Source organism: Polypterus senegalus, chromosome 7 (assembly GCF_016835505.1).
Source record: "Polypterus senegalus isolate Bchr_013 chromosome 7, ASM1683550v1, whole genome shotgun sequence".
NCBI lineage: Eukaryota > Metazoa > Chordata > Cladistia > Polypteriformes > Polypteridae > Polypterus > Polypterus senegalus.
This window is the reverse complement of record NC_053160.1, coordinates 63,153,244-63,225,332: the sequence shown is the minus strand read 5'-3', so window position 1 is coordinate 63,225,332 and position 72,089 is coordinate 63,153,244.

Here is a 72,089-nt window from a genome sequence, read left to right as displayed (position 1 = left end):
CTTTAATAGGTTTGATCACAGTAACCCACTCTCACCTCGGAGTACTGCATCCTCCAACCATCCTTCTGCTGATACCAACATAGGTGAGACATCCCCACCCACAATTAAAGCAGCCCATGTGAGCAGAGAACTGAAAAGACTTCGTGCCAGCAAAGCAGCGGGTCCAGATGGTGTATCGCCACGACTGCTGAAGGCCTGTGCGTTGGAACTGGGGAGTCATCTACAGCGCATCTTCAACCTGAGCCTGGAACAGACTGAGGAGATCGTTCCTCCCCCACACTATGCGACTCTTCAATTCCACCCGGGGGAGTAAATGCTAACATTACTCAGTTATTGTCTGCTTTTTTTTATTTTTATTTTTTTCATTTTTATTACTATTTAATTTAATATTGTTTCTTTGTATCAGTATACTGCTGCTGGAGTATGTGAATTTCCCCTTGGGATTAATAAAGTATCTATCTATCTATCTATCTATTGTAATGGATGGCCGGCCATTTATCCCGGCCAATACCCCCAAGCCGCCAGGTGGAGCCCTCCTTGCAGCGTGGAGGTCCCCAGAAGACCAGCAGGGCATCATGGGCATTGGAGTTTTTATGCAAAGCCCTGCTGGATGCCGTGGGGGCCACAGGAGGGAGCTGCAGGGAGGACCGAGGGCTTCTTCGTGCCCTGTGACCCGGAGGTTCATCACAGGAAGAGCGACAGACTTCCGGGTTGAAGAAAAGAGCTTTTACCTGACCCGGAAGTGATTGAGGATCACATGGACTGGGGATTGAGAACACTTCCGGGTCAGGAGATATAAAAGGACTGTGGGAGCTCCCAGACGGCGAGCTGAGCTGGGTGGAAGGGTGGCAACGCGTCTGGGAGCTGGAGGATTGGTTTATTGTTATTATTGTAATTATATGAGTAGTGTGGAGAAGAGTGTGCTTTGTGCACTGTGGCAAGAAAATAAAGTCAGCATTTGGACTTTTACCTGGTGTCTGGAGTCGTGGACAGGGGTTCAAGGGAGCGAGGGCGCCCCCTATCTATCTATCTATCTATCTATCTATCTATCTATCTATCTATCTATCTATCTATCTATCTATCTATCTGTCTATCTATCTATTTATCTATTAGAGTTTTTAATTTTTTTTCTGCGCTCCTCTTCTATAATGTTTATTTGGTATTGTGAAGCCCATCTGTGTTCTTGTCTACGACACTGTTCTTTCAGTTTTGATGTAGTCAAAACATTTTTAAAAGTAACAATTTTTTAAGTAATGTGTCTGAATCTTCTCTGGGTTAAACATATTTTGATTCTTTTATTTTCTCTTTATTTTATAAATGAAAGGAGCATTGTTTTCATTAGAAATTCTGGTTTTAACATGTTTAAAACAGTGTGATATCTCTCAAGCACTTTTTAGCATTTTTGGAAAGATGTACAGTATGTCTGTACTGCACTAAAATATTTTGTGGACACTGTAACTCTAGAACAAATGGACAATTCTTTTTGAAAGGGTGTGGACAACTTACACTTGTTAGTCTTAAGAGATGATTAGGTTTGGTATGAATCCCAACGCTTCCTAATGTAAAGGGGGACAGGTAGATAACTCAGAGAAGCCAAGAAAGAATGGGGCACCACCCTGGTAACCCTATTTAATTATAAACTCCAAAGACAGCCGATAACAGCTCAAATAAAAGTACAGTATAATCGCACAATGGCAAACATTGTGGTTGACAGTAGAAGGTCTATTCTCTGTGTTAGTCAGCTTAGCATCTGATGACCCCTTCTGAGAATGGGGACCTGAAGTGGCAGAGTTTTTTGTTGGTAGTGGGCAGGGTTAGTTGTCCTTCTTGTGTGCTTTTTCTTGGCTGCAGAGGAGAAAGGAGAAGATAAAGTTAGTGTAAGCACACCCACTTGTTCCAGAATTGCATTGCTTACCTCAGACAGGGTTGTAGGACGTCCCAATTTGGTCGGGGCTGTCCAGAGTTAAACAAACAAAAACTGTATGTAGAAAAAATCTTAATTGAATTTTACTATTGAAAATGTAGTTAAATAGGCTTGCTAAATTTTTTGTTGACAACCTAGTGCACCACCTTTTATGAATAAAATTTGTAACTGTCAGCTGAATCTGAGCATTTGAATTGTGGGTGTTCGTGTACGTTGTGAGCTTGTGTCATTTTATGTTTCTCATGCTCACCATGGCTGCTCGTGCTTATGTATAAATTATTTTAAAGGTGAAGTGATGATTATTCTGTGACTATTTTATATACGTTCTCTTCTATATATGTGTTTATATCCATATAATAAAATGGTTAAATTATACATGTTAATATATCTATAATTATCATTGATTTAAAATGCCCAGTTTTTTGTCTTCCCTAGTTTTTTTGGTTGCTCAAAATAGTGGCTCTCCTGATCTATGATTTTGGAAATCTGGCAACCTTGACCTCAGATGAACCTGGGTGGTGACCCTCGAAAGTGCATGTTTGACAATGGTGCGGGGAAAAGATGAACCTGGGTGGTGACCCTCGAAAGTGCATGTTTGACAATGGTGCGGTGGGTTTCCCTCTGTCCCACCACAGTACAGTGTACAAACACTCCCTTTTCAACCTTTATGTCACTTTCTCTCTCCATATATTGGCATCTCTTCTTCCACCTTTAATCACTTTGTCCTAATCACCCTTTCAATGCTAAACTCTAGTAAATAACCCATAGTTTCTTTAAACCTCTTTCTGGGATCACTTCCATTACCAAGGTGCCTGCTGTTTTAAAGGTATGGCATGTCCCATATGCTTCTACAAGGAACTGTGTCGTCCAGTAGTTAGGGGTTTTTTCCACATATTACCTTCCATCTCTGGACTCTCTAGTATGAGAAGTCACCACTTATTCTTCCTTTTGTAAGTGTGTCTATTCCACTTCTTAGACACACACACATACACGGCATAATGCCCACTAGCATACCCTTTATTCCTAATAAGGCATGTGCAGGACTTTACATTCTGCTAGTGTGGAGGCCCCTCATCTCTGACAGCTTAACAATTTAACATATGGTGGTTATATGTGGTCAATTGTAAACATTTAAGTTTTTGTTATAGATTTTTTTTTCAACAGTAAAAATACTTTCTACATCTAAAACAAATTAAATTTTAGTTAATATATTAAAGATAAAAAACAAACTTGAATTATTACTTATATAAGTTTCCAGACTTTTACAATAAAATTCATAAGAAAATCTCTTGGTGAATCCTACAAAATTCTGCACTTCAAGCAAGTTTTGAGCCAAAAACAGGATAAAGCTGTCAAAGCATTATGTAATTTTAAGACATAAAAGTCTGCAAACTTTCTAAATGCATTAGCATTTGTAAGGCTGCCAAATTTAAACTGCTTACTTAATGTGTTAATTTAAAATGTTGAAACTTTTTTTTATAAAGAAAAGAGTGAAATGGGCAGAATTGTGGTGCATGCAACAAAGAGATTGAAGCATGTGCCCTGGGTCCTCCTTGTGTAGCATGTTCTCCCTGTGTCTATAAGGGGTATACTCTTGGTGTTCTGGTTCTAAAACATGCAGATTAGTTGGACTGACAATGCTAAATAAGCCCCTGATGTGTGTATGTGTGTGTATTCACTCTGTGATGGACCGGCATCTTGTCCATGTGTTGTTCCTGCCTTGTGCCTGCCACTTGCCAGGATAGGCTACTGCTACTGCTATGGGTGAGTGGGTTGAGAAAATCGATGGATGAATAACAAAAAAAGAATATACTTTTATTTTTCTTCCTAAAATCCTGTTCCACCACACACACACTGTGAATGGTTATCTGTCCTATACACTGTAATTTATAATCTGGGACAGAACAGTTCATTGTTGTCCATTAATGCATGCTTGTCTTAGATCCATGACCTTGTACTGAGAAACTCATTTTAAATATCTGCTGTTTACTGTGATTAGGCACTCATGAATCCTTATGTAATGCTTGTCACTAAGAACTTTCATGTTTAATATGTTTATGTAATGTTGCTTAGCAGTCGTGTTTACGTAGCAGGGTGAGAACCAATGTCACCTGGAGCAAACGGGCTTGTTGAAAATGAGGTGTAGTCTGTTCTGGAGGCATTGGTTGGTCTGGTAAGGTAAGTACAGAAGTATGTTGGTTGAGCTAACAATTTGTAACATTCCTACAAGGAGCACAGGGAGGTTTCTGCTGGTCTGAATAGAGGGCAGAGAAATGGATTCTACTTAAGACAAATGCAAAATAAGTGAAAACTGTGATCAATCAATCAATCAATCAATCAACATTTATTTATATAGCACATATTCATACAAAAAAATGTAGCTCAAAGTGCTTTACAAAATGAATAGAAAAATAGAAGACACAATAAAAAATAAACATAAATCAGCATTAATTAACATAGAATAAGTAAGGTCCGATGGCCAGGGTGGACAGAAAAAACAAACAAAAAAAAAAACTCCAAGAGCTGGAGAAAAAAAATAAAATCTGTAGGGGTTCCAGACCATGAGACCGCCCAGTCCCCTCTGGGCAATCTACCTAACATAAGTCAAACAGTCCTCTTTGGATTTAGGGTTTTCATGGAAGGACCTGATGATGATGGTCACGTAGACTTCTGGCTTTCAGTCCATCAATGTTGGTGCATCATGATGCTTTGAGTAGGTGGTGGTGGCGCAGGTCGCCACCACAAAGAAACCGGAAAAAGAAACAGAAGAGAGAGTTGGGGTCAGTACGGATTTTAGAGCCACTATGAATAGTTATTGTGATGAATTGAACATACAGAGTATCAGTATTAAGTTAAAGTGAAGTTATGAGAAGGCCATGTTAAAGTAATGTGTTTTCAGCAGTTTTTTAAAGTGCTCCACTGTATTTGCCTGGCGAATTCCTATTGGCAGGCTATTCCAGATTTTAGGTGCATAACAGCAGAAGGCCGCCTCACCACTTCTTTTAAGTTTAGCTTTTGGAATTATAAGGAGACACTCATTTGAAGATCTGAGGTTACGATTTGGAATATAACGTGTCAGGCATTCCGATATATAAGATGGAGCGCGATTATTTAAGGCTTTATAAACCATAAGCAGTATTTTAAAGTCAATCCTGAATGGCACAGGCAACCAGTGTAGTGACATCAAAACTGGAGAAATGTGTTCGGATGTGATGGACTTGTGTGCCAACCTACTAGGTGCTTGTATTGCACACCAGTGATAAGCATATCCTTTCATATGCAATTTTACTTGTTTCACTCAAGGTCAGTCTGTGCCAGAAACAAAAATACATTATTTAGCCAATTACAATCTGCTATGAAAATTTAGGGAGTGTTTTAAAATTCTTTAGCAACCAATTAACTGATGTCTTCAGTGACATCTTTAATAATCCACAATATTCCATCTGCTTTTAAAAATAACAGTCCCTGTACCTAAGAAAACAAAAGTGGACTGTCAGATTGACTACAGACTGATGGCACTCACTCCTGCTGTGATGAAGTGCATTAAGGGATTGGTGCTAGGACACATTAAACAGAATATTACAGACAGTCATGATAATTTTCCAGTTTGCATATCACCACAACTGGTCGACAAAAGATACCATATCCCTTGCACTTCATACCATTCCATCACATCTGGATAATACAAATTCCTACTTTTAGACTAAGCTTCAGCACGGTTGTACCATCAAAGATGATCAATAAACTTCTTAATTTACAACTTAGTGTTAACCTGTGCCATTGGATTTTGGACTTTGTAACCAAGCATGATTGGCAAAGTTCATCAAAACATAAACACTTCCACTCTGCAAATGTTTAAAAAAAAGCCTTGTAGTATTTTGCATTTAAGGAAAACATTACCTGATCAAAATGATGGCCATTAGCCATATACTGCCCTTACAAGTTACAAGTGTCAGAAAACACAGAAGGCCCTGTGAAATAAAAACAATGAATGAACAATGAATGTTTTTCTTTATTTTTTACAATGTGTTTCTTTCTTCTTGATGGCAGAGAAAGTGTGAAGCATCTACACAGATACATGCACAAAACAAAAAAACATGTTCCTGCTGTGATCAAAGCTGCAACCTCAAACAACAGAGTTACTGGCTAGTGACTGCTTTGTGACACTGCCAATACGTGTGCCAAGATTCAAACTCTGTGGGTGCAATGATATATATATGCCTATGATACAGTATATATAGAGCCCTGTGGTGGGCTGGCGCCCTGCCTGGGGATTTGTTCCTGCCTTGCGCCCTGTATTGGCTGGGATTGGCTCCAGCAGACCCCCGTGACCCTGTGTTAGGATATAGCGGGTTGAACGATGGATGGATGAATGGATGCCTATTTGCATATTTTTACCTATTGCATTTGTTATATTTTGTTTATGGTTAGTTGAGCCCTGGTGGCAGAGCATTTAGCACTGATGCATCATAGCTCAGATCGCATTTTTGCCTCAATAATCAGTTCACCTCACTAAAAGGACCACTGCACCATTACAATCCATTTAAAAGTAGTTCATTTCATTCTTCCACATGAACTTCAATGCATTTCTCAAAGTTCAGTGAAATTCCCGAAAACATCCATGATTTTGCCAACATCATGGCGAAGTAAACCCTGCAGGGTTTTGTCATATGCATGTACTTATGTAATTGTGTACATAAGAACAATCAACTGGTGTTCTCCGTTCCTCGTTTCACTCTTACTACTCCTCTGCTTCAGTATTTCCACTAGCTTCCTGTTGCTGCAAGGATTCAGTTAAAAACTCTTGTCTTGACACACAATTCTTTGATAAGTTCTACTCCTCAATATGTTCAATCCTTGGTCTCTCCTTATGTCCCTTTAAGAAATCTCCATTCTGTCTGTCTGCTGAGTCTGCCAGTCTTGCCAGATGTACCAAGACTAGACAATGTTTCTCTGTTTTTGTTCCAAAACTGTGGAAGGATCACTTTTTTTCCATTTGAGCTGAATCCATCATACTTGTGTTTAGGTGTCTTTTACAAATACACCTATTCATTAAATATTTTGGATCCGCTTAGCTTCTCTCTTACAGGATAGCTGCTCTTGATCTAACAACGAGTTTAGGCAGTTTAGGCAGAACCAGGCCTGAGTATAATTATGTAGCAGTTCTGCCTCTTTGTGCTCATTTTATTTTTTCTTGTTCTCAGTTGCTTTGATGCTTGCACTTTCATTCTTGTATTGTTATATCTCATCCAGGGTTCCTCCCTTAGTTGGGGTTCAAATTCAGGATTTGTATCTTTGTTAATTCTTCATTGTTTTATTTATGCTGATTATGTTCATCATTCTTCATTTTTTAATTTGTCTATGTATATAAGCTGCCTATTAAGCACCATGTTTTTTGTGAATGGTTCCCAAACTGCTGCTGTGTACTGCCCTCTGCCATATAAATGCAGATGATCTTCCATCGTTCCTGCAGGGAGCTGGTGTGTTTTATTGTGTCCTATTTTATTTTGATTTTGTCTGGATTTCTGTCTGTTTTTTTACTTTGCCTTGCACTGTGTGTTGGGACTTGTTTGCTTTGGACTGCCTTAGTAGGCTTTTTTGTATCAGGATGGTGTTTTTGAAGTGTTTTCCCCCTTTAATGGGCAGTTTTAGAAGTGCTTTTTGGACTTATGTGATTTGCGACTCCCAGTCCTAACATGTATATATTGTAACATATTTTGTAAGTCACCTTGGATGAAAGCGCATATCTTATATATAAACGTCTATGCGTAGAAAGTTGTCTGTTTGTCCGGCCCGGAAATGAGAGGTGGAGTTGGGGTAAGGGCTCCACCACCGAGGATAAACAAGCGAGGCCAGCACGTCGGCAAAGTGAAACCTCCAAAAAAAGAGTTACTCGCTTAGCGGCTAATACAGAAACGAGGTAAGCACATTGGCAAAACAGTAGACATTTTACTGTTCCTCCCACCGCTAAAACAGAAGTGAGACGAGCACGCTAGCAAAATGAAACCTACGAAGAAAGGCAGTCGCTTAGCTGCAAATGCACAAGCAATGTGAGCACGTCAGCAATGCGACACCTCCTAGGAGAGAGATGCCCAGAGTAGTTCCTTTCAACTACTTGACATCTCTGCATTTCAATTTTTTTTCTGACGATTTCAATAATTTCCATGACACCATGTCTCGGATTAGTGTTAATATATTACTCCTGCAAGCAAACTATAATTCTTAGCATGATGAGAGAAGTCCCAAAATCAACTGGAATGTTCAAGGAAATTCTAGAAAAAAACTCAATCTAAATTCGTTAAGTAATTCTCTCGTTCACTAGCTAAGCGGATGTAATATACGCCCCAAGGTTGGTGCGTAAGTGAGGAGGGCCCCCTCCCCTCAGTCTGCTACGTCTCTCTCAGATTTGCACAAATGATTTGGTACCACATGCGAACTGTGATACTTAGCGCAATGAAAGAAGTCACAAAATCAACCAGAATGTTCAAGCAAATTATAGAAAAAAAAAACAAACTAAATCCATTAAGTAGTTCTCTCTTGAAAAGCGGACAGACAGATGTTTTATATATACTAGGGGGCTTTGACCCCTGCCCTCTTTGCTCGCCAACCCCTGTTTTTGTTTTTTCCGGAAACACACTTTTAAGATTTTTTTTTCTTTTAATTGTTGCTATTTCATTAGTTTCACTTTTATTTCAGAACTTCTGTAAAAACAATACTTGGAATGTTTCGAGTAGTAACATGCTGAATATTTTTAATGAGGTCAGTGAGACATGTGTTTAATGACTTTGTACCATAAATCAGGATAGGTTTCTCTGTTTGGAATTTCATCACAGACAAAATGATCTACATCATCAGCAGTTCATAATTTTTTTTTGCAAAGTAACCAATAAATGAATGTGAGCTAAACTCCGTTTTTGAAATTCTCTGACTTAAACTTCAAAGCCTTGCACTATTTACATATTTCTGACATATCACCTATGTCCATATATGGAATCTCTATTCGCTTTTTTGTTATTTCTCTAAGTAATAATTTCTCTTTTTTTGCGCTAATGCCATATTTACTTTCTTTGTTTTGACACTGTCATTTTTTTTCTGCTTTCATATTCTGTATCTTGCTCTGCATGTGTTTTGCACCTACGTTTTTTTTGAGTCTTTTGAATTCCAGTTTTCATTATCTCTAACCTGCTCTGCATGTGTTTGGCCCCCTTGTTTTTTAACCTCTTTATGATGTTTTCCTTTGTTGTCTGCTTTGTCTTTCATTTCTGACCTCGCTTTGCCCTGCTTTTTTTTCAATGACACCTTGTCCGTGGTGATCATTTTCCCCTTTTCAAGTAATAATTTCCATTTGTTTGTGCTACTGTGATCTTTACTTTCTTTTTTTTTGATACTTTCTAATTTTCCTGCTTTCATATTCTATAACTTTCTCCACATGTGTATCGTGCAAACTTTTTTTTGAGCCTTTCGAATTCCACTGCTTTCATAATCTCTTACCTGCTCTGCATGTGTATAGCGCCAATGTTTTTGAACATCTTTATGAAGTTCTACTTTGTCTTTTAATTCTGATCACGATTGGATGTATTTTTTTTTTCAATTCCACTTCATCGGGGCTGATTACCTTATTTTCTGAATTTGCATGTAGATTATTCTTTTCCTTTTTTGCATTTTTTTCTCTCCAACGCTTTTGAGTCTCTTTTCTTCGTGCTGCTCTTTCTTCTTCGCTTAGTGATCGACGTTTCATCTATAACGTATTGTCCTTATACACTTTATATGCGCTGAGAGTCCGGGATCTGTGTGTGCTCAAAGCCTTTACATGACTGAGTGTTTTGCTGCCCGTGGTCTTATTTAATATTGGTTGCAAGAAGGGCGTGTCTTGCAAGAATCTCATGTTCTATGTCCCCGCAAGACGGTCCTGAAGTCAATCTCTTGGCACATAGTCTCATGTTTAAGGTCTCCGCGAGATTTTCAGTGGCCAATCGCTTTAGTCTCGCTGGTCTTTTAAGTGTCTTCTGTGATCTTCACATGAAGATCACGTCTTGCCTCCCTACTGTTTCTCTCTCTCTCTCTCTATATATATATATATATATATACTAGCAAAATACCCGCGCTGCATAATTAATACTGCATTAAAATTTTTATTAAGAAGAAAATTAAACCTTTTTAAACTGTGGGAAAATATGCCAATAATTATTTATTAAGGATCTCTTTGTATACCATGTTGTCAGTTTGGCCCTCCGGTTGTAATATGACCAAGCTGTGCACTAAGCTTACTCTTGAGCATGTAACTTACAGTTGGCCATGTGAACAGTAATCTTGTCTCAAATCTCACAGCTTGGATTGCTGCTGTCATAATCGGTTTGAGTTTCATGGTTTGTTTCAATTACGACAGTATTTGCAGGATTTGTGTTGAAGAGACACTCGGCATCTGTCAAGCATTGTTAAGCATACAACCGGTTTCATCGATAACTTCACATCCAGCTTTTGAGAGTTTAAACATTCATAAACATCAAAGTGTCCACTACTGAAATCGTCACCTGCCAATCTAAGATGAGGCATTGGCGGTTGTCCAAAGGTGTAAAATATTTGGCCATTTCAGTACACTTGAAAGCGACAACCAAACAATTCAGCGGCAGCCATCAACTCACATGCAGAACCATAGGTGAAGGGCTTAAGCATTTCACTCTTATAGTGCTCCTGTGTAGTATAATTATCTCCTGTACCGTCATCAGTCCACACCTTGAACCTGTCCCAGTCATTCAATACATAAGACACAATGTTCCTCCGGATATCAAGAGTGAGCCTGATATGGCCGTGTAATATGTAACAAAGAGAATGGAAAAGGTAGGTGGTATCTCTGGGCATGGAAACCACTCGGTAAGTGACAGTTCTTTGATCGATGGTGATCACCTCGATAGACATGTTAATGGAGGTACGGTTGGAATGATAAAGGAAATGGGTACCTGAACAATGTAAAGTAAGTCTAAAATACCTACGCAATATCTATAATCGTAATAAATGAACAATAAAACAGCGGAGAAGCCGTAGATTAAATAAAAAGGTTGTAGTTACCAGCAGGGAGACGTGAATCCCGTGGCGAAGCAAGGAAGGGAATGTAGAGACCGGAGCAACGGACGGCCTTATATAGGCAGGCAGCCAACAACGTGGGAGGCGTTGGGATGGGGGACCCAATGCCGCCTCACACAGTGACCGAGCTGCAGGCTATGGACGTATATATGTACGTAAGTAGGATTCAGTTAGCGTTGGGAACCCGTGTACCAAATTTCTTGAAGATGGGCCCATAAGTAACAAAGACTGTTGAAAAGTTCAATATGGCGGCCGACAGTGGCATCATACCACTGAAATAAGTACGTACATCAGTTTTGGTTAGAGCAGGGAAGCCGCCTACCAAATTTCGTGAAGATGGGGCCATAAATAAGAAAGTTCAACATGGCGGACGTTGTCGACCGTTATGACCGTTACGTGTAGAATTTCGAAATGAAACCTGCTTAACTTTTGGAAGTAAGCTGTAAGGAATAAGCCTGCCAAATTTCAGCTTTCTGCCTACATGGGAAGTTGGAGAATTAGTGATGAGTCAGTGAGTCAGTCCGTCAGTGAGTCAGTCCGTCAGTGAGGGCTTTGTGCCTCCTCCAGACCGCGAGGGGGCGTCCGTCCTGGTTATGTTGGGGACCTCGGGTACAGGGCTTGGAAGCCCAGCCCTGTAGGGAGCCGTGGCCACCGCCAGGCGGCGCCCAGGTGCCTGAGGAACCCTGGAGCCCAGCACTTCCGCCACACCAGGAAGTGCTGGGGGGAAGACGACAGGGGACACCCGGACGGCTTCCGGGTCCGCAGCGGCACTTCCGCCACACTGGGGTGTGGCTAGGACTGATTGCCGGGAAGCAGCTGGAGCCCATCCGGGTTCCCATTTAAGGGGCTGCCTCCCTCCAGTCAAAAGCGAGAGTCAGGTGGAAGAGGACGGAGCTGGAGAGAGGACGGGAGGTGGCCAAAAGAAAGGCATAAAGACTGTGAGGCCTGGACATTGGGGGAACGGTGCTGGAGGCACTGGGGGTGCACGTGAGCACAATTATTGTAAATAATATTGTAAAATAAACGATGTGTGGTGAAACTATGTTGTCCGTCTGCCTGTGTCCGGGTTCAAGTTCACAATATATATACATATATATATATATATATATATGGTGCAGGGTATTTTTCATTTGCATATTTTTGTATTTATTTGTATTATATTTTAGTCAACTGTTTCAGAAAGCAAGCAATTTTATCATACTCTGCTTGATTAAGCTCTGTTTCCAAAGCAGTAATAACAAAGTGCAAAGGCTCTAAAAGAGTATGCAAGCCAGGATGTGTACATGACACACTTCATAAATAAACACACACATCATTACCTTTAAAAATGAACACCCAACTGATTATTGCTAGCCCATTTTCAAGAGTTTTTCACTGTATGTACTAAAATAACAGATGAATTATATGGTCACATCACATTGTAATAAACTATAAATGAATGTCTGTTTTTTAAATATCTGTGTTGTGTGTTTTTATGGGTCATGTAATCTCTTGAGTGTATCACATTATGTCCTTGTCATTTACCTGATTTAACTCACATTGTGAAATGAACTAGTTCTTATAATTATCAGATTTTTCAGACCACATATTTATTCAAAAACAATTTACGCTTATGGCTTTGGTTTCCAGAATATAAAGTACAGTAATAAGAAAAAAACAGCAGAAAGAACAAAAAATTGTGACACTCAGTGTAGGAGAGAATGTATGAGTTGAATACTTTCTACTGAATAACATAAAGATCTATGAAAATTATTATGAAAGTACTAAATTAGAAAGGCCCCAACATAAGAATGGGCTGTAAAACAATAGAAACACACACTTTGCAGAGAACACACTCAATATCACCACCCAACAAAACCTTTAACTAATTAGAGCCTGATCTGGCAGGATTATGGCAAATTAAATTTACTGTGAAGCCCATCTCTATCAGTTTTTTCTTATCTTCAAAACCACATCCCAGTTAATTATTTATAAACCTGTATCAGACATGTATCTTTGTAAAGTTGTCAAAATAACATGATAAGGAGGACAGCATATTTGTCTATGCAAGTAGATGAATGGTAACATAAAGAAAATAGGGTAATTCATTCCCTCTATTGTCAAATAATCTGATTAAAGGAAAGTTATACTGTAATAATCATAAACTATTCATTGACATTGTTTGTTGCTCCTGAGCCTGCAAACGTGCCTAACTGCCACAGACCTCTTTCGATAGATCTTCAGTTTTAAAGTTCACTATTACTGTAAATTTTTAGTTTGTTTGGAAAATTGCATGAGCCCAAGTGTGCCCTACAAATACAAAAACCAAAGGCATATTACATGTTGGCAAGCCGGCACAATTAGTTTTGTTTTAAGATTCCATGCTGCATCTTGGCTCTTTTGAAGATTATTAGTAAAGATATTGTCAGGGATGCCAGGGGCCATGACCCGGCCGGGACGCCAGGAGGGACCGGAAAAGGGTCAGAGCCCTGCCTGGATCACGTGGGGTTTGCCTTCCGGGTTGCTTTGGGGGCCACGGGTCAAGGGCATGGAAGCCCTTCCCTGTAGGGGCCCGTGGTCACCGCCAGGAGGCGCCCCAATGCCTTGGGGACTTGTTTCCCCAGCACTCCTGCCACACCAGGAAGTGCTGGGGGGAAGATTTATGACGGCGCCCGGAGAGCAGCCGGGAGGACAGCCGGCACTTCCGCCACACTTGGGCGTGGCCAGAAGAGGATTGCCGGGAACACCTGGGGCTCATCCGGGTCCTCTATAAAAGGGGCCGTCTCCCTTCATTCGAGGCTGGAGTCGGGTGGAAGCAGGACGAAGCTCAGGAGGAGAGTGGAGGCGGCCCGAAGACAAGGCATTGTGGCCAGGACTGTTTGGATTTGGGGTTTGTGCACGTGACTGAGGTCTGAGTGACCATTGGCTGGGGTCTTAGTGACCTATTATTGTAAATATTCTGTAAATAAACGTGTGGTGGTTTGAAAACAACATGTCCGCCTGTCTGTGCCCGGGTGCCGTTCACAATATCAAGCTACATATTGCAATTGTCAACAAGATTAATATGTTAGAATTACTAAACAGTGTACAAACTTTTATAGTGTTCAGTCAGGAATATTGTATGTTTGATCAGATTTGACAACGAGTGGTAGAGTTTAAGATGGTGCAGTCACAGTGGCAGTGCTGCTAACTCGTAGTAATGAGACCAGGGTTCACATCCCATGTGTCCACCAAACGGTCTGGTTTCCTCACATAGTCCAAACTTATGCAGGTTATATGTACACATTCCTTTGTGTGTGTGTGTGTTTATGCTGAATTGGACTTGCACCCTGTGAAGAGATTGTACCCGTGTTATGCATAAAGCTTGCTGGGATACGCTCCAGCTTCTTTGTGACCGTGCCCTAGGTAAGTGGGTTAGGAACTGGATAGATGGATAGCATAGTTTAAAAAAGGTCTTTATTTAATAGGAAAACAAGAGCATTGTTGTGGATGTTAGCAGAGAATGAAATGCTGAAGAAGGGGCCCGAGTTGCCTCGAAAGTTGCATATTGTAATCTTTTTAAGTTAGCCAATAAAAGGTGTCATTTTACTTGCCTTCTCACTACATTCATAATGGCTAACACGGTACAATGCCCTAATACTTCAATTTTTCATCAATGTTTTAAGGACAAACAAAGGTTAAAATGTAACAAAAGCCAAAATGAAATTGTTATCTTACATTGTTTTTAGGTTTAGTCTCAAAAGATCTTTGACTTATTTTGCTTAAAAATCAGACTCTCTTTAAAGTGAGTAGCCATGTTATATATACTAATTTTAATATATTTTATTTACTTAGCATTTTTTCCATGCTCAAAGTGCTTAATAGAAATTCAGAAAGAACAACGTGGCATATACAATATTAGATACAAATAATATCTGCATAAAATAATAAATAAAGTTACATACAGGATGTACAAAGCATTGAAATAGAGTAAAAGACAATAGAACAGAATAAAATTGAAATACTGTATATTAATACTATAAAAAAACCTGGAAAAAACATAATTTGTTGTATAAACACTCATCTGGACAAACAGGGTAAGCAGAAAGAAAGGTCACAATATCAGAGTAAGTTAACGCCTTCCTGAACAAATGATTTTTAAGTTATTTTTTGAAAGAATTGAGTTGGTTAATCTCATTAATTTAGGGAGGTCATTCCAAAATCTGGACACTGTAGAACTGAAGGCTCTGTCACCCATAGAGTGCAGTACAACATACAATCTGGTACAAAAAATAGATTGCAGTAGTTTGGGGTACGACCAGATTCAGTGGACCTGAGTGGGTGGACAGGAGCATAGTGATGGAGAAGTTCACTGACGCAGTCTGATGTAAGGCCACGTAAAGCTTTACAGGGTACTAGGGGGTTTGCCCCCTGCTCGCTTTGCTCTCCCCAAAGGCCTGCGCTACGTGCCAGCCACTTTGCGTCTCTGCCGCTTGCATTGTGAAGAGGTTGGCTGAACAGTCCGCTCCTCCCCGGGTGTGGTTAAATCTCTTGGCACAAAGTCTCGTCTCGCAGGACGGAAGTTCTTGGTATTTTTTAGTTTATAATTTAAAAATGGAATAAGAATCTGAAAATCTAGCAACATCACATTAAAGTTCGATAAATTATGAAAAGAATGTTACCAAACATACAGTATATATGTAGGTTTTAAAATAAGCTTGATTTAAAGCATGACAAAAAAGTGACATGAAAATTCACATAAAATCGTTTCTCAAAATCGTTGCACTTTTAGGCTTAGGATTTTATATATAGAGAGTAGATTAATATAATTACTTTCACAATGCAAACCATCAAATTAATGTGTTGTTTTTGTGTTTTCAATACAGTATAGGATGAATTGAACTTACAAATCACTCCATTTTGCTTTCATTAGCATTTCCCATACTGTCCCAACATTTCTGGAATTAGTTTTGCATACTCAAGCTGCTAAAATAGTGAAAATACAAACCTTACAACTGAAATAAGAATACATTTCCTGTTTTTTTGTGCTCTGTTTCTCTGCATTTAGCATGATTGAAAGAAAGGTGGATTAGAATTAATGATAATAGTTGTAACAGAATAAAACAATACAGATACTGTACAAATTAAACAAATAATTCATTAAAACAATACAGTACAGTCACATTCCTGATAAGTACCATGCAGAGTGGGAAGTGTTGAGTCACTTCACTTAAATATTTCATATAAACCATTTATATCACCTTTTGCAACTTGATCCTACTTAACAGAACTTCTCTTGTACAGCATCCGTTGCATCCCCAAATGTAATTTACCTAACTCCCTCCATCAGGCATGGACTTGTAGAGGAGACTTTTTGTTTGTTTCTTTCTTTTTCTTTTAAGTCAGCTTCTTTTTTGTGAGGGGTGCAGCTGATCGTGTCACTCCTTCCCCTACTCCAGTCGCTGCACAGCAGGTGTTGGGTATCAGTATCACAGCACTCTGGATCTAAAGAAAATCTAAAGAATAATCTAAGCATAACACACGGCCTTCACATCTTACACCCACAGCACTTTTACAGGAGGCTGCATCAGAATGAAAGTGACCATATGGTACATACTTCCCATATATTATCCTTAATTTAGGCGTCCTGAATTACTTTTAAAAAATATTTATTGCCAAGCATTCTAGTTGTGACTAATTTCTAATTTAAGAAACTGATATCAGCTTTGAACTGTTACACTTCGATGTGCACAGGTCCTCACTAGCTGTAAATCAGTGTGCCAAATTTAATCACCATTCACATCAGTTTAAATAAAAATAGACACAACTTCTGTACAACCATTAGTCCTAATAATAAAAGTCCCATGCCTGTGTGAGTTAAAGTACTGCCAAGATAGCTTTTTTTTTACCAATATTACAATGGTGCCATACTGTTCTCAATAGTGAGAACTGTATCAACAAGGATGACCTGGCGAGGGGATCATTATGCAAATTAACTTATCTTCAGCACCAACCAAGGTGAAGCCCAAAAGCACAGTTCCCCACCTAAAGCAACTATCACACAAAGCTATACAAGGAACCACAATGGACCTGTTGAATCTTACCAGATTAAGGAGCAGAGAACTTGGAGCCCTAGACCTGGGACAAAAGCTATGGCATACACCTAGGTTATCCCCCTCAGGTAAACTGACCAATAGCAGTAAGAAAGCTATGCATCACTCCCAGTCATGACTTTCAGCCCAGCATAACATCCGGGAAGAAGAATCAATTGTTACACACTTAGAAATGACACTGAAGGAGAAACGCTAGATGCCATGCTGTCTGCATTGGTCATAGTAAAAGAAAGAAGATTTGGGCACAGTTCAGAAGCATTTTAAGAATACTCCATCCACCAGGCAACAATAAAGCTATGAGAAACTGGTGGCATTTTTGGAAGACCTGATAGAGACACCCTGATTTCCCAGAAGAATGACCAGTGGGGTTGAGCCCCTGTTGTTTTCGTCTGGCAAACACATTCAACCCTGGACCTGACAGAGGATCATGCCTCCTCCTTCCTGGAACTGTTCCCTGCAGTTCCTGAAAGAAGGAACACAAGGGCTAATAAATTCTGAGCTGCTGAAAAATTCAAAAGGGACAACGCAGAGAAGGGTGCCCACGCCACCAGCTTTTCTCAAATGTGTACAGTGGGATCAAGAGAAATGATATGTTAACCAAAAAAAAAAGTTGTCAAATTCTATTCTAAATAAGTAAAACATTTATTTACATATGTTTTATTTTGTAATCTGCTTTATACTAAGCACATCCAATTAAAAGAAATTGAAACCATACTTAAGCCAAAAGAGAAAAGTACCTTTAAAAATAGAATCTAATTTGGCTGTAACAAGTTAGATATTTGGAAAGAATAAATTTAATTATACTGGTGTAAAGCGGCAATTTTACCAAATGACTTGCACATTGTCCTTTAAAAAACGAGACTGATTAATATAAAATGTCAAGGTGACTTAAGGTCAAGTTGTTGTATTTAATCACAAGTACCAGACTTAGCTTGAAGAGGTGTCCACCACTGATATCATTTTTTTAAAGCAAATTGTTAAGAAATTGCAATCTTTTTGTATCATGGGAACATACTTTATTACTTTGTGATAAATGCATATTTTGTGTTGATGAAAATAATACAATTATCAGTACAGAATAATATGAAAATAAGAAGTCACTCATGTTATGTTTCAGCCAGGGTTTATTTTCCTGGTTTAGGTGTATCTTCTGTTTTATTGTTATTTTTGAATATTTGGTTTTCATGTCTTAAAGTGATTTCTGGTAGTTTTGTCTACTTTGTCTTTAAATGTTCCATTATTCCTTCTACTTTGTGGTTGGAACCCCAGAAGGCGGGGCCACTCTGACATTACTGCTGCCGGGACCTCCCTCTGCCTTGTCATTGATCAGTGAGAAGGTCATTGAGAGTTGATTGTTGGAGTTGCTGAGAGGATTGTTTTTTTTTTTTATTTTTATTAATTTTATTACACTCCATACAAAAGAGGATTGTTTTCTTTTGATATCTTCCCGTTCTGGATTTAGCTATTTGTTTTTTTGATTCTGTTATTGAATTTTGCTTGTGAATTTAGTTTTAGGACTGGTTAGGTTTGGTTTGCCTTTTTGGCAAACTCTGCTTTTTCAATGTTTCTATTTTTGGTGCTTCATTTTGCTTTTTGTAAATAAATTCTCAATGTATAAAGATTTGTATTGGGACTTGTCTCATCTAGTCAGAGGTTTCATGGCCCCTCTCCCAAGAGGCGTATTTTCATACATTCTGAGACTATTTAAATATACTTTTCAACTGTGAAAACCAGGACCACTTTGTAAGCCTGTGTAGGCCGAAAATGGCCTGTGGTGGTTGGGGGCCGGATGACTGGGGTGAGGCTATTTCTGGCAAAGCTAGAGAAAACCTTGGCTTGCTTTGTGGGACTTTTTGGAGGCCTCATATCCCTATCACTATGTTCATAACTCCAATTCTGGCCTAAAGATTTTAGAACTGTAGTAGGAGAATAGTCATATATTAAGGCTATCTAGATGAAATATATATATACTTTTTGTGCAAATTTATACTGCTAGATGTTACATCATTTTATTGTTTATTTTACTTTTTTTTTTATTTAAAATTTATTTTAAGTTTGCAAACTACCCTAAACATTATCCTCTTCAAAAATATTGCAGGTTGCATTATCAGTTATTTTAATCATTGTTCCCATTTTTTCTTATCTCTTTTTTTAGTACAGTTCATCCGTGGAAAAAAAGAAACTGGGAAAAAATACACATTATCCAAAAATGTTACTTATTTTAGGTAAAACTGATCATTAAATGTCTTGGAACAGTCTCATACTCAGGAGTTACAATTATACAACAAATTAAAGACCTAACCAAATTAGTAATCTGGAAGGGGGTATTGAACAAATCATTATTAGCTGGTCAGGTTTTTCACCATACATCAATCAAGAAATGTAACATTTTTGAAATGACCATCCTTCCATTGTTTTATCTTTATCAGAGTATACTCATTCTGTATAAATTAAAAAAAATAATTCTTTAAAAATTAAACACAATTAGAATTTTACTTATTTGGCTAATACTGTAGATCTGCAAAATTTTAAAGCATAATGGCGTATGCTGATGCCTAGATTTCAAATTGACTAATGATTAGTGAATATACAGTATGTATATAAGAAGAGTATGAAATGAATCATATAAAAATCATAGCGGCTTCATTAGATTCGGAGAGAAAACACTACTATAACTTATTTCATGTAAAGTTTTCTGCGTGCAGTAGTGGCAGCTAACTACTACAAACTTCGCAGAAATCTGCTGGTTGAGAACTCCCTCAGAATTAATACATGAAAAATCTTAAGGATAAACTTTTACTGTTAATTGTGCTCTTGAAACACAATTTATTTCTAGTATCCTTGAGTCGTATAATTTATAAGAATTTCAAGACACTTTATATTTAGTCTTTTTTATAATAATTTTTATTAAACCACTTTAAGAAGAAAAACATGAACTATTGGAGTAGATAAAATTAATAAAGGTAAAACAACCCATCCACCTCACACTGTCTGAGAAGATAATCAGTTCATACAAGAAAAGGAAGGACACTAGGACAAAAAATAAAGAGCAGAATGGAAAGAACACTGTGTCATGGGGCAGCAGTCCAATTTTGAAATGATTTGCTGAATGCTCTATTAATCTGTGATTGGATTAATTTGAGGTGAGCTTAGTTTTAGGAGGACAATGCCAAATTGTCCACAGTAATGTGCTCAGGAGTGTTCCAGTGGAACGCAAGTAGCAAGACAGAATAATTTATACCAAGTAAATGATTGTCAGTATATTTGCACCATTTGAGCACAATTGCTCTCCAAATATCACGTTTTTTCAAAATATTAATTTTAATACTTGCCACTTAGAGATCTTTCTAAAAGAAACTGGCTTGACATTCCCAACCTTCGCACAGTAATTGCTTGTGAACACTGTGTTATCTGCAGTAGTAATGACGAAGACACAGGTAGTATCTTCAGACATTACCAGTTTTGTACACATAGATATCTGGAGTTTTAGGTTATAAATTAAAATTAGCTATCAATAAAATACATATGTGTGTAATATTGTTTAAGTCTCGTCACGTTTATGTACGTATCATATGCATTTATCTCAAATGAGATCATCCCCAATGTACTTCTGTCTAATCATGAGTGGAGCCATCAGATGCCCAGTTCTTTGTGCTATGTGTCCTGGGAATGCCCCAAGTGATCTTATTGGAATCAACTTTTTGCTTATCTTTTGGATAGTTTTAGTCACACAAATTGTCAATAATCCTATAACAGCAGTATCTGTGGTAATGCTGAGTGGGATGTCCCCACTTTATGAGTCATTTATTGCGGTAATTTACTGTGTATTGTAGATCCTGCTTAGCTAGAAGAATCCTAACCCATCTACTACACCAATACCCAGTGAAAAAGAATGTCATTTGCTTAAATTAAAAGAAAATGTATAAAATGTCTTTAAGATATGGCAGGCATTATTAATTTGTTTGTTTGTTAACTAAGCATTCTGAACCTCTGAGAACTGTTGGATAAATTGATTTCTATTGAAATTGAATTTCCGGGGATTTTTGTTGTCTGTATATGTGGGAACGGAATATTAGACCTGAGATAATGCATCAAATATCTGAATAAATTGTAATTTATTTATTATAATGTAATTAATAAATCTAATATTAATGATAAAATAAGCCACCTCATAGGAAAAGAAAACGTCAGTCATAAGGTGCATGGAAAAAGTTTAAAAAGCAGGAAAAGTAGAGGCCAGTATACTGAGATAAGAGACATAACAGTGAAAGGTGCAATGCTGTGGTGGGCACATAGGTCAGCCATCAAGCAATTCAGCAGAGGTTCAAGTCAGATGTTGCATATTTTCAAAAACAAACATAATCAATATATAGTAAGACGATGAATAAGAATATTACAGTGTTTTTCAACTTGCTAAATTATCTTGATAAAGTTGTGTCAAGTAAACAACATGCACTTTGCAAGCATACATACAAAAAACACAAGTTCAAATAACTTCAAAAAAGGCAGTAGGTGGCAAGGAGATTTTAGAACATGATTTTTATTTTATTTATTCACTGCATGTTTTACTTTGCTGGAAATCTGACCTGTAGCCACCTATATCAACTGTGTATTGTAGAGTGATCCTTATCAGAATAGAAAAAAAGAAAGACAAGAAGAAACAAATACCCCTCAAGAGAATCATTTATTTGTGTCCACCCATGCTTACCTAAAAGGCCTTTATGCTAATAACAGCTTTTATGAAGAAGCCAATCTCATTTGTTAGAAGCTTTGTTCAATTTGGCGTCTGAGGAGACCTATATTTAAGAAGACAATGTGTGTAATGTGGAATTTACCTGGTTAATCCACCCATCTATCCATTTTGCAAGCATCTGTAATGTTTTGCCATGTGACGGGGAACTGGAGCCTATCCATGCAACGTCTGGTGCAAGACAGAAACCAGTCCTGGCAGGAATCAAAGTGAAATTGCTTTGGCCCTGTATGCCAGAGTGTGGCAATGTGTCTAATTTTATATATATTTGCACAAACAGTATAACATGGAATCACAAGTCTGAATCTAAATGAGGCAGACATTTTTTAGAGTGGTAGCATTACAGACTTGCAAATGAACTAAATGAGATAGACCATATATACACGGAATGTTAATCACAGTAACAAGAACAGAATATGTTGCAACGAATCCTGAATATTTCAAAGAATGACAAAAAACACATATGTGAATTTTAAAATATATATAATCACAGTACTTTCTAAGATGGATGAGCAGAACATATCAAGATCAGGAGGAAAATGTCTGACTAAACTCTGTGAAACAGGCAACTCATATGAGTATGAAGCTCAGGAAAAAAGACTCATGTAAACAATTATTCATTTTGCAATACAGATGTGCAAAGGTATTGAACAGAATCCATACAGGGAAATGAACAAAGCTTTATAAACCCAATCCTATAAATATGGACATTGATTCAATAAAGTGCAATATACAGCAAGCATCCATCAGATCCTGTAGCAACTCCAGACCTGATGAAGTACCAGCACCTGACATAATAAATGTATTTTATATGAAGTACAGGGACCTGATATGATATAATGTGGAACTTCACAGTAAGTTGAAATGTCACACTGCATGTCATTATTAAGCTGTCAATCATCACAGAGCCTTTGACAGGATTATGATTCTCACTTTTACAGAGACAGCAAACTAGACAAAAGCTCCACAAGAAGACTATCTGCAAATCAAGAAAAACTGCATTATATTGGCAACAAAACTGACTGAACAACAACAACATTTATTCATATACCACATTTTCATACAAAAAGTAGCTCAAAATGCTTTACATAATGAAGAAAGGAAAAATAAAAGACAGAATAAGTTAAAATTATTAAAATAAGACAACATTAGTTAACATAGAAAAGGAGTAAGGTCCAATGGCCAGGGTGGACAGAAAAAAAAAAAAAACTTCAGACGGCTGGAGAAAAAAAAAATCAAGATGATACTGCACACATTTTGGAAAGAACTCAAGAACAAAATTCACAAACATGTACTGTAAATCTGAAACCTGTTTCAAACATCTAAAACCAAACCATGCCCAAATTGACCTTCCTACATGATTATCAAGATGTCTTTCAGGAACGTAAATGTAATTGTACTATATGTAAAAATAGGTCAGCAAAGAAACTTAAAAAAAAAACAAAAAAAAAAAACCATGCTATATAAGGATGTGCTTGATTTTTCTAATATATTGTATTTTTCACCTCCTGTCTGTTCAAAAACTATTCTTTGTCTTTCCCTTTCAAACAATCTTCATTTACTAGTCCATTTAATCTAAATGCCTTTTAGCTCCTCTTTTACTACAACCTTAACCTGCAACAAAACAATGACCAGCAGTACATGGCCAAAAACTACTATGGGATGAGTTAGTATTCTGGAGTGGTCTTGCCAGAGCCTACACTTGAATGCAACTGTAAATCTGTAGAATACAATTACACATGTCCATCAACATGCTCGACCTCATCTATCAGAATTTAAACATTGCATTATAAAATGGGGAAAAATACCAAATCAACATGTGAAAGACGTATCTAAGACTTACCCAAGAAGATGGCTGTACTAGGCGTGGGGAGAATACTTTTGTAAATGAGTAATATAAATCTTTAATTCTGGACAAACAAGTGTTCTTGAATTAAACATTGTTTTTTTCATAAATGTGTTGAATTTATTGTGTGATGAGAAAAAAAATTCAATACTCCAAGCTGTGAATACTTTTGGAATTTATTACTGGGTATGTCTCTGTTGTGCAGGTGAAAGACTCAAATACTTGCATGAACTGGACAGCATTTCCTCTATAGCAGGGGTCTCTAACTCTGGTCCTAAAGCGCGACTGACCAGTTTGTGCTGCCATTTTATACATCAGAATCTACCAGAATATAAAGGAGAAGGGCAGTCTCTTAAGTGTGACATGGACACACATATAAATTTAAATAATATTTAAATGCTAAATAATGAACCAACATAACAGAAATTACATAAAACATGAAAAAATAATAATTTTAAAAATAAATAAAACAGAAAAAACACATAAGCCAAAGAATAAACCATAACAAGAACATAATAGCTTTGAATATTAATCGGATTAATTCTCACATCTATGCCTGTAGCGTTACTCTAGAATTACATGGTGTTTGTTTGTTTGGTTTTTTTTTTTTTTTTGGTTTTCTGTTATTTGTTCTTCATCACATTCCTCACAGGAACCTCCACACTGGCTGGGGAGCAAGTCAGAATCCTCACTGGTGCACCAACAAAAAGGTACACTTGACTCTGTCAGTTCCCAGGAGAGACCTACTGGCTTCGGGGGTGAGTTGGCCATCTAAATGGGAAATTGACCACAAAACTATAAGTCCTGACAGGGAGAGGGTAACCATCAACCGCTGGCTATGCAATTAAAAAATGTTTAGTTTCTAAAAGGCTCTGAAAATCCAAAATGTTTAAGGTGCAGAAAAAGGTACAATGGATATGCCTGGAGAAATCCGATAGCAAAGTCCCAATATGGAATCCAAGAATCATGGTCAAAAATAAAGCAGAGGTCAGAAATCCAGAAAGCAATAAATCATAAAACACAAGAGAATTCCCCACACCAAGAACAAACAAAATGTATTTCATCTGACCTGTGGGTCTCCTCAGCTTTTTTAGGGTTGTGTGTGATTCCACACGGAGTGACAGGTGACCCTATCTGTTTGTGAAACCAACCATAAAGCACAAGGGACCTGAGAGAACCTGTCACCACATATTAGAAACATAAACTACACATTAATGAACAATTATGAACTTTACAAAAATACAATAAACATATAGATAAAAATTAAACAAAGAAGACAACAGAAGTTAAACAGTGAATACAGAATATAAACAAGATGAACAAAGAAAGTTGCAATTTGCCACTTATGCAGTAGTTTTATTTTAGTATTTTTGCTTCTATTTTGTTTTGCCTTATGTTAATTGCTGCCATTTTAGATCTTTATATTGCACAATTTTGCTTCGTTATTGTATTTTTTTTAATTTGGACTTCTATGTTGCTTTACCTCTTCTTCTTTATTGTATTTTTGGTATTTTAACTTTAGTACTTTTTGGTTTTTGTGCTGCTTGCCCTTTTTAACTCATTTCTAAACAGTCATCAATTTATTAGTTCATGATTAATAAACCAATTAAGGAAATAATTCTCATTGTGGAGATCATGATCTCCCATTCTTTAGTGGCCAAAAATTATAACAGTTAAATGCCTTTACTCTTGCCCTTAACCTGACATTGTTGGTTGGAGAAAATTTGAAGTCTCAGGTGCTACAGTCATTTTGTCTGCAGTTACTTAAACCAGTTAAAAAAAAGACTTCCACTGTTAGTTAGCTTTTAGCACTATGCTTTAGGCCTTCTTTGCCAGCACTTGCATCTAGACACTTTTAGGTTTAGTTTTGTCTGGGTGTCTTGAAGAAGACTTTTTTCATTTCATTCTCAGTGTTTGTCTATTGTGAAATATTAAGTAACAATGTATTGTTTTTGTCTTCTTTGGGACATTTTGTACAGTATTTTCATTTCTACCTGCTCACCTCTTGCTCATGTCTATTGCTTTTTGCCTTGGACTTTGTGGTTTTGGTGTATATTAAATAATTTTTTCCCAGTGTTCACCTTAATTTAGTCTTTTTCTTTTTGAGTTCATTCATATTAAATGATTATTTTGATGGCTTGTATATTATTCTTTGTGAAATATATTTTTGTTTAAGTTATTCTGATCATTTTGAATCTTGTTTCCTTTATTTGTATGAATATAAAAGGTATTAGGTAAGTATTTTTTTTCCTACATTAAATTTCCTAATAGGTGTTTTTCTTTGTGTTTGGGAGATTGTATTGGTCTTCCCAGTTCAGATAATAATAATAATTTCAAGTCTTTGGCTCTTATTCTCCTAACAAGTCAACAATAATGTACAGTATATCCATAAGAGACCACTACACCTCCTGGGTGATAGATGACTTAAAAACAATGGCTTACCTATAACATCAGAACCTTTAAAATGTATGTATTTAGGGACTGCAGCATCCAGTGGATAGAGGTGTAGTCTGGTTTTCCAGCTGCACATATGCATCTACCCTGAACCTGGAAGTAATTCAGAGTACACCAGAAGCAATTCCAGGAGTTTTGTTAAAACTACCTTCTCAACAGAGGTGGTAGTTGATGGTACAATTGTAAAAGAGAAAAAAAGGGATGTGAAAAACACAGATATACCACTGTGCAGAAATAAGAGAGTGGAACAGCCATCATCATTTTGAAAAATTTGTTGATGGGGCCATGGAAGCTTCATGGTGTGTTATTTTTTTTTTACTATTTTTATTGTCTTTTGTATTTTTTCAATACTCATACCTTCTTGCATGTTTCATTTTAATTAATTAACATATTGTTTTAGAATATTTTGGTCTCCTTCATTTTATTCTGAATTGAAAGGATTCTATGAGAGCACCCCTGAGTGTTCACAAATAGGAACACTGTCATTATGCTAAGTTTGGTGAAACAACTTACAAAAAAGTCACTCAATGTTACAAGTGACTTAAAGGTACAATGTTATCTGTGAAATATGCAATAAACCAGCAAAAAAAAAAAAATGTAACTCCATCCATCTTCCAACCCGCTGAATCCGAACACAGGGTCACGGGGGTCTGCTGGAGCCAATCCCAGCCAACACAGGGCACAAGGCAAGAACCAATCCTGAGCAGTGTGCCAACCCACCGCAGGACACACACAAACACCAAGCACACACTAGGGCCAATTTAGAATCACCAATCCACCATGTCTTTGGACTGTGGGAGGAAATCGGAGCGCCCGGAGGAAACCCACACAGACACGGGGAGAACATGCAAACTCCACGCAGGGAGGACCCGGGAAGCAAACTCCGGTCTCCTAACTGTGAGGCAGCAGCGATACCACTGCGCCACCGTGCTGCCCAAAATGTAACTCTGTTATGTATTTCTTACTTTGTAAAACATTATTATGGGCTTGTTAGCAGTAACATGACCTACTCCTTCTGATTTACATGAAGAAAAAGGTAAATTATATTATGGTAAGGAAATATACATGCAACACGGTGATACTTTTAAAAGAACACTTTAAAGTCCAAAAAGAAAAAGATCATCCATTTTAATGTTATTTTTGGACCATTCCTATAGAAGTGTCAGACCTCATGAACTGTGACAGGTTTTAGTGTGTAATTATGTTCAGTTGTATAAAAAATTCTTTTGAATGTACGCTGCCTGAAGTGGTCTTAAAGAGTTGCTCAATGCCCCAGCGTGGGCTACATAGCTATGTACTTTTCTGGCAGCTTCTTGGTGCCCGTTTGTGTGCTTTTCTTTCAAAATACATACATTAATATCTTATGAATTTTCAAAAGGTGAAGAAAACATTTTTTTAAAAATTAGACCTTATTTCACTCTTAGCCTCTGCACTTAAGTTTAAGGATCAGTAATGTAATCACTAATATACCTTATATTAGCAAAGCAGTGTGCTAGTAAATATATATATATGTTTATATATATATATATATATATATATATACAGTATATATACTGTATATATGGCATTTCTTTGGGTTTCAGTTTATCAGTACATGCAGGTTTTTCTCTGAGAAACATATCCTTTACCCCAGGGGTTCCCAACCTGCGGAGGGTGAGATGGCATTTCAAGGGCTGCAACAAAGATAAAGGCTGTGTCACGATTTGCCAAAATTGATTGAGTTGGGTTGTTTGACTTTATCGTGGTGCAATTGGTGACTTGCAGTGTGCCGTCATTTGTAGCTCATTTATTAATTAGTGCTCCTGTTCTATTATATGAAAAGGATCAAGAATTGCATGCTCAGTTGTCACTTGTGAATGAGCAGAAACTGTTCTTGCAGTTTCTTTGCTGTGGGTTGAGCATTTGTAAAGGCCAATAACTTTTTTTAATAACTTTGATAGAGGTCCTGGCGGTAGTGCAACGGTTTTAACTGTGCAGCGGACCTGTTTTTGAACTGGTGTGATTCGGGGACAAAGCTTTATGGGATACCCCCATCCCCTGGATCGTCAATTGAGTGTCTAAGCTTCACAAAAGTCAGAGAAAATGAAATTGGATTTGCTCTGTCTAAACATATGCTAGTTGCAAAGTACTGTATGCAAATGCTTTTCTGAAATTTTCTTTTATTATCACTTCAGTAAATATCTTTCTCACATAATTAAGCTAACTGGCCTGTAATTTCCAGGTACAGCAACACATTTTTTAAATAAATTTCCCTCTGCATCAATAAAGTATCTATCTATCTATCTATCTATCTATCTATCTATCTATCTATCTATCTATCTATCTATCTATCTATCATGTCATATTGTTGGCTAGCCTACATTTCTTACAAATATATATTGTCATGCATGTGCATCTGAGGATAAACATCCAAGCTCTTCCCAGGCCAAGAGTGGGTAATGCTACTAATGGTTTTGTGATTTTCTTCCCCCACAGTCTTGAGAAACTGCCCAGTTGGAGCAACTGACCCCACCCCTTCTGGTCCCAGAGCTTCAAGAGGATGACTGCCTGGAAGGAGGCATCTTGTATTGCAAAGATGACCTGACAGAAGGAGCTCCAAGTCAGAGAATCCATCGGCAGAGCTGAGCACATAGACGCCACTCAACTACATGACATTTACTTTTGTTATGCCATCAAGTATTGTTTTTTAGTTTGGATATTGTCAGTAAACAGGGAGGGCACTGTTTGTACCTCCAAATATTCTCATTCTCATAAAACCTGCTTCACTTGTCTTTGGGGGCTAATTTTTACTGAGAAAAGAGCTATATAAATGTAATAAATTATTATTAGTAGTAGTATTTAGAGACTTGTTGAGTCTTTGCAGTTCATTGTACCTGCTAATTTCCAGTTAATTTAATGTTGCCAATAATGAAATGTTTAATAACCTCTACAATGTCGAAAATGTTAGAAAAATCAAATGTGTTTTATGTTCTTCATCATCATATTCTGTTGTGTATGCTAATATGCTTAATCTATTAATTGACTGCTCACTTACTCCTAATAATTTTCTGTTACTCTTAACTTTTATCAGTACTTTTATTCTATTGGTGCCTTTTGACATTTCTAATTTCTATTTTCACTGGTCTCTTGAACAGTGAATGAAAGGGAGAGGTAGACTTCAATTCAAAAGCAGCTCATTTATCTTTGAATGTGCTTTATGTTCTTGCACTGCTCTGATTTTCCAGTAGCATTAATTTAACAATATTTTAGCGAAAAAAAAAACATGCACCTCTGACATTGTAAGCATATGCACGGCTAATTAACTTTTGAATTATGAAACACAAGGAAGCAGATTTTTTTCATGGATATTTTAATATTGTTCGCTGTAGTTCAAGATTGGTCATCTGTGGGCCACCATTGACGCTCTTTGTATCCTAAACTTTGTGATCTCTGCTCTCCATTAAATGAATAAGATTAACATTTTTCCTCAGTTATTACCACAAACCCACAAGGTAACAAGTAAAAAAAAAAAAATTTTTGGTTGGAGTATTGCTTTAAGTATAACAAGAGCAAAATACAAGTCAGAGCTTATAGCAAGTCAGACTGCAGAATGCATGATGAAGTCATCAATAGACCATTACTATTGTTAATTACATTAAAGATACTGGATATGCTATAGTTCGTAAACTTGTGAATTCTGTAGATGACGCGAAAACAGGAAAAATAACAAATATTAAGAAAACTGCAAAAGTAAAAAGAAATGGACAAAATGTATTATTAACTTTGATGGCAAAAGTGATTATGCTAAAATGAGAGTCAAGCCATGGAACTTCATTTTGTTTTACAAGAAGAGAATGACTTATTTATGTGGCCATCTGTTAATAAAGACTTCAGAATACTAGATTTACTGTGTGCTAGATACAGATACAATATACTGCAGGTTCAGGGATATGGGCTGTTACTGAATAATTGCTTCTACTGATTGTGGCAGAGCTGATTAAACATTGCTGCTTGAGAAACATTCCATGCAGTCCACCATAGAAGAAACATGCACAAGCAGATCTTGTTGAGCAGAGTTAATCCTGGTATTGACCAGTAGTATAAAATCCAATTTTTGTGTTTTTTTTTCAGTTGTGCTTTGTATTTAAATCTTATAAAAACCAAGATGTCACTGGTGCCAAGTGTAATCCTGCTCAGTGAAAGCATTGACCTCAGGTATGTTTTCATTATTGAACTCCAGTCTCACTTTAGAATTGCATGGTGCAGATATAATGAAATGGATGCACAGGTTATCTGGGGTAACTGGTGGCATTTTTTTCTTATACTTTCTAAAAATGAATTGTGAGAAAATCAGTCATCTAAATGGTTCAAAAGACTTTATAATATGATAACTTTACAGAGGAAGAAACTCACATGAACATGTGAACTTAGTAAAGGTTATCAAACATCCTGTAATTAAATTCCTTCTGACTAATACTGAAACGTGTCCCTCTTAGTTAATTTCCTGCCTCCGTTTGTTAGTATAGTGTCATTGAGAATCTACTCCTGGTCAGTCCTACGTGCTCGGTTTAGCTTACTTCCGAAGCTGAGCTTTAAGATTTATTTATAAAATGTGGGATAAATCTGGATATCAGTGTACGTGTTCACTGAAGTTTGTGTTGCAGGAAACAACCACAATAGATCAAAATACACTACATGGTGCTTGCTGCTTTTCTCATGCTTTCCTGGAAAAAGTAATAAATACATATATGTACAGTATAAATAAAAAAAAAATATAAATGTATATAGCTGCAGGACACCTAAGGCAAAGATGGTGTGGAAACGTGAGCCAGACATACAAGACTCTCTCATTATTATGGTCGATCCCACTGCGAGCTTCGTATTTGACTGCTCCTTACACTCTACTTATAATCACTCAAGCAATAATATATTGCTTTTTGCATACTTCTATTATCAAATAAAACAAAAAGATACATATACAGATAGCAATCTATTCAAATCCATTAAGATGTATACTAGACTTTCCATCCTTTCTCACCACCAGGACCTTCATTTTGTCATACAGTTCAGCTTGTTCACTTAAATTCTGATACTTACAATATATATGGACAGACACAAATCAGACACATTTCAAGAAAAAAGTTATTGATCTGTAAATAAAAACATAGGCCATTCAGCCCAATATATCGTGACCATCTCTGTTTATGTAACTCTTTTAATAATCTAACTTTTTAACTATGTGTGATTTATTAAAATTGAGCTGGTTTATCTTTCCTGCTGTTACAATAGGTCCAAGGTTTCTGGATAGATGCCTGGAATGAGAATGAATATATATATAAATATATAATAATAGCCGTTCCCTGCGGCTCCACCCGCGTAGCAGTGAAACAGGACAAACTTCAAAAATCAATAAACAAAAAGGTATCGCTAGTTAAGCAGAGGCAAGTTAAGCTCCAAAACACAGGTAGACCGACTCCCCACTCCTGACGTCACGCCTCCCACTCCCCTAGGCCCACAGCTCCTGCAAGTAAACTATGATTCTTAGCGCGATGAGAGAAGCTGCAAAATCAACCGGAATGTTCAAGCAAATTCTAGAAAAAAAACTGATCTATATCTATTAAGTAGTTCTCTCATTCGCTAGCTAAGCAGATGTAAGATATGCCCCGAGGCTGGTGCTTGAGTGAGGAGGGCTCCGCCCCCCTCCCCTTGGCCCGCTGTGTCTCTCTCGGATTCGTGCAAATTAATTGGTACAGTAAGTGAACTATGATACTTAGCGTGAATGTTCAAGCAAATTATAGAAAAAAAGCTCCAATCTAAATCCGTTAAGTAGTTCTCTCATGAAAAGTGGACAGACAGACAAACAGACACATGTTGGATTTTATATATAGAGAGATATATGTGTGCGTGTGTGTGTGTGTGTGTGTGTGTGTATATCTATCTGTTTCCTGAAGCCTGTGGTGATAGAGGAGGAAACAGTCCTGGATGGGACACCAATCCGTTGTAAAGTGCACAAATACACACCCACAGGCACTCATACCAAACCAATTCAAATGCCACAATTAAACTAAAATATACATCCTTGAGAAAAAAAAGAAAAAAGTCATGTGGATATCAGAAAAATCTGCAAGGACCACAGAGACACTTATCACATCAACAACTGAAAACAAGTTCTCGGCACTGTACAGCAACAGTGCTAACCACTACATACCGTTTTGATTTTGATTTAACAAACTTTATTAATCCCCAAGGGGAAAATGTCTTTTCACATGACCTTTTTGGGTGTCACAGCACAGGATCAGCCATGGTAAAATGCTCCTGGAACAATTTTTCAGGTTGAAGGCCTTGCTCAAGGGCTCAACAGAGAAAAATCACTTCTGGCAGTGACAGGATTTCAACCGGCAACCTTTCAGATACCAACACAGATCATTAACCACAGAGCAACCACTCAGCCTGTTGCCTTAAAAAATTATATACTAAAGAAACTAAAATCTTTACTTTCTGTACATTTTAATTTCGGTGCATAAAGCCTGATGATCTGTAGCTGACATTGCTCATTCACACATAATCTGTTTTACAGCCATTCTTGTTTACGGGTTTAGGGACTATGCAGAAGGAAGTACGACACATCTCTCTTAGTTCTCAGGAAAAACAAAGATGCATCACTGCCTTGTTGAGCATCCTGTTGCTTGCGGAAGGAAAGGTGCGGGTCAAAAATAAACCACAAACATTATTTTGAGAACAGCACTGTAATGGTCATCCTGTATACGGATACTGTAGTGTGAAAGCAGTCGGGGTGAAATTTCCTGATTATTTGTGACATTTCTTTTTCATAATTTGTGTTTTATTTACACAGAAGGAATTGTTGGAAATGTGGTAAGGAAAATTTGCAGTGCTCTGAAGTAGTAAAACTGTGCGTCACATTCACTGATGCAGGATCTAGGTGGCGTATTGGCTGTGGCTGTGCGCTCCACACATATCTTCTGTTTCTCATCTTTAAAAAAATAAATATTTGTTTCCTTTAACTGGACCCTTTATCCTGACAAGTGTTCCAAGTTTCTGCAGGTGCATGAGGAGCCTCAAGGATTCATGGTTGGAATGGTCTTTCAAAGGAGGGGAAATGTCTTCGGTTTAGTTTACATTAACAATAAGAGGATAAATTCAGCTTGGCAAGATTCATTTTATTCTGTTAAGCTTGGTAATAGTTTGCTGCATTGCCTTAGTGTTATGTGTTAGTCATGCCATAATATCATCTTTTTACATAAATAACGTCTGTGGCTAAGAGGCTACATGGGTGAAATGCAGCATAGTGTGTGTGGTTTACCTGCAGGACATTCCTGTAATGATTTAGGTGCTGCATGTGTGTGGTGGTGCAGCAGGATGGATTAAGATAAAGGAAGGGCCATGCAAAGGGCACCACAAACTTAACATGCTTGTTATTTATATCTTAACAACATAATTTATTTACACTCACCTAAAGGATTATTAGGAACATCATACTAATACGGTGTTTGACCCCCTTTCGCCTTCAGAACTGCCTTAATTCTACGTGGCATTGATTCAACAAGGTGCTGAAAGCATTCTTTAGAAATGTTGGCCCATATTGATAGGATAGCATCTTGCAGTTGATGGAGATTTGTGGGATGCACATCCAGGGCACGAAGCTCCCGTTCCACCACATCCCAAAGATACTCTATTGGGTTGAGATTTTTATTGATTGTGGCGGCCATTTTAGTACAGTGAACTCATTGTCATGTTCAAGAAACCAGTTTGAAATGATTTGAGCTTTGTGACATGGTGCATTATCCTGCTGGAAGTAGCCATCAGAGGATGGGTACATAGTGGTCATGAAGGGATGGACATGGTCAGAAACAATGCTCAGGTAGCCCGTGGCATTTAAACGATGCCCAATTGGCACTAAGGGGCCTAAAGTGTGCCAAGAAAACATCCCCCACACCATTACACCACCACCACCAGCCTCCACAGTGGTAACAAGGCATGATGGATCCATGTTCTCATTCTGTTTACGCCAAATTCTGACTCTACCATTTGAATGTCTCAACAGAAATCGAGACTCATCAGACCAGGCAACATTTTTCCAGTCTTCAACTGTCCAATTTTGGTGAGCTCGTGCAAATTGTAGCTTCTTTTTCCTATTTGTAGTGGAGATGAGTGGTACTCGGTGGGGTCTTCTGCTGTTGTAGCCCATCCGCCTCAAGGTTGTGCGTGTTGTGGCTTCACAAATGCTTTGCTGCATACCTCGGTTGTAACGAGTGGTTATTTCAGCCAAAGTTGATCTTCTATCAGCTTGAATCAGTCGGCCCATTCTCCTCTGACCTCTAGCATCAACAAGGCATTTTCGCCCACAGGACTGCCGCATACTGGATGTTTTTCCCTTTTCACACCATTCTTTGTAAACCCTAGAAATGGTTGTGCGTGAAAATCCCAGTAACTGAACAGATTGTGAAATACTCAGACTGGCCCGTCAGGCACCAACAACCATGCCACGCTCAAAATTGCTTAAATCACCTTTCTTTCCCATTCTGACATTCAGTTTGGAGTTCAGGAGATTGTCTTGACCAGGACCACACCCCTAAATGCATTGAAGCAACTGCCATGTGATTGGTTGATTAGATAATTGCATTAATGAGAAATTGAACAGGTGTTCCTAATAATCCTTTAGGTGAGTGTATATCGTATTGCCAGATATAAAGTGAATAGGGCCAGGTTTTTTGTTTTGTTTATTTAATAGTTATTTTTTTATTTTGATATAATTTGTTAATCTCTGTGGGGAAATTGTCTTTCCACATGACCTTTGGTGGTCAGAGCGCAGAGTCAGCCATTGTACAGTACCCCATTAAAAATGTACATGTCAAGGGCCTTGCTAAAGGGCTCAACAGAGTAAGATCCTTTCTGGCAGTAACAGGCAACCATCTAGACAGTAGCATAAGATCCACAAAGTTAAGGGAATAGAAGCATAGAAATAGGAGTAAAAACTACATCATATAATTTGTGTTTTCTATTTATTAGAATAAGGTTCCATATTTTACCATGTGTGTTGCATGTTGATTTGACATGTAAGCAAGAATTTCACTGTAGTCTGTACATATATACATTGCTATTACTACTTATGGTAGGAAATGGAAATTGCAATGATTAAAACTGTTATACAATGTTGAAAGAAGCGAGCCAGTATGTAGCTGCAGAAAGTCCCAAAGTGGACGTGATGGCTTTATACGTAGGAGTAACCACCACTCAGATTCCATTAACTGAAAAAAATATGAAGATCAAGCATACAGTAAATATGCAGTAACAGCTTACTTAAATACAGTGCTTGTCTTATTGAGACAGACATCTTATGCATAAGAAGCAAAGCACAGAGTGCCATTGAAACCTAAAATAAATTTTCTGGGCTCTTCTGAATAGCATGCTGAAAAGTCTTAACCTGGAATGCTGCTTGCAGCATCAGTACAGGGAGGAAGACAACTGAGATACTGCTGGCTCTGTAGCTCCACCACTGCTGGGGAAAGGTGTGACAGGTTGGTTGGCCAAGGAACCAAGGGGAGCAGGGTGAAACATGGCCGATGATAAGACTCTGAAAGCAAAGGACCAGGCAGATTATAGAGGTGTTACAGAGCAACAGTGGAGAGGGGGTCTCACAGTTGAGATCTGGTCCTGGAATGGCATTTACTCCATCAGTTCAGTAAAGGAAGACAGTTGAGAATCCAGTACAACTGCAGCTCCAGGCAAGGAGGTCTGCCTGCCTACATAAAATGGACAGATTTCCATACAGAAATGTAGTATTTAACATATCTGTTGCACAGTATGACAGTGTAGCACTCAACATCCATTCAGGGCCCCCTGGCATCAAAGCAGTTAAGATCTGTATTGATGTGTTTTTGGCATTAAGTGTGTGACCACAATGGAAAGAAAGATCACTCTGCCATTTCAAAGAGTTGTATGCTGCTTTGCGGAGTGGAAAGTGGTCAGTGGGGACAGCGACTATGAAGAAGAAGAAGATGTAGAATTTAAATTGTGCTTTTCAAGATATCCAAAGTGATTTTACATGGGGGTGGGGGCACATCAACCATCATCACTGTGCCACATCCAACTGGATGTCGCAACGGCAGCCATTTTGTGCCAGCATGCTCACCACACATTAATTATTAGGTGGTGAAAGGGTAAAAGAGATAGTTAGCCAAATAGAAATGGGGGATGATTAGGGGGCCAGAATCACCAGGCCATGATGGGTAAATTAGCCCAGGCATCAGGAAAGACCCTATTCTTTACAAAAGATGCCCAAAGATCTTTTATGACCACAGAGTCAGTACTTCAGTTTTACGTCTCATCTGAAGGACTAAAACGTCACAGTGCTGACAGGTTGCATTAACCTGGGAATGAGACAGCACCACTATGAGCTGGTATCCCATCATGTAAAGGGGCAGTTTCAGAATCAGTTGCAGGGGAGCCTAGACATATAGCAAGCCATCCATCGTCACAAATGAATTCCATCCATTGCAACAAATAGCAGTCCTTCTAAGAACAGCAAACTACCTAAAAGAGTAATGTAAAGAGAGAAAGTCCTTTTGGCGCTTTGTGCTGGTGCTCCAATTGTATAAAACATTGGATTTTTCTGCCAAATGTTTCCTATTAGTTATTTCTCTATTTTAACAGAAATGCAGAAATGCCATTAGAAGAAGGAACTTTAAAACATTGAAAGAAAACCAAAACAAAATAGAACCAACACTGCCTGTCACTGTCTTAAAGGGCATCTCAGTGATTGCAATGGATTTGTTCTTTTTAGATTTTAAATAAAATTAATTCCTCCTGCAGCTAATAATTTTTATGCAGTAACAATTAAGATTCTGACAGATAATACAAATGTAGAATAGGAACATGTTACAGATTACAAAAAGCTTATTGATATCTGCATATAATAAAATAAACAATCATTTTTATGGCATTGTCTGACAAGAAAATAAGGCTTGTTTTCTCTTTTGTTTAACAGAAAATGTCATGGCTGCCATTAATCCAGAGTCATTGAACTTAATTAGGCATCCGTTATCTGTATATGTTTTGAAATGCAATGAGTTTTGCATCTGTGCCAGTAATTACATGATTATTGATTTTGTAATTTAAATAAGAAAAAGTTGCAAATCTATCCATGGCTTTATTTTCTAGATGTCACTGTTATAAAAATTTGCAATTAAAGATCCTTGATTTGTATCAACTGCTACAGGCACAGTTTCATATTCCTGAATAAGTAGTGTGAGTGACAGTCGGCATTTCAGTCTGGCTGGGACATCCCTCAACTAAAAGAGAGAGCCTTTTCAGGACACTACATCCCCGGGGACGCTAGATGGCAGCTTCCCTGGACAGAAATTATTCCTTGGATTTCAGGGCAGAATGGGACATGGAGTCCGGTTCTTCAGCCCTGTTGGGTACCGTGGGTGCCACCAGGGGGAGCTCACCAAGAACCCGGAGATTATTATGGTGACGTTAACCCGGAAGTACTTAGGAGTCACGAGGTCGGAAACCGGCAGTACTTCCGGGACATCTGAGGAAGGCGTTTTGACTTGGAGAAGGAATACTTCCGGGTCAAGAACTACTTAAAGGACTGTGGGAAACCCAGCAGGGAGAGCCGAGCTGGGAGGAAGGGTGACTGAGCTGCTGGGAGTTGGAGGATTGTGATTATTGTGATTATTGTTTATGAGTATTGTGGAGTGGAGGGTGCCTTGTGCATGTTATTGTATTAATAAATCCAAAATTTGGACTTTTATCTGGTGTCTGGCGTCTGATCTGAGGGTTCAATGGGACGACAGTGCCCTCAAACTGTCACAGCAGGTAAAGATGGACAGGTAGAGGATTTATGTTTTAGGAACTAGGATATCTGTTCAAATAATGTCTTACATACAATTTTCTATGGTCTAAATCTACATTACTCAATTATACAGTAGGTTCACTGGGGCTACTGGCTCTCTTTATACCGTCTCAATAATAATAATAATTCTTCACATTTATATAATGCTTTTTCACTACTCAAAATGCTTTTCATAGTGAGTGGGGAGCCACGTCAACCACCACTAATGTGCAGCCTCCATTTGGATGATGCAACGGCAGCCATTTTTGTGCCAGCACGTTCACCACACATTAGCTGTGAGATGGTTAAGTGGTGAGACAGAGATAGCCAATTAGAGACATGGGATGATTAGAGGGCTAGATTGACTAGGCCATGGAGGACAATTTATCCAAGACATTAGGATATACCTTACTCTTTATGAAGGATGTCCAGAGATCTTTTATGACCAGAGAGAGTCAGGACCTCTGTTTTACTTCTCTTCCGAAGGATGGTGCCATGTTTACAGCACAGTGTGCCCATCTCTGCACTGGGACATTGTGATTCACATTCAGACCACAGTGTAAGCACCCCCTGTTGACCTCTCTAACCCCTCTTTCAGCAGCCATCCTAGCGTCTCCCATTCAAGTACTGGCTGGGCCCAAACATACTTCGCTTCAGGTGGATGGCCTGTTCAGAAATGCATGTGGTATGGCTTAGACAAAGCAGGAAACATACTCTTGCCTACAGCCAAAGTCACCTGTATCAGATATGCTTAGAAGGAACAATTAAATCAGCATGTATACCTTTGTTTTAGGTAATTTTGACTCTAATATTGATTTTGTAGTCACTTTCCTTTCATTCTTCTCATCCTGGTAATGGTCAGTGACATTCTAACTTGGTTAAACCTAGGATTACATCCTGTGGTAGGGCGAGGGGCTCAGCAATACAGAAGAAATATAAGTTTTCTTTTCTTATTTTAATTTATATACAGTATTTTAGGAAAAAAATGAAACACTAATATTAAGTAGTTTAATATATATATCTTTTTTTTAATAATTTAGGGCATTAGGTCACCATGTAAAGCCAAAATGTTTTTTACACTTAACAGCATTGATGCTTTCCTAATAAGGAACTCTGCAGGAAGCAGTGGTATCTCCCACAAAAGAAGGCACTCACTTCATGCTTTGTTGATTGTGATGTTGTGGTTAAGGCTTTGGAATTGAAGACTTGAGGTTCTGAGTTCATATCCCTCTACTAACACTGTGTGACCCAGAGCAAGTCACTTCACCTGCCTGTGCTCCAATTAGAAAACCAAAAGAAATGTAACTAATCGTATCATAAATGTTGTAAGTTGCCTTGGATAAAGGTGTCAGGCCAATAATTAAATACTGTATAAATGATGGAGTTAGAAAAGGCATTGTTTTCAAATAAAACATTAAGTTTTGACATATTGTCTACCTTATTGTTTTAAAGAATGACTGAATTCCCTAGAAAATTAATCTCACAACATTATAGAATTACCAGAATCTTTTATGCTATTGTACATTTGTTTATAAATATTTATGCTAATGGGGAGCAAGTATTTTAAATTACTCATTTAGGGGCACAAAGTGTGTCAGAAGCAGGAACTGACCTCACAGTAGTGAGGTGGAAAGTCTAGTGTATTAACCATTAGGCCAAACCACTTGTTAAAACGTTGTCCACCTGTTCGGTTGCCAATATAATGTCATACTAATGTGGGTGCATTACTGTGAGACATGCATTGGACTTGTGTGCTGCTTGGGTTTGCTCATCACCTTTCACCAGTTCCTCATAGCTTAATCCTGGCTGAGCTGAGGTCCCTGACTAGGACTGGAATTTATGAAAAATGGATCTACAGGAGACAGTAAACCCTAGATATTTGTGCTATTTCAGCAATATGTAAGGATGGATTTGACAACCTGTGTGAGACCTATTGAAGCCCGAGGGTTAAATAAAAGGTAGATTTAGAAAACTACTTTTGAAATTACAACCCATCTTCCCTTGAGCAATAATGTCTGTTTTTATTAGTTTCAGATTTAATTTCTGTTTTTCCTGTAAAGGTGAAATGTACAGTGAACAGTAAATTCCTACAACTCCAATTTTCTCTTTTTTCTTTTGGTGGTCTTTTTTACCTCTTTGACCAAATTAAAAAACATACTGTACATATGGTATGCTGTCAAGCTCATTTAATACAATTCAAAGTCTCAGGTGCTGTTTTGGCAGCACTGAGCTCAAGGCAGAAATCAAACTCCCTATTTCAGGGCCTGATCACACACATTTGGCAACAATCAATTAGGGTCAGTTGGAATCACTAATCCAACAAACACCCACATTTTCTGGAGATGAAGGAGGAAATCTGGAGCTCACAGAGAAAAATCCATGCAGATAGAAGAAAGGTGTTCAGACTCCACACATATGATGTATTGGGAAGTGAATGTTGGATACTGAGACAGTATTAATAAAAATCCACCCATCTTCAGAACCTGTTTATTCTATTATAGTGTCATGAAGAGCCAGACTACAGCAGAATCTTTTTCATACAAGGTACAAACTAAACCAGGATGGTTCACTTGTTTCCTACAACAACAACATCCAGAGAATTTAAAGTCACCAATAGGCATAACCTGTGTGCCTTTGAGATGTCGATGGAAGCTGAAATATTTGGAGGATGTTGGGGAAAATACTCTGTAAATAAAGAAAAAGTCACCATTACAAATTAAATTCAAAATGGACATCCTATATTTACACCAAGCAATGAAGTCTTCCCATGTGAGTAGCAGGGTTCTCCATGGCAAGACTGATATATCCATATAAAATAGCTTCCTTTGTCAGTTAGGATCATTTACATATAACAGCTGGAATGCATTTCAATTACTTCAATCAGCACACAGATAAATGGTACTTTCCTTTAACATTCCCGTGCTATTAATTTCCATCTAAAAGTCCCAAAATAGTTTAAGCATTCAAAAGTCTTAGGTAAATATCTGATTCAAAGAATAAGACTTCTTATATGAAAAGAACAACATAAAAAGTAAAATGTATTATGATTTCGTCTCTAACTTGATGTATGGTATAAATGATATCTGGATACCCTAGTTTAACATATAGAAAAAAGTTAAAGTACTTTACAATTTCATACAGTAAGTTTTATTTTACCTTACAAAGAAACCCATCCAGATGGAGAAGACAGTGAAACATGTAAACTCCACACAGAGTTTATTCAAGCACAGATTTGAACCAGGATGCTGGAATTGTCAGATAACTGTGCCACTCTCTGTGCTACTATGCTAAAGAAGAAGAACACTTATCATCACCACTTTAGCACTTATGTACTTTCAAATAAATGCGCCACTTTTATGACCCAAAGGTATTCAACAATAATCTCAGCAGTTCCAACAAAATAGTTCACATGTACCTGAAAAGGATTACACATTGCAATACACTTATTTTATCATTAGTTTTGGATATCTTTTTTCCATTTTTATTTACTGCATTTTTATATAGATTAAAAACTGGTCAAGTCTTGATAAAGTAATTATTTGTTCCCTATTTACTGCAAGGAACACTGAAAAGTACATACAGTATGATATATATTCATCAGCCTTAACAATAAAATCACTGATGTGGCACCTGTCAAGGGATGGGATATATTAGGCAGCAAGTGAAGAGTCAGTTCTTGAAGGTGAAGCAGGAAAAATGATCAAATGAGCATCTGAGTGACTTTGACAAGGGCTAAATTGTGATGGTCGGACGAATGGGTCACAGCATCTCCAAAACGGCAGATCTTGTGGGGTGTTCCTGTTATGCAGTGATTAGTTTCTATCAAAAGTGGTCCAAGGAAGGACAGCCAGTGAAATGGCAAAAGGGTCACGGACCCCCAAGGCTCAATGGTCACACAGAGGAACTACTGTAGCGCAAATTGCAGAAAAGCTTAATCTTGGCCATGAGTGTAAGATGTCAGAACATGCAGTGCACCACAGCTTGCTTCGCGTAAGGTTGCATAGCGGCAGACAGGGCAGAGAACTCATGCTGACCCCTGTTCCCTGGTGAAACTGCCTACAATGGTCATGTGAGCATCAGAAATAGACCATGGAGCAATGGAAGAAGATGGCCTAGTGTGATAAATCATATTTTCTTTACGATTACTAGGGGCATTTTCCCTCTGCTCGCCTCACAAGCCCATCCCCTTCCAACCCTCCCCTTTGTTGCTCGCGTTTTGGGGCGGGGGTTAGGGGAGGCTGAACGCACACTAAGGAGATGTGGACAGATCAGCTCCTGTCTTGATGCTGCAGCTGGCGAGCTGCATGTTCTGCTTGTCACGCTGCATGTCGATCATTTAAAAGCCTGCACAGCAGCTGTCCTTTTCTCTCACTGCTTTGTCTAGTGGGACGTTAAAGTGTCTCTCACAGGACATCCGGGCTGATTATTACTTTCCTTATTTTCTGAATTTGCACATAGATTATTATTGTTCTCTTGTGCTTCCTTTTTTGCCTTCTTTTCTCTCCAGCGCTTTTGTGTCTCGTTTCAACTTGCTGCTCTTTCTTCTTCGCTTAGTCATTCACTTGCCATCTGTAACGTATAACATTTTAAGAGCTGGGAGCACATGAAGTCTGTCTGCCGAAAGCATTCCAACAACTGCGAGGTTAGATGAACTTGTTTTAAATTGTTTGTAAGTAGGACATGACATACAAAAGTCACATTCTCACGGGTCTTGCTTCCTAAGGTTGTAATGTCTAGTCTCGCGTGACATCAAAGTGTCTGTCTGAGATGATCATGTCTCGACCCAAGATTTTTTTATATAATAGATAGATGTGGGAGGCCGGATGCAAGTGCGTCATTTACCTTGGGAAGAGATGGCAGCAGAATGCACTATGGGAAAAAGACAAGCCGGCAGAGGCAGTATTTTGCTCTGGGCAATGTTCTGCTGAGAAACCGTGGGTCCTGGAATTCATGTGGGTGTTACTTTGGCATGTATCACTTACCTGAAGATCATTGCAGACCACATGCATACTCCAACTCATAGTGATGATAATCCTTGATGGCAGTGGCCTCTTTCTGCAGAATAATGCACTCCACCACACTGAAAAAAATTGTTAAGGCATGGTTTGAGGAACATCACGGTGTTGACTTAGCCCCCAAATCCACCAGATTTGAATCTGATTGAACATCTGTGCAATGTGCTGGAAGAATAAATCTGATGGAGATCCCACCTCCCAATTTACATTACTTAAAGCATCTTTGTGCCAGATACCACAGGACACCTTCAGAGGTCTCGTGGAGTCCATGTCTTGATGGATCAGAGATGTTTTTGAGGTAGAAGAAGGACCTTAACAATATTAGGCAGGTGGTTTTAATAAAGTGGCTGATTGATGTATTCAGTAAAATGGTGGTAACGGGAGATGTGCCTGTTTTTTTTCTAATTTGCCATACCATTTGCATGCAGCTAACAGCTGTGACACTTCATTTAAGTAGGGAAACTGAGTTCTGACAGAAGCTGTTTTTCCAGCACCTCATGTCATCTGTCACCAGTGACATTTGTCCATTTTCAGACATAGCAAATAACTATGATACTATGAGCACCCCAGATGGTCAAATATCATATCCTCGCATGACGCCTGTAGTCACATTCATTTATTTATTTATTTATTTATTTATGGAGCTGAATTAGACTGTGATGACTTTCTATTTTGGCATCTGTCTGAGGGTGGACATCATTGTTTTGTCTTTGCCATATTAGTGCTTAGAAGATGACAGTTATTTGTAGTGTTTCTCAGTTATTGAAACATTTGTTAATTTTAGTTATTAGAATGCTAAAGTAATATGCTGCTTAAAAGTTTATTGAGCATTTAAAAAAAAATCTGAATACTTATGAACACAGATTATCTATTATTCATTAGTCATTTATTGGTACGTACTCTCCAGGGTTCCTTCAAAAATAGCTTGTCTGTAATTTTTCTCTACTAAAAACCTGCTGCTTACCTGTATGCATCTAAATTGCATTATGTAAGGTTTAAATGCGTCATACACGTGTAAAAAGCAAATTACTTATCAGTTGCTACAGCTTTGTGATAAATTCAATGCTCAGTGGCCTTACCGTTGTAGTGAAAATTTCAGAGACCTGTAAAAATTACTATTGTAATTGCCATTTAATTGTTCTATCCTACAATGGATGTTTGTGATCAAGAGTGTCACCATGTTTTACTGTATATTGTAGTCACCATAATTGCACAACGTTTCAGTTTTCAGCACAAACTGTAAGGCACTTTACGTTTCTGAACAGAAGGTTGCCTTATCAACAACCTCAAAAATTCTCGATTCCTTTGTTAAAGGATGTTAAATGTGCCTGAAGTGAGATTACTATTTAAATATTTTGCTCCAAGTTGTTTAGAATGAATGTGAAATGTTCAAACAATTCAAATAATATAAGACACCATTGTTTCTTTTGCTTATGCATTTTTTTAAATGGAGTCTTGCTTAATTGTTTCCGATCAGGTACTTTTGCCCAAGGCTAAAATAACTGATTAAACCTCAGCTATTTTCTAATTCAGGATCTGTCAAGCATTTTAGATTAATTAAAAGTATTTGAAAATAATATTTCCTTGGCTTTATACATTACTGAAAGAAATTTTGCATGCAGTGTGCCCTGAGAAAACCTTCTATATTTTAAGTAGCCAGCAAAGAGGAAGATGTCTTTTTGTTGTGAATTTCTAAATCACAGTCATATTAAGCAAGTTAAAGGGAAATAGAGTTACATTTCAGGAGTGTGGGGATGGCAAAGGTGACATCATTTGGTGAGCTAATCATCTAGCAAATGAGATTCAATATCAAAAACAAATTTAAAAATATTTAATTTTGTGCTCATTCTGTTTGTTTTCACTACATAATAATAGGATATGGAAGACACAGAGTCAGAGCTGCAATCACTTTCTTTCTTTTTCTTCAGTTACTTTACAATAACATATTAATGCACTCACATTCAGGGTGCAACCTGGAAAATATTCAAGTACTATTAAACAGATCCCAACAGATTTCAAATACAGTATACAGTATAATAGATATTAACAAAAATGTACAGGTTTCATATAATAATTTTTTGTGTACTGTAGTTAAATTTTAGGAACACTTTATTTATGACCATGCATTTATTCTGTTCTGAATGAAATCTACCACCCATTGTTTAGACTCATTCTCAACAAAACTAGTGGAACACCCAATTACTGTTGAATATGCTGTATTCGTTGGTGATCTTGTTTGCCAGATATTTTCCTGGAAATTTGTCGTGCAGCCACCTTAGGGAAACATTTTTTTCCATGTTGCCAATACTTTGAGAGGCCAGTGTGACATCACAGAGCTGTAGCAGTCAAATGCAGAACTTTCACATATTCTTACAATAAGTGCATTGCCGATGTGGCCATTGCTGGGTCACAAACACATGAGGAAGGAAAAAAATGCCTTATTGCACTTGATCTGTGTGATATTTTCCTTGTCTCTAACTACACTTTTTTCACCTAGGGGAACCCTTCTCTTCTGCTCACAGTCGTTTCAAATCAACACTCCCCCCAGCCCCCAGCTCTTTGATTGCTGTATATTGGTTGTCAGTGAACTTGAAAAGGTAAAAATGGGACTCAAAGTGAGAATGGTTTATATACATTATCATTTGAGGGGTACATTAGCTGGACACAATGAGAACATTACGAGTATTGTACTGTCACTAGATAAAGAGCACTGATCCCTGTGCACTGCAGCATGCCATGGCTAATTATGCATGCAAATTAACCATGTGCCCTGTTACAATCCCAAAACAAGCTTCAAAGGAACCACCTTACCCCACCCTTCATCACAAAACACAGGACATGCTGTGAAATAATAAAAGCAAATTGTTTATAACTACTTACAAGGCATTTCTTTCTTTCTGGTGAAAGTATCTACACAGATAAATCAAAACCAAATAGACATTCTTGCTATGCCCAGAGTTTTGTCAAACAATGGAATAAGCCAGCCCCATGTCACCACTTTGTGGCATAGTCAGTGTATGCCCCAGGAGTGGATCTCTGTGAGCACAATAATCTATATTTTATTTATATTTTAAGAGCAATAATAATAATAATAATTCTTTACATTTATATACAGCTTTTCCTACTTTTCAAAGTGTTTATTTTGCTACTTTGTGCCCGTTTGTTGTATTTTGTTTGTGGTATTCCTTCTGACTGTGTCTTTTTTTTTATTGGGACATGGTGGTGAAAAACTCATATGGCCTCATAGCCCAGATCATATATTTGGCCACCATAATCAGTCAGCTTAGTTGTCAGCCCCCTAGCCCTCATAGACACTTCAAAGATCATTACACCATTATAATCAACTCAAACCTAGTTCAGTTCCTCCTTCCCCATTGACTTCAATGCATTTTGCGGAGTTCACAAACATTTCTTTGATTTTGCCAAACTCACGGCAAAGTGAACTCCATGGGGTTCACTCATCACTAGATTCTACTAAGAAATGTAGATTATCCATGTTGACATGTGAAGGCTAAGATTTCTTACAGCACATCTGAAAATTCTTTGTGTTGATTCTTACTTTAGATAGCATTCATTTGATTAATTTTCTTAACCTCCATAATCTAATTCAGGATTGCAGGGAGCAGAAGCATATTCAACCAGAGAACAGACTGTCTGATTCTAATCAGTCAGGTTTGACAAGAGTCCATTTCACCATTTTCAACATGTTACAGCTGGCTGGTGTTACCAAAATATTATCTGTCCTCATTTTGCTAGATCTCTCCTCTGCCTTTGATATGGTCATCCACAAGATCCTCCCTGCCACTCACTGTGACCTTGCTGTCACTGGGACCATCTACAGGTAGTCTGAGTTGTACCTCTTAACCAGATCCTACTGTCTCCTTGTCCTTCTGAGGAGAAATGCCAAGGTTGCACCAGGTAAGCACAGGGGATTTACTAAGGATCAGTGCAGGGCCCTCTTCTGTTTCTGCACCTCTATGCCAATGATACACCACTGTACCTGTCATTCCTTCCAGAGGACCACATAGTATCAGCTAGAATCTCTGCATTCTTCACTTATATTGCAACCTGGATGAAGGAACTCCATCTCAAGTTCAACCTGGCAAAGTTGGACCTTCATATTTTGACAATTCATCCTCCTATTCAGCAATCCATTTCTGTTCAGTTTGGCTCATTATTACTAACACCCAACCAGAGAGTATGCAACTTTGAGGTGGTGACTCATGACCAGCTGTTCTTCACTGACTATGTTGTGATGGTGTTCAACCAGCTGAAACAGTCACATGTTGCTCCTCCTGTCAGATCACTACGTTGGCTCCCAATAGTGGCACATTTTAACTTCAAATACTTGATGTTTGCCTACAAAGTTGTCAATGGATCAGCTTGTACTGTGTATAATATGGAGACTCTTGTAAAGTCTTATGCTCCTCCTCACTCACTCAGGTCTACTGATGAATGCTGTCTGGTGATGCTGTTTATGTATGGCATCAAATCTTAACCCAGGCTCTTTCCATATGTAACTCCCAGCTGGTGGAAAAATCTACTCAGCTAAATTTCTGACTCCCTCCATGTTTTTAAGAAATGTTTAAAAACTCTCTTGTTTGCTGAATTACTGACTATAACTTATGACTATAACTATAACTATGAATTGCTTGCATTTTGCTCTGAGCTCTTCACTTGTGATCAGTTTTGTTCCCTTGTTCTGTAATGCTTGTTCCAAAACAGTCCTCCAGACCATTATTTACTGGTTTATGTTGACCTCTTTTGTAAGTTCTTTTGAATAAGAGTCTGCTCAGCAAATAAATGTAAACGTAAATATCCTGGCAGCTTCACCTGAATGGAGAATCTAACTCTGGTTGAGACATTAGACAACTGCAAGTTCCTTTCATGCAAAAACCTCACCTTCGCTCACAACAGGCCATCACGAGTGTCCAGTTAACCTAAAATTCACAAAGAGTCCTGGCAAAAGTACCTGGGAAAAAACCCCCTTGAAAATGAAAATGTGCAAACTTAACACAGATAGGACCTGTGAAGCAACCATTCAAATCTGTGCAACATCATACATCCATTTTAGTAAGAAATATGTTACTTTAATAATTGCATTATTAAAATTAACTACAATAAGCAGATACTGATTTATGAAAGCAAATGAAAATGTATAATAACAAACTAATTTAAACCTGTAAGAAAAACAGACTTCATATATAATCAATTTTTGTAAGAAGTGTTCAAAGTGTATACTGAAAAAACAGATGAATGGGGTTCATTCCACAGGTGCACAAGTCAAACTTTTTTAATAAAGGTGACAGATGACAACAGCAAGCACACACAGTAAAACATCTGTGCATGCAGTTGACACATACTTTTCCGTAAGAAAAAACATAAAATGTCGTACGTGGAAAAGTGAACACTCATGAAAAGGGAATTTTGCCAAAAAAAACGATAAGCTGTGGTCTTTTATCCGGTAGCCTGCGTGAAGATCTGAGATTGACCAAATGTCCTCTGCGTCACCACTGACACCTGTTTCCTGCACGCCTTGCACACTGCACTTAAACAATGAAACATTTGGACAGGTTTCACACCTAATGTTAGTTCCCTAAACCTGAATGCAGGACAGTATGCTGGTAAAAAGAACTTGATAATTATGATGCAATATCACTATATATTATATAAGTGACTATTATGAAATAAATGAAGCCTCATACACTAAGGACTAAATATATGACATTACATAAATTTTACTTCTAGTAGTTGACAAACATTAGACTTTACATTAAGCGCATTTCACAAACCTGCTTCTCTCTTCTAACTTACATAAAATATATACATATTTAATTACATCTTGTCTGAAGAAGGGGCCTGAGTTGCCTCGAAAGCTTGCATATTGTAATCTTTTTAGTTAGCCAATAAAAGGTATCATTTTGCTTGACTTTTCACTGCATCAAAATCAGATAAACACTTCTTCGTGTATGGAAAACAAAAAAACGTATGTTCTACAGATTGTCATCATTGTCACTGTCTTTCTTTTAAGTTTTCTTCCTTTTTAGTCTTCTTTTGCATATTTAAGGGATTAGTTGATTGTGATAATATGATTTTAATTATTTTTTAATTTAATCTATCTATCTATCTATCTATCTATCTATCTATCTATCTATCTATCTATCTATCTATCTATCTATCATTAATAGCATGTCCGTTTCTGATTTTCTCAAATGATTGTTTCAAGTTTTAAATTCATCTTGACTGCTAAAGGAGTAATTTTAAGTAGGGGAAACCTTAAGTCTGACAGAAATCCAATTGCCCACATACTTTTGGTTATTTTAAAAAGGGCATCTTCTTTCCATTCAATCTATATATTTTTTGGTTTAATGTACTGTGGGGAATAGTCAGTGAAGTAGAATCATCCAGAAGTCACACTGACTGGACATATCCCAAAAATTTTTTTTTTCAAATCTGTTGATCTGCTTTCAAATACAATAACCTGCAGCACATACTGATTTACAGATTGCTGTCTTTAGAACGGAAAGGTGTTTCTGACTGAAAAATGGTTTATGCTTAAAGTAATAAAGAAACTTGGCTTGGACTTTATGTTATAGTGCGATGAGCTATACATATTGTTTCGAAATTTAAAAGTGTGTGTGATTTTTTTATATAGTAATTTAAAGGTTATCTTGCTAAGTTAGTTGGTGCAATAAAATTGTAAGAATGTTTAATTTATCAGTTCATTTCCTAAACCAGTATAGGGGTGTGGGGAGGTAAAACCAATCCTGGCAGTACTGGGTACAAAACAGGACCCAGCTGTGGCCAGAATAGTTCTTTTATAGAGGACACACTTAATAATGCCCACACATAAGGGGTCTGGTTTAGAGTGACAAAAAATAAACTAATTTGCTCAGCTTTCCAGAGTAAAAACAGCACAGATATTTGGAGAGGGTGCCAGTTCACGCAGGAAGCACCAAGCCATGATTTGAACTCATTTGCCAAGAGCTGTGGGACTGTAGTGCTAACCACTAACATATCAAAAATTGTGGTGGGCTTTAACGTTCCTAGAGTTTCTATAGTCTATGACAATACTTCAGAAAATAGTTTCATGGGTCTGCAGTTTCATTTAAACAATAGTTAGCATCCTCATTTTGAACAGCAATTCAAAGCTGCCCGTGATAGGGTGAAAGACCTTTTTATTGTATTATACACATGAATACAATTATTAAATTAACAACCAACAATTTAAATATGCTAGTAGTTCATTTTTACAAAGATATGCAACTTAAATGAAGGGGAGGGTGTAACTTCTATTGTATGACCTTTAATATGTGGCAGCAAGATGTCTTTTCCTTTCAGCTGATGAAAACTCCTTTCACACCTCTCATATCTGTCGGGCTCAGGAAGGTGTATAGGATGCAAAGCTGCTGGCAAGCCCTTAAATCTTCTGCCTCAAACCAGTTCCAAGCAGGGCTAGGCAGCTGAGCATTCTCCCCAAACAATTCAAAATGATTTCCTCTTCTAATGTGCACATTAGCAGATAGTGATCAGGAAATGATGTGACAAGAAACACATTTAACCCTGCAGCGGCAAGAGAACCAGTTTGGAAAGAAAATTAGAATGAAAATTAATCTTTATACTTTGTCTTTTCATATTGCCGACCAAACTGGCCACATTATTTTTTTATTTGTGAAATCAGTGCTATTTAAGCAATAAATATAATTTTTCCCTGCCAACAGATGCATTAAAAGTTCTAATTAGAATAAATTGAAAAAAGAATGATTAATTATATTTCAGGTTGGGTAAAAAATACAATTAGTTGTTTTGAAGAAGCATCGTTTAAAAAGATGCCTTTGTATTAATAGAAAAGCCACCAGCATTGATACAGATAAAATTATATTGTAACAAGAATTATATTATTTTAAGAAATATGTTTTCGGGTTGCAAGATAATTCATTCATTTTTTCCAGCAATGTTAGATGTTCAATAAAAATAAAATACAAGGGTAAATCAAAAAAATAAAGGCAATTTGAAAGTAACACAGTAACTGCAACATATAGAAGCTGACACAACACAATACATTTGCCGTGGCTTATGGGTAGTTCTAACACACACAGTACATCTCTCTGCCATTAGTCTAGTCTGAGTCAAGGTCAGATGAACGCGGCCACTCTGCTGTGGGAATGCACCATTGTTGAACAACCTGCCACAGTGAGATTTCTTTGGACAGACGGAGTGAAATTCACGGAAGTGAAGATAAGTAAGCTGTTTGGGTACCCAAATGCAGATCCATAGCTGATATCCAAATGTGCAGCAAGAGTGGATAGATGCAATGTTTATGAGAGCCTTTGTGCAAGATGTTTATAGTCGACCAGATCAAGCTTCTTCAGTTACACTTGTCCTGCCCACTTCAAATCCCTCTACCCATTCATAATCGTTTCTTGAGTCATGCCATTTTCATTTCTGTACTGAGCCAATATTCTTCTGTGAATTTCAGCAGGTTTCACTACCTCTGACCAAAGAAATCTCATTACGGTGCATTATTCATCAATGGTGCAAACCCAAAGAAGAACTTTGACCTTGGCTTCAACCACACTAATGGCAGAATGCTGTGCTGTGAGCGTTCGAAATACCCATAAGCTATCACAAAAGTGTTATGTTACATCAGCTCCTATCTGTTACAGTTATCACATTATTTTCAAATTGCCTTTACATTTTGCTATATCCTGTGTATTTATTTTGCATTCTTTGTTAAAATACATAAGCTTTGTTCAGAGAATGAGGGTCTGAAAAGATAATAAAAAAAACATACATTTCAACTACTGCCAGTAATTGGCATTAATCGATTAGTGATGAGCCAGTGATTGAGAAATTGAAATTCCCAATATATGTTTTGAAACAAATAACTATTCTGCGACTGGTGCATTTGCACTATTAACATGTTTAGTCCTTGGCCAAAAGCATTTCCCTGAGATAATTCTGCATGCATCTACCAGTCATTTTGTGTTAAAATAAATTTCTCCAGTGAAAAAAAATACTTGGCACATTTCCTGTCATGTGTAGATATTTTATTTAGCCATGAGATGGGTGTTGTAGTGGTTCTGGTAGTAAGATACTCACTTAGCCGATTATGAGGCCAGTCTTCGTGGTGAGTACTTTCCCCCATGGCTGTTGAAGCATGCATAAAGCTGCTCTGAAGGATTTAAGAAAGAGTAAAGTGCAGTTTCTAAGTAACAGCAATGGGTGAGCTCCTATGTGATGCATTATTGTGCAGAAAAAATGGAGCAGGTCACATTTTTTAAAAAATAGATTGCACTCGTCTACAGTCTTATGAATGTGAGCTGTAAAATATAGTTGATGTTACTCAAATGCCTTGGATTACCTGTATTATGCAACTGTAGGAAAAAAAAATGATGCAGCGAGGATGAGGATATAGAGGGCCCAGTATTCCATGTTTTCCACACCCCAAATAAAAACATCCTTTAAATGACAAAAGAGGTTATTTTAAGTGTTTTTTGATTACAGAATCCCATGCAAAACAAATTTTACCGTTAATTTCATGTAATATTATGTGAAACAAAACTTAGCTGTTTCACTCAAAACTATAATGAAATTTGTTTTTTTTTTGCTTTTTTTATGTTAAAAAAACTCTACCTGGCAGCAAAAGTGGACAATAAAGCCCCCTCCCCTTTTTCACACTTCAACCTTTTTCTGCTGCTGATAATGAATCAGGAGGAATTAAATCCAAATTTTCTGATATTGTGCCAGCTTCCTGTGATTCCTCCTCCCCCACTTGAATACCAATTGAGTAATTACTTTCGAGGTGCCATTTAATCAAATAAGTAATGCTGCCCCCCTTTAGCACTTCAAGGGGCTCTCCAGTCACTAGTGTGAATCTTCTTTTTGTTTATTGGTTGCTTACAACATCTGTAACAACATATGCGTTCTGAGTTAATTGATAACTCCACATACTGGTTACTTGAACAAACCATTATAAAATATCTACAGTAGATTCCTCGTTTGGCATTCCTCCTTCCTAATTTTTTTTTCCCGAACACATGAATGTCACCGTCTACAGAGCAAGTTCAAGTTTCACAGAAAAAGCTCTAAACAATAAAACTTAAACAAGCTCAAGTGGTGTGACCTGCTGCTGTGAGGGACTTCTCAGCAGTGTAATCACTTTGAGCACCAGAGCAGGAAAGACTGTGTGGTGACCTGAGATGTAAAATGTAACATTCTTACAGGATGGCAGAAGGCTTGCAACTCAGCTTATTATGCCAGGAATGCCTGACACAAAGCCAGCAACTAAGAGACAGAAGCCCTTCAGGAATGGCTGCAAAAGGAGTGGTAGAAAAGATATGAATCCAAAATAAGAACCCGACTTAAAGACACAACCCTTTAGGGTTTAGAATGACAGGAATATCAGGTATAGTTTGCTGTGGTTAATCCTAGACTAATGATTCTGTAGCTTAAAAAGGCGACTCATGACAAGCAGCTAAGATCCACATTAATAAGTGATTTGGCATTTTTTTTTATTTTTTATGCTTAATGTTTTGAAAGATGTTTGACACCATGTGGTATTAGGGTGCATCTGCGTGTGCATATATGAAGTCAAAGCAACAGCCTTTAACATATTCATATTTAATGTGTGGACTTTCTTTAATAAGGCACAAAGACTCATCAGCATCATTTGCTGAAAGGTTTTCTTTTTGGTTTTGATTTTTTGCCTGCTTGAAGTCCTATGATTTCTGTTTACCACTTTTGGTTTTGGTCACCATGATGAACTTAGTATCTACTTACTCAGTTTGCTTGACAGTTCTCTTAAATGACCACTTGGAATCCTCTGGTCAATTAAAAATAAAGAAATCTGTACACTGCATATTATGGATTTTAAAGCAAGCACATGCCAGATCCATGATGAGTCCAGAGTCATTGGAGAATTGGGGTAAAGGTGCAAGGGTAGGAGAATACAGAGAAAAGTGGCAAAAAGGGCATTGCAAGGCATAATGTAAAAAACAAGAGTGCTTTGGTGGTATTTTGGGAGGTGGGCAAAGAAGCTTTTCCCCACATAAATAGACAGAATTTAATTCATGTTCCAGAAGGCTCAGAGAGGAAGTAGAGGTTCTTGTTTATTAATTTCTTATATGAGACTCACCTAATTGTTTCAAAGTCAAATAAACACATCTTTTTATTTGTTTAGTGTCTTGTCAGAAACATGTCAAGTATTAATTTCTAACAACTATGTTTAAGTTTGACCTGTAATTCATTTACAGTAATTAGTTATATTTTGTAAGGGTTCTCTGCTGACGTCTTTACATACCCATTTTGCATATCTGTTTGGCCACTATCACTACGAGTAGTTTAAAGATGTTTGCTGGCCAAACAGCTTTAAATATATTACTGCATGTGGTCACTACAGCAACTCTACAGGGAAGCATCCATAGTGATATAATACATATTTGATGATGAACATAGATAAACAAATTAAAGAAAATAAAAAACTAAAAAAAAAGATAAGTATAAAAACGTACAAGCATGGACAACAGTGCACATACAGGTACAAAAGAACTGTAGATGATGCCATCTCCCTCCCTCATGGCACACTATTCTGGGACATCTCGAAAAGAAAAACACCTATGCCAGGATGCTGTTCATTGACTATAGCCAGGCCCAGTTCTGCCAGGTCATGCAAAGGGTGCATACAAGAAGGTGGCCGAAGATAGAGGGCGGCCTCAACAAAACGCAGGCTCGGCGCGGGGCTCGTCTTTTCCCATCGAATGTCGGTAACTTGCTTCAAACAAAAACGGGCAAGTCACTACATGTGAATTGTGGCAGCTCGAGTACGCAGCACATCAGTCAGAAGTTTTTGTAGTGTTAATTGGAATTTTACTGATGAATTAATTAAACTTGTCGTTGATTCATTAAATGTGTAAGTCAAGTTTTCTTCTACCTTTGAAGAAATTTTCTTTAAGTTTTTTTAACATTAAGGAAATTCTGAAAATTTTAAATTTTAAATACACTGGTTTAGAAAACGAGTGAAGGTATTATAAGGTGAGGGGGCGGCTGAAATTAAATGGCATGATGGCGGCTTCGCCTCTAGAACTGGGCCTGACTATAGCTCTGTCTTTAACACCATTGTGCCATCCAGCCTGGTGCTGAAACTCAGAGACTTTGGTCGCAGCAGTGTTTAACATCTTGAAAACTAGGGCCCAGTCATTGAAGATTTGTAACAAGATCTCCTCCACATTGTTCCCCATCATTGGCGTTCTGCATGGCTACTGGCTCAGCTCACTTCTATACAATCTATTTCACATATGACTGTGTAGCAAAGCACAAGGACAACAGCATCATCAAGTTTGAGAAGCACACCACTGTGATCGGCCTTGATCATCAGTAACAATAATGAGGCTGCCTACAGGATGGAGGTAAAAGACCTGACTGTGTGGTGCCACAACAACCTTAACATGGGCAAAACAAAGGAGGTCATTGTTGACTTCAGGAAGAATAAAAACAATCACACTCCACTTCATATCAATGGCTCCTCTGTCCAGTCAGTTAACTACTTTAGGTTCCTGAGTGTCCAGGAAAATTATTACATTTCATGGCCTGTCAAATCCACTTGCATCCTCAAAAAGGAACAGGAAAGGCTTCAGCTCATCCCCTGTTTTTACTCCTGACTTCTGGTAAGCACTACCGGAGCTTCACCACAAACCCCGCCCACTTCAGGGACAGACTTTTTTTCCCCAGGCCATATGGTCTGTAACCTGAATTTACCTGCCCTGTACTGTAGACACCTGCTAGTTTATGTCTAATTCTACTGGATGCTGCAAGTGCATTGCAATCTGCACTTTGTTCATTTGGCACTATGTACATTAGGTCATTCTTCTGCAACTCTTACTTATTGTATTTATTTATTTTACATCATTTTATTGTCTTATTGCACATATAAACTTCCCTACTCCTTCACTGTGCAACTGTGGTACAAGAATTCCCCTATGATTTCACAGTGTATGTGACAATAAAGATCTAATCTAATCTAATCTAACAAGTCAAAAATGAATAGAGCCAACTACATATGCGTACAGTATTTAACATTCTCAGACTTGCAGAAGCCAATATAGAAACACATGTCTGTAAAACTATATTATAACTATGTTATAAGTCTGAAAGTGTTTTTTCTCAAACTGCCAAGTGTGTTTTGCTCATCTCAAGGACAGATGGTTTGTTGCCAGGAAGTTATATCTTTGTGCCAAGACATGTTGTGTAAACTGGACCAAAACTTCACCCTGGTGTCTGATTAACTGCAGGTTAATGGGAATTAACTTTTATAATGAAGAGCTGAGTAGAAGAGTAAATGGAAATGACATAAAACATTGTCATTACAAATATATGAAACATGTGACCATATTACTACTACTGCTGCTGTTACTACTACCATGTTTATCTATTACTTTTCTCAGCTGAGTCGGCCTTTTACAGGGTCAAAGTTAGCCTGAATCAGTCACAAGAATTTTGCCAGCTGCCGACACACACCCCCAACTCACTCATTCTGAGCCATGTTACAGTTAGTGTAACAGCACACCTATGGGCATTGATTCGGAATAAACTATGATGGGACCACGCACAGAAACACATAGGAGAATGTGAAACACAAGACAAAGAAGGCAATGTCAGTGCCAGTTTCCAAGCCAGGTATTTGTGAGGACACAGATATACCAACTGCTCAAAGGTAAATTATTAATTTACAGTAACCTTTTCAGGTTTATTCCAATTCAGCTTCATTCCATTTTTTTTATTGTAGTATTTTGCTCATTGTCTGTTTTTTCACATGTTGCTGCTATGAGCAATCGCCTTTTTTATTTGTTTTAATGACTGTTAGTATATGATAATTTATTCACGTACCTTTTAAAACTGAATGTTAAATTTTGCACTTTGTTTTAATTTGTTTAAAATGTGCTTTTACTGAAAATTTGAATTGTTATAGTCAATAATGAAATTTTGCCTGGAATGTCATCTTCTAAAGGGAAAATAATAGTATATTTCCTCCTGCTGGACATGGAATTAATTTGGTTAATACTCTGGAATTGATAAAGAGGCTGCATGGATAGACAATGATTTCCCAAGATGGAATACCTGAAAGTGAGTTCAGTACATAGATGAATGTACAGATTGTGCAGACCTGTCCAAAGACCAGTAGCACACCATCTATATATATAATTCACTAAGGCAAGACAACCATGGAAAGCACGCCAGAAGGGGTGTGGACTCACTGAGCCGCCGACAAGTATGACAACTATGGTGCACGCAGAAGGAGCCACGCCCAACAACTCCTGGCACCTCCGAGTTACGTTGACTGTACATAGAGGCATGTTTCTCGCGGAGGTGAATCGCCATATGCAGCGTGTTAAACGGTTTGCGAGAGGTATCCCATGGGGTCCTCAAAACAATCCTTTACAACTGAGGTTAAAACACAATGAAGTAAGCAGTCTTTAAAAACCGAGTTTTCGGTTACGATGCACGACTGTGTGCACCGTAACTGTTTTACTGTGTTGGTTCGTTCTGTGCATTGTTATAATGTTGCTTTTCTTGCTGATTTATTACATTACCGATTTTTCAAATGTTCATTTTCTCCCTGTGCTTAAAAATCATTAAAAAACCGACCTGATTTTGCGGCGTATGGTACGCCGCGGGTTGGCTAGTGTTAGAATATAAGAAGTAGTGCAGATTAAAATGATGGAGCAACAAGATTCTTTCTTCTATTGTCATGACCTCTTTTCATAAAGTTAAAGCATTTTTGTACACTAAAGTTAAAGAATTTGGTCTAATGTTGTTCATTGTCTTTTTCTGTTTCTTTTGCTTTTATTAAAAGAACCATGATTACTGACCTGTAAAGTAAATTGTCTGTACACAGCCGACAATTGAGACGCGCAGGGCTCAGCCCTGTTATGAGAGATGTCGTGTGCCTCCCTGTAAGAATCCCAGCATGAAACAGAGACAGCACTTTTTTTTGGAATATTTTGTTTGTCATCCTTTTTTTTTGTACCTATTTTTTTATGCTGTTGTGATCTCACCATAGTCATTTCACAGAATGGGGCTGAGATTAAATGGGCAAGTTGTGAGCTTTCTAAGTTGACTCCCTGTTCATGATGTATTCCTTCTGTGTACTATACACTTGAGTTTATTTCTTGATCACTGTACTTGTTAGTTCTCAGCTTTGGTTTCCATTTCCATTTCTTTGTCTTATCAAGCTGTTCGATATTGTATCTTTTTGTTGCATGGCATTTGTGGACTCATGGAAGCAAGCTCTAGTCACGTAAATCTTCAGAGTTAAAGAAAGTCCTTACAGGCTACATTGTAGAGAAGGTTTTAGCTTTCTTACCTTCCCTTTAGACTTACTATAAGGGCTAGCTATAGTTTGCTTTTCTCCGTCATTTTAAACAATAAGGGTTAATTAGCACGATTGTTTCACTTTTCTTCATGCCAGCTGAATATTGATAATAGCTGCGTGATCACAGCCAAGAATGAATGAATCTCCAGTGTTATCTACAGATAGTGAATTACTTTTTATAACTGATGTGTTAAAAGAGGGATAAAAATAGTAAAGTCTGAAAAGATAACAGACATGTACAATCATAACACAGAAATGTTTGATGGAATGTTGAACTTCAAAAAATTCTACATTTTATTATCTTGCCACATTCAATTATAAATTCTGCTTTTCCACCACAACCTGCAATCCAGATGGATTCTAGTCTGTGTTTTATTTCCACTGTCATATCAACAGAGGCTTCTGAAACTACCTGTGAAATTTCACACACACATTTCCCACTTTCTTGGCATTGCTCTGTTCCATGACTCCTTGGTGACCTGGTAATGCCTTTAGTAAGGTCATTTTGATATCTTAAAATTCAGTTTTTCTTTGTCCTTTTAATGTACTGAATGTTGCTTGATGAGGGAAAATGAATTTAAATAACTGTAGCATAAAGCTGCAACATAACACATTGTGTAAAAAGTGAATGGGTCTGAATATTTTCTCGTGGCAGTTTATATTTAAACTCAAGGAGTGTCTCATAGGTGCTGGTCAAAAGAACCATGGAGGAAGATTGAGCAAGTAGCACAGCCAGTGATCAGTTATCCATTTCATTATTTAGACTGGCCAGCTCAGCACTGAGTCAGCTGTGGAATAGCCAGTAGTGGGGAGGCAGCGTCATGGCCGAGGTCTCTAGAACTCTGAACAAATCAGAATCCTATTATGTGATATAATCTACTCTTGCATTTTGCTCTGTATTTATACTATTTACTATTTTAATAGTGTATTGTATTGAGATTTACTTGTGTTCTGTTCTGTGTATTGTATTGTATTTACCCCATTTTTTGTGGCCTACTGCACACCCAACCTACCTGGAAAGGGGTCTCTCTCTGAATTGCCTTTCCAAAGATTTCTTCCTTTTTTCCCTACAAGGGTTGTTTTTTTGGAGTTGTTTTCTTTTCTTCTTAGAGTCAAGGCTGGGAGGCTGTCAAAAAATGGCCTGTTAAAGCCCATTGCAGCACTCCTTGTGCGATTTTGGGCTACATAAAGATACATTTTATTGTAACTTTGCATCTCTGCCCCTAGCATATGTGGATTTCACTTTCACCAAACAACAAATCTTTTAATTTTCCCGGATACGCCTCTTCATTGGAAATAAACACTACTTTTCCCTGATGGCAATATGAATTAGACGATCTACAAGTCTCTGACTTAAAGTTTAAATCTGAGCAATATATTTGATCTCTTTTCACTGTTCTGTTATTTCACCGAGTAATAATTTCCATTTGATTGCACTAATGTGATCTTTACTATAATTTTCTTGAGACTTTTGAATTTTAGTACTTTCATTATCTTTAACCTGCTCTGCATGTGCATCAAGCCAACATTTTTGAATAATTTTACAACATTCTACTTTGACATCTACTCTTTGTCTTTTATTTCCGGCCCCGGGCGTGGTTAAATCTCTTGGCACAAAGTCTCATCTTGTCCCAGGATTTTTTTTTATTATAATAGAGATATTATTTCCTCACAACAAGCAGGACATTAAATGAGGATCCTCCAGGATTTGTACTATTGTATTGTCTATATATACTGTAGATTGATCATCTAGCTCTGTGAAAAGAAATACTAGTGTTCTGTTTTGTGTTTTGCATTTAACCCATTTTCTGAAATTCATTGCATGCCCAACCTACCTGGAAGGGGGGTCTCTTTCTGACTTGCTTTTGCCAAAATTTCTTCAATTTTTTTCCCTCTACAAGGGTTTTTTTTGTTTGGGAATTTTTTATTGTATTTTTAGAGAGTCAAGGCTGGATGGCTTTCAAGAAACAGGGCCTGTTAAAGCCCGTTGAGGCATTCCTTGTGTGATTTTGGACTATACAAGAAATAAATGGTTGTTGTTGTTGTCAGTGTTCCAAATTTTTCATCTGTCTGCCTTGCTTTACAATACATGTTTTTTGTTTTTTTACAATATTTGAATTCTGAATATATGATTGACTATTCAGCAACTTTATGATTTGTGGGTAAAAACCATTCTTAAACCTACTGGTGCAAGTGCCAGTGACCCTGTACTGTTTGCCACAAGGGAAAGTGAGAAAACTGGTTGTAAAGGATATCTGAGGAAATAAAGCTTTGTTGTTGTTGTCGGTATTCCAAAATTTTTATCTATCTGCCTTGCTTTACCATACATGTTGTTTGTTTTTTTACAATATTTGAATGCTGACTTGAATTCTGAATACTGTATATGATTGACTGTTCAGCAACCTTATGATTTGTGGGTAAAAACCATCCTTAAACCCAGTGGTGCAAGTGCCAGTGACCCTAAACCATTTGCCAAAGGTGATGGCAAGAAAAGTGGTTGTAAAGGATATCTGAGGTTTTTAATTGCGGATACTGTTGGCCTGAATGTCTTTCAATAAGTGTGAGGAACACCATCTCAATCCAGATAGATAGATAGATAGATAGATAGATAGATAGATAGATAGATAGATAGATAGATAGATAGATAGATAGATAGATAGATAGATAGATAGATAGATAGATAGATAGATAGATAGATAGATAGATAGATAGATAGATAGATAGATAGATAGATAGATAGATAGATAGATAGATAGATACTTTATCAATCCCAAGGGGAAATTCACATACTGCAGCAGCAGCATACTGATAAGGAACAACATTAAATTAAAGAGTAATAACAATGAAGGAATACCAGACAGGCAATAATTTTGTATAATATTAATGTTAACCCCCCGGGTGGGATTGAAGAGTCACATAGTGTGGGGGAGGAACGATCTCCTCAGTCTGTCAGTGGAGCAGGACAGTGACAGAAGTCTGTCGCTGAAGCTGCTCCTCTGTCTGGAGATGACAGTGTTTAGTGGATGCAGTGGATTCTCCATGATTGACAGGAGCCTGCTCAGTGTCCATCGCTCTGCCACGGATGTCAAACTGTCCAGCTCCGTGCTTACAATCGAGCCTGCCTTCCTCACCAGTTTGTCCAGGCGTGAGACATCCCTCTTCTTTATGCTGCCTCCCCAGCACACCACGGCTTGCCACAACCGTCTGATAGAACATCTGCAGCATCTTATTGCAGATGTTGAAAGACGCCAGCAATCTAAGGAATCACATGCTGATTTATGAAAAATATTATGGTGTAAGCAACCCACAAAAGACAACAAAAATACCTGAGATCCCAAGTGGGGAATTTCTTGTTTATGTGGTACTGAAATATTTTTACAAACAAAGCCTCAGCAGCACACCATTAGCAGCCATTAAGACATGATCTATGGTGGTAGAATCTGTTTTCTGGATGGTGAATTTATTCACATGGAGAAGACACACATTCCATTTGCCTAGTGTGAGACTCCACCCTCTTCCTTGCATATTCCCATTTTTGAATTAAAGCAATGATATGATGACACTCCTGGTAGTTTTCTTTTTTTCAAAATCATGATGCTAGAACATCCATTTTTTAAGAGTTTGTGCATTACCAATGACTTTACCTGAAACAAGTTATAAATTCCAAAAACATTTGGAAAACAAATTTCCAACAACTCTAAGCATGTACATAGTCCTACTGAACAATCACCTACGTTATCTTCACGATCCTTCACTTCCACTTTTCAGTAAGTTACAGCAGTGTGAGTCAGCAGTTACACAAAGAAACAAAGCCTACAACCCGGGTAAGCATGACCTCACCACTTCCACATACCTCATTGCATTGAAAAGCTTCTCTGAAATCGGCTCCAAAACTGATAAGGAGGAGATAACTTTATTTTATGCTGTAAATATATACTGTATGATTTCAGCACATTACATCATGCTCAGCTAAAATAGGTGAAAGTGTGTGGCCTTTTCACTGAGTGTATTTATGGGCTAAATTAAAATTTTGATCACATTTCTTTTTCCCTATCTTACTTTTCCTCTTTTACTGCTATTATATACAAGCTTAAATATTAAATTGACTGGGAAGTAAATTATTTCAGCCACCCTATAAAACACTTCTTTTGAAATATATTTTATTTTTGCAATTTCTATAAAAATATATTAATGAAATTTACTGCATTTTCTTCATATATAGTATTTACATTTTTCAAATGCAACTTGAAATGTGTAGTGTCCTCTAATTTATTTGAAAATTTCTCAGGTTTTCTTATATGAGATGTATACATATGCAACTTTAGGTTTTATTAATAATACCTGCCCTGAGGTTTAAAGTCCTCTCTTAGTCTAACCTGTTTTCAGGGCTGCAGCTCTTATCTAACATTTAGGTGAACTATGATGACTAAAATTTGCTGGGATGACAGAATTTTTTAAACAATGCAGACCCTAACTTATGAACAATTCACTCTCTTTGATGTGATTATATTGTTTTATATTATTTTCATACACAAGCAATGTTTGGTCTTGATATCTGATGAGTTACATGGGCCTTTTTACAGGTGGTCTTCTGCACTCTCCACCACATGGGCTTTATTTATGCTGAACATCCTTGTTTCTTTATTTTCTTCAGGTGCGAGTCTGCAGTTTTCCTTTAGTTTTCTTTTCCAGATCAGAAAGTGTGTTATCGTATTTTTCATCTTTATTTCAACATTGGGATGTTGCAGATTGTGGATATATACATACATTTTAATATACTGTAAGTTTCTTCTTTTATTTTGCAAGTGTAGTGTATTGCCATTCTAAGTGGTTTTAGAAGGATCATTCCTGTGATTCTTCTGAATCCACAAAATATTTAATTGCACCAGATAAGGAAGAAAAATACTCTGAAGTGGTCAGCATATACTTCACAACATTGGTATTTCTTGAATTGAATATTTAACACCATGTATAGTATGACTGTTTCATATTACTGTAATTATTATTGTTGCTATTCTTTATTGGTTTTCATGTGAATAATTTGTGTAAGTAATGAAATGATATGTTATTAAAAATTATTAATGTTATTATATAATTATTATTAAAATTATATGTTATTTAATGTGTGATTAGAGGACAGTTTTTGGGCTCGTATAGAACTTGAACACCATCAGACTCATGCCTTTCCCTTTCCCATTTTTTTACCCATTTTATTTTCATTTCACAGAGCAGAAGGTCTCTGGAAACAAGACCCTTGATGTCACTTCCACTTTGGCAACTAACCCAGCCTCTTCCTCCCAAGAGCCTTATAAAACCTGACAACACTCAGGACCAGTACGTCTGAAAGAAGACTCTCGTCTGGAAACACGTTGCTGCAGCACCAGTAGATGTCAGCTGACTTCTTTTGTTTTCTTTTTTGCAAATCTTTACCATTTTTTCCACCTAATATATAAATATATATATATATATATATATATATATATATATATATATATATATATATATATGGGTGTGTCTTTATAAATCTCAGAAGCTTTTTGTTGATTTTTTTGTTTGTATTTGTAAATAACTTTATTTTTATTTACTTTTTAAAAGTGGTATTCTCTTTGTAAAATGAAACTATCAAGATATTAACATATTTAATAATATGTTATACAAAATTTACATTTATTTACCTAATACTTCTAGGTTTTTTAGTATCATTTTCCAATGCTTGTGAAATTAAACTAAACAAATATTGTTAGTACCTACTGTCCATATAGAATGCATATGTAAAGGTATACCTGTAGCTCAATTCATAATTACTTTAAACTACCAGATTAACCAAAATGTCTTGTAAGGTAATGCTACACCAAAGGGTAAAAATAGCAATATTCCTTTTTATGAAACTCTTATGTCATAAAAGGGGTCACAAAATTGGGCAGTGCGGCAGCATTTACAGTTTCACTTGGCTGCATGTATTTGATCTCAAGATGTGTGAGGACACTAGTGTTCCAGAAGAAAGCTCTTGGAGATATATGGGGTTGGAACACAGATCCTTGTAGGTGTTGTATCTATCTTCATACCCACCTAATTCATTTCAGGGTTACACTTTCCAGAACACATATCAGCAATACTGGGTAAATGTTTAATAGGTTTATACGGTAATTGCTGTCACATGTACAGAGTACAATGAAATTTTTACTTGTATGTGCTAACCAACATGCAACATGTTTCTACTCTCTGACATCATGATTAGCGAGTATAACAAACTTAACAAAACAAAATACATAACAAAAATCATCTAAACTAATAATCACATACTAAAAGTTTTGAAGAAAAAAATATAGACTTGGACAAATGTATATATGTGACGGCACTTCTGGGGCCATGCCAACTAATAAAGAGCTAACATGTTGTAGCAATGAGTACCCTAAATGGTAGCAGCCAAAAAAGCACTATTGCTGTAAATTCAAGCAGGAGTCATCCCTAGACATGGTGTTAATCCATCATATAGCAATCACTCATCCATCCATTATCCAACCCACTATATCCTAACTACAGGGTCACAGGGGCCTGCTGGAGCCAATCACAACCAACACAGGGCGCAAAGCAGGAAACAAACCCTGGGCAGGGCGCCAGCACACCGCAGGGCACGCACACACACACACCAAACACCAATTTAGAATCGCCAATGCACCTAACCTGCATGTCTTTGGACTGTGGGAGGAAACCGGAGCACCCGGAGGAAACCCACGCAGACACGGGGAGAACATGCAAACTCCACGCAGGGAGGACCCGGGAAGCAAACCCAGGTCTGCGAGGCAGCAGTGCTACCCACTGCACCACAGTGCTGCCCTCACACACTGATATGAGGTCAATTTAGACAATTTGACAATTAAAATAAGTAATGCTGAAAAATACACAAGGACCTAGATAAACATTCACAGAGATATTGCAAGAATGTAATGAGAGACAAATATATGTTTTGTTTTGTTGTTTTTCTGCTTTGAACATCTAATAATTACTATTTGAGCTCTTATTTAAAGTTTATTGTGTTTAGAAATTCCACAATTGTTGCCAAAACCCCAGACTCTTTCCGAGAGAGTAAGTGGACAGTGTTTACAAGGGCTTAACTTTACACTAATGGATTCACTTGTGATTTTTAAAGATAGAATAAAGAAGGCAAAAGGGGTTTTCCAGTGAAGAATTCCAGAAAAAACTTGCAGACAGAGAGGATCAACTAGGACAGGTAGGGATGGCGGACTGGGGCCAGGTTGCACATTTCCCGCTGTGTAGCAAGCAGTAAGGTGTTAGAGCTTTGTAATTGCAAATTTAAATTCACAGTTGTAATGGCAGATGCTCAGTCCAACGTTACAGAATGCTATATTACCATTTCAAAAAAAGAATTTAAAAAGAACATCCATAGATATATTATTCCAGATTGAAATTATTTTTTTTTGTGTGGACGGGGTCATCAACGGTTATGGGATTCATGATTTCCTACAGGCTCACTTAACTTACAAATGTTTGAGAGTTTTTTAAATATATTTTTTTTTAAAGAACAAAACCCATACGATAACACACAGTTCAGTTAATGCTCTTGCATAAACAATACAACAGTACAATTATTGTGTTCCAAAAAAAGCACAAAATTCCCTTCAGCTAAAAAAAAAAACACAACCTCCTTCACTTATCCACATCGGAGAGGTACATAGCAAAAGATATGAGTTCAATATGATTCCTGACATGTACTAAATCATCAGCAAAGGTCAACCAGAGACAGGGAGAGCTCTTTTGCAATACCTTTACTTAATTCTTACCAAATGCTAAAAAACTCTTGACTCTTTCTTTAGAGAAGGAATTATATTTTTTTCCATTTTAAGATAATTAAGACAACCATTTCCCATTGAGTTACAAGAGTTGGATTAGGATTCTTTTAGTTAATCAATGTAGTAATTGATTATCTTTTGCATTTTCTAGGGTATTTTCTGCATTATTTTTAATGTAATCATTGTTATTTTTTAGTTCTGTGTTTTGGGTGCCATTTTGCCAAGTTTTGTTCAGAAGTCAAAATGTTGTTTTGATGACTGGCATCTTTTGTTATCACATGGCTGAAAGTCAAGATTCCTTTATAAAATGGCAGTGACTATCTTCTTTAGTACCCCTTGGTGGTTCCAAGAAACACTTAACAGAAAAATTAACAAGAAGAATGAAGATATTTGTGTGTAGTTAGTTAGGGGCAAAAATCCAAAGCCAGTTCAGGTTTACTATTGGCTAAATACACTTCATTTATTACTTTCCTTTTGGTTGTCCTCCCTTTTTATTTTAAAATGTGATTCTCTGATTGTTCTTCTAGCCTTGATTCTTGCCTGGCCACTGACAACAATTTTGCTTAGCTCTTTCACCATTTTTTTTTTCATCTCCATCTCCTGATCCCTTTCTCGCAGTAACTCAATATTAAAGTGTCCATAACAGATATCCCATTTGTTTTTGCTCCATATATGGCTTTTAAAGGGTAAGGAGTGATTTTAGATCCAAGCCTGTTTGAGGGGTGTGTAAAAATTTTAAACCAAAATGGTGAGTGTAGGGCAGTCCCAAAACATATGATCTAGCAAGGCAGGCTATATTCATGATTCAGATCTTGACCTAGATATGTTTTTAAATGAGATATGTGGACATGCTATGTAATTTTTTTGTTGAAGTATAGGACACTCTGCATAAACAGAACAGCCGAGTTGCAATCCTTATCTGAAATTCTAATTGAAAGATCCTTTTCTCATCTTCCACTGAGATCATTCAAGAGTAAATTCCTTACCATTGTTGTCACTTCTAGGTTTTATCAACAAAGGTGAAGGTAGAGAAAAAGTAATATGACTAGAGATGACAACAAGAATTGTTCAAACAAAACAAAGAGTTGAAATCCAGGCAGTTAAAATGCTGTATTCGCACCAAGTCCGTAATTCTGTTCCAAAATATAAAGTCTTTTAATGAGGTATTAGATCTTTATCCCAAAATTCCAACACTAACACACACTGAGAATTGTTTCATTCTGTCTACGATCTTGGACAACATGGAAGTTCACGTTACTATCCTTTTATACTGGCACCCTATTTGAACTCACGTGTTGCAACTTCCAGTTGTCATGAGGTAGCAACTGGGGCCATTACTATCAGCAAAAGACTGCTTAGACTACTAAAATGGCAGTGCCCATAAACAACAAAATGGCAGCATCGGATACACTGAAATCTAACATTATATATACCATATAAAATGAAATATAAAATAAAAAATAATGACAACTCTAAAATGAAACTGAATGTAAAAAAAGTACCAAACTGAATTTGCCACATTCACCTGAAGCGAGACCTCCCAATTACACTGACTGTATACTTTGTATTCCTTTGCTTTTTCCAAATGTAATAGCTTATTGACTTGTGAAACACATACTACATTCCATCTTTCAATATCATCTTGTTATCTAAGAATGATAACATAAAAGATTATTTAAAAAAATGAGGTAGGCTTAGACTAAAACATATTTGTGTTATCTATTGTACACAGTATGAAAATTGTAGATGCAATAAATGAATGCACTAGTAATAAAACACAAAAGGGCAATGGCATGTTCCCTCAGATAAGTGCATGCTTGGAAAACACATGCAAATGTTTTTAAATTGTTTTAAATTGTCAGCAAGCTTCCACGGGTACTGTCTCTTCTGAAACTTCAAGAAAGAATGTTTGACCCCTCCTGCCTTCCTATGTTTTACAAACATTTTAACACATTTAAGAGATACTAAAATTCCTCACAATGTATTAACATTATCAGTATTGTTCAGTGTAAAGTTTCCCTTCTGTAGATTCCGTTATTTCTTCTTGTTGCATCAGAAGCAGAAATTGTTGTGGAACAAGATTGAGCTGCTGATAGAAAACAAGTTGCACGGTCTACTGAAGAATGGAATGCATTCTGCACACGACTTATGACCAAGTATGCCGTGGCTTTGCATAATGAATGTTAAATGTCAATTCTGGAGCAACTGTCCCAGTAATTTTGGATTCTAGATAGACATAGTTTACACAGTTGCCATTAACATGAATGTATGTTAAACAAAGACACTGACAAGATATATCTTATACATCATAAACAGTATACCAAAATAGAGAAAGGAGAGTCCTTATATCAGTACTCTGCAGTCACCAAAGAAGGAAAAAATACAAAAATAAGAACAACAACATGTATTTCTATAGCACATTTTTAAACACAAGTTGTACTGTAGCTCAAAGGGCTTTGCAACATGTCAAGGAAGCAGTTACATGCAAAAGAAAAATAAATTCAGATAAAAATACTATTCAATAAATAGTATTCAAAAGATAAATAAGTAATGCACACTTATGGCCAGTTACATTTTCCCCCAGTGCTGTGTTGACATCATGGACCAGAAGGCTCTGAGGCTAGGGATCTGCACTGGCATTTAGAAGGTTGCCGGTTCAAATCCTGTAAATGCCAAAAGGGACTCTGCTCTGTTGGGCCCTTGAGCAAGGCCCTTAACCTGCAATTGCTGAGCGCTTGAGTAGTGAGAAAAGCGCTATATAAATGCAAAGAATTATTATTCAGTGCGAACAGGAACACACATGTGGCCAGTTACTTGTGCTACAACATGCTTGACTTGGTGGCGATCAATGCTCATATACTATACCAGGCATGCACAGATCCACTGAGAAAAGAAGAGTGATCTTTGTTCACCTTGCAGAGGAGCTTCATCTAGGCTTCTTACAAGAAAAGTTGATGGAAAAAGCAAAAAAGGATGCAACATCGACAAGCTTCTGTTCCAAGACCGCTGCTTCCCCCAGGAAAGCAAACTCAGTCAGTGTCAGGTGCCCCTTCAATGTCATAGGAACTACAGCATAGAGAGAAGTGTGCGCATTGCAACAGGTACACATGTCGTAAATATAGGAAGGACGCTCCTTGGGTGTGTGTGAACTGTTAACATTTGAATTTGATGATTGCATATAGAGCGGAACTGACCTTTATGTACTCTTCTCTCCTCTGCATATCCTGGAGTACAAAAGAAACACCACCATGCACCAAAAAGTGGGGACTGGGCAAGATCGGGAAAAAAAAAACATGGTCACTGATTACAAGCACAAGAAGGCATGCAAATAAATATGAATAATATGAATAATGTTGCATTAGTGCTACAATGTTTTCCGAAATGTACTATACAGGTCATAAAATGAGTTATTCTAAATATCATATATACCTATGTCTCTGTTTTTTGTCAGTGCGGCTTTGACATCATGGACCATAAGGTGCATACTAATTTAGCGTGAGCAGGAACACTCAATAAAACCGAATAAAAACAAATGAATGTGATGGTGAGAGACGAAGAAGGCAGATTCACTAGTATGTCAGCTTTTATTCCTCCAGATCAGAGAATTTCCAGTTCCATTGTCTCAAACACCACTCACATCTATAGTTATTCCCAGTTTTAGATAAAAAGTAACCGCGTCAGATCTGGGGCGGGAGTGGGTGTTGTATCGTGATCGTGACTGAGAGAATAAAAGTAAAAAAAAAAGCTAACTTTTACAAGTCCTATAAATTTACAGCGGCTGTTACAGACACAAATGAAAAGTATGTTTTTATTGTATAATACAGTGGTTCTCAACCTGTGGGGTGGGCCCCCCTAGAGGGGCGCGAAGTAGCAAAAAGGGGGGCGCGAAGATGTGAAAAAAAGAAAACAAGAATCAAAAATATGAAAAATAAACATCTGTTGAAACCAAAACAAATTAACTTAAACTACATTCTGATACTAGAACAATAAATATAGAGTTAGATAAATGTCGATAAAAGTTAAGTAGGTATAATAAAATATGCATCTACATTTAAAAAAAATGCGATTAAAACTGTTATGAAAACTCGGGTCGCAAATACTTAAAGGTTGAGAAACGCTGGTATAATATTAACAATAACAGCAGCTCGCTACTCAAAACGGTAAATTTGCGGGGGAGCTGGTTTCAAACTCACGACCTCTGGATTATATCTCAGCAGTTCTTACCGCTGTACCACAGAAGCTGTTGTATTGTACTTGCACCTTTTTCTGAAAGTGTTTATTTGATCTTTGGACTTCAGCCTTCACACATTATACAGTTCATATCTACATTTTGTCATTTATTACTAAAACATGAAAAACGTTTCTGTTTTTAATGATGTGTTTACATAGATTGTTGTAGACACGGAAGACACATGAAATTATTTCCCCTATACAACTCTAGGTAGCTCACTCCCAGATAATCAAGGCTTGAACTGGGAGAACTTCTTGCCATTTCACAAGAAGTGATTTAGCTGTACAGACAGATGATTCCTTTCCAGTAAAGTATATAAAAAGGCAAAATAAAGGGATCCCCTGACACACTGTATGTGAGTGAACTAATTACAAGTGTTACTCGGAGGGGTCCCCACTGCCCGACTCTCAAGTCAATGTAGGAATATGTTAATCTTTGTTGAATTTTTTTTCTACCAAGTGCACTTTTTCTGTACTTCAGATATATTTTTACAAAAGTTCTGAATATTATGGAATTCACATTTACTATTGTTTGTATTGTATTATTTGATTTGAACTTTACTTATTTTTATTATCATTATGTTTTGTAAAATCCAATACCACTATTTTGTTTACCATGGTCCATTTCCATTTTGCATCTGTGTTACTGTGACACGACACTGTGCTGCAATGGACACGGTGCTGGACATCGTGCTTTGTGATATTATCATCTTGATAGCTTATAATCGAGCTCAGTGCACCAACTGCAATTCAAGACTGCAGATCATCCTAAAAACAAAACAACCTAAAAACTTCCTTTACTTCTCTTTGACGAATAGTCTTTAAATAGTACTTCTCTTCACTAGCTAAAATTTTTAGATATTGATGCTTTTGATTTATTTAGATTCAGTGACCTTTGACGTGCTTGTTTTCTTGTGTACAGCTTCATCTCTGGGGGTCTCATTTATAAAACATCACATGGTTTCGAACATAAAAGTAGATATACCACATAAAACAGGTAAATATGTACACATATTTCTATGCAATTCATCTTTATAAATCACAATCATCTTGTAAATGTGTCTGTGTGCACTTTCTTGAGCCCTGCCTGATGACACCTTGCAACAACCATATATGGACTGTGGTAATGAATCTTGTACATATGCAATCATGATAATGTAGACCTTCACTGGCAACCTTCCATCTGATGGATCCAGCTGGTAACAATTGCATTTGAGTAGTACATCACTGCATTGAAGCACCTTTCCTCTGGAGTTGGGGAAAGGTGCGAGGAGCTAGCGTCTGAGCAGGTAGCCACTATCACCTGGCACATGTAATTTTACAATGAATAGTAGAAGCCATATGAAACACTGAGGGTCCAGCTAGTTGCTTTACCAATAAGCCGGCCATCATGTTCAACACTATCTGCCAGTCATCTGATTAACACTGGCTTCCCTCAAAATAAATGAATAATGGGTTGACCCAGGCCAAGGAGCCATGATGTTTGTCAATCTTGTCTTGGTATCACAGATGACTAGTGCATTAATGAAATGTAACTGCTTATGGATAGCAAAAGTAACATCATTCTTTCTAGGTGCCCCTATTGCAATAGAATGCTGTCAATTGCTACAATTACGTTATAAAAACCGGACACTGCTGCAAAATTTCTTTCTATGTTGGCATGTATATCCAAACCGTACAGACAGTGAACCTTGTCTGTTG